Source organism: Lygodium microphyllum, chromosome 8 (genome assembly GCF_053477565.2).
Source record: "Lygodium microphyllum isolate KBCC chromosome 8, Lygodium_microphyllum_v1.1.10, whole genome shotgun sequence".
Classification (NCBI taxonomy): domain Eukaryota; kingdom Viridiplantae; phylum Streptophyta; class Polypodiopsida; order Schizaeales; family Lygodiaceae; genus Lygodium; species Lygodium microphyllum.
Genome location: NC_141142.1, coordinates 68,271,445 through 68,343,533, shown reverse-complemented (window position 1 = coordinate 68,343,533; position 72,089 = coordinate 68,271,445). Strand labels below are relative to the sequence as shown.

At 43.2% G+C, this 72,089-nt stretch overlaps 1 protein-coding gene across 1 annotated transcript; it reads left to right on the top strand.

Moving 5' to 3' along the window:
* Positions 1-54,264: 54,264 nt before the first annotated feature.
* Positions 54,265-58,419, top strand: LOC148032418 (protein NBR1 homolog). Its single transcript, XM_087683069.1, has 6 exons — positions 54,265-54,440; positions 55,399-56,117; positions 56,412-56,541; positions 56,622-56,930; positions 57,040-57,753; positions 57,850-58,419. Exons 1-6 carry the CDS (start codon positions 54,423-54,425, stop codon positions 57,952-57,954), a joined length of 1,995 nt encoding a protein of 664 aa, XP_087539195.1. The 5' UTR covers positions 54,265-54,422; the 3' UTR covers positions 57,955-58,419.
* The last annotated feature ends 13,670 nt before the right edge of the window (positions 58,420-72,089 follow it).

Here is a 72,089-nt window from a genome sequence, read left to right as displayed (position 1 = left end):
GGGTCTTTCTTTTTTTTTCTTTTTTAGATACATTGGGGGGAGTACACTAAACCTCATCTTGATGCTCTTCAGTAGTTACATTTCGATAGGGCCTAACAAATTTTGTTAAGGGATGCATGGCTTTGCATGTAATCTTTTTTGTTAATTCTTACATTGAGAGGGGTAGTAGAGAGGAAAGGATGATTGCATTTTGAGAACCTCTTGTCGCTCATATCTTCTAAAAGGCTTATGTAAGAAGCTAGCAAGAGAGCAACCCTCAACATTAGGCGGGTCATTGCACAATTGTCTGTTGGTACATTGATATCAAAATAGAGAGGTGGCAAGCCCTCTTCTTAGGCTACTAGTTTTTGTTTTAGTAGAAGTATGGTGCTCTTGCTCTCCAATTCTAAGTTTCTCTAACTCCTCCTTTGAAATCCTTTCTTGCATCAAAATTTTCCTCCATTGTGCCATTCTTGGGCTAGTGTTGGTTCTTGGGGTGTGCTTTTGGAGCCCATATTTTATGGCTCTCCTTGAGACCTCCAACTTCCTCTTCAACCCTTCCACAAAGTCATCATCCCCGAGGCCTGAGTCACATGGAGTATTGTGTTTAGGAAGGCATGTTGCTGGACTTCTAGCCCTGCCTTCACTACTTCGGCCCTTGCTTTCACCATGATTCTCCTGCGTTCTGCTAGGGCAAGGCATTCGGCCAAGTCCCTAACTCTTGCCAAGTTCCTCTCTTCCCAGACCTCGGCCTTCTCTTCCATCTTGCCTTGACTTAGCCTTAGCTCATGTGATAGTGTTGTCACCATCTCTTCTTATTCTTTCCAAATCAACAACATCTTCTCCTTGTCTTGTTTATGGTGGCGATTCAGCTCTTCTTGTAGTCATTCTTGCTCTTGGAGGGTCTCAAGGAGTCATTCTCCACCTCTAGCAGCTTTTTAGTTGACTCCTTTCCTTTTGGGCCCTAACCTCTTGCAATTCCTTCAGTAGTCATTCCTTTTGCCTCCTCTCCTTCTAGGACTCTACATGGGCTTGTGTCTTTATCCTCTTTAGCTGCTTGATGAGCTCCTCTCCTAGGCTCTTTAGTTGTTCAAATTGCTCCTCCATATCCTTTTGCCCTTGTATGAGGCTTGAGAAGTCCATTTCTAGCCCCATTTCTCCCTCTACCTTTTCCACTTGTAGCTCTTCTACACTTTCTTCTTCCTTCTCCACCTCCATTTTCTTCCTTGCCTCTAATTCCTTTTTTAGATCATTTGCATGCCTTTGATAGATAGTTATCTACTTTGTCTTCTCCAGTTGGTAGGCAGCAAATGTATCCTTTTTAGCCTCCAACACCACCATGGTGACCTTCCTATCTTCCTTCATCTTTTCAAGTTGGCCTAGAAGCTCATACACATACTAATCATAGTTTGTTATCGTGTCGGTATGGCCAATGGCATGGACTTTGTGGATGCTTTGACCTTGGGCTTCTTTGGGTCCTTTCTAGATTCTGTATTCATGGCAGCATGTCTTTTTGTCCCTATTATTGGGACTCTGCCCCACTAGGCTGCACTGGGACAAGCTACTTCAACGACTTTAGCATAAGTACTGCACCCACACCACCACATTGCTTTAGTCCTCTCCCCGTTCTGAGGTCTCTTGGGTAGTGGCTACCATGGCAATCAAGGCGGGTGGTGGTGGATTCATGGGGGCCTTTCCCTTGCCTTGCACAATGGGCCCTTGAGCTCTTTCTTCTACTGCAGCACTGAAGCCTGGTTCATGCCTAGGCTTTTTCTTATGAGCTCTTCAGGGTGGGAGGCTTGCTCTACCAACAACCGCAGGGCTACAGCCATGTGCTCGTCGTCTTCTCTTTTTAGCCTTTCCTCATTTTCTATTTGCTTCCCTCTTCATTTCTCTTTCGCCCTTCTTGACTCTTCTTCCACCTTTCTTAACCGCTCATCTTCCTCTTCCTGCTCCCTTCTCCATTCCTATTCTAATTCTTTTGATTCCTTCTGTGGTGTAGCTTCTACTTACTTATTTCATTTTGTCGTGGTTTTTCTCTTCTTCCCTGGGATGTTCCACTTGATTTTTCTTTTCTCACCTTGGCTCGATGGGATTGAGCCCTCCTTCCCTTCCCCATTGATGGTTCTCTCACTTGAAGCCTCTTGTCACTATTGGACTTGGGGTGGAGCTTCCCTCTTTTCGGGTGACTGCACTAGTGAGTTGTGGGTTGGTGAGTGCCTGGAGGTTTCTTCTACTAGCTCCTATCTTTCTAAGTCCCCAACGGCCTCCTAGATGATGGCAGTGAGCACATCTCCAAAACCTATGTTGGAGGCCTTAGCTATTGGCTTTTTCCTTGATGTCTCTGATGTGGAATCCAAAGACTCCCCACCTACTGCTCTGGCTCCTGTGGCTAGCACTTTTACTGAGGATTCTATGGTCTTACACATGTAGCCATCCCAATTGATCTCATCTAGATACTTAGCTATCAATCTCTCAAGTAGTGGCACTCCAATCCTACTCATCAAGGCATTGTACCTTTAACTGGAGAATAGAGCATGGACCGTCTTTGCCTATAGCCTAATGTCAGGGTGGGGGATGTTGGCTAGGCTAACTCCATTATTCATGCACACTTGGGACTTGTCCGTCCCTAGCATATTGTTAACATCTTTTTTGGGCCACCTTCCGAGATTGTTGACCAGCCCTAGAGCTCTTTCCACTATTTCAGGGCTCAAGTCCACTTCTACTCTGCAAGTCTCTCCTCCTTGTCTCACTGTCAACGTGCCAAAATTCCTGTTTGCATCAAAATTTTGCAAAAATTCCATGCACTTGTTTTAATCAATGGCTTGGCCAATCTTCTCCATATATTTACCGAGATTACCCTGGTCGACCACTTGTTTTATCACTTGCTCTTTCATCATCACACTTTCTAAGTTCTAGATGCTTCTAAACTTAAGCTGATTAAAGGCCCTTATTTTCGTTGTTAGGCCATATTTGGCCTGGTCTTCTTTTGTGAATGGGAGCTTGCTGCCTTTGTTGTGCCCGACCATCTTGGGTTCCTGTCATGATGCAACAACTCACTTATTAATTTACTTGAAATGACTTTTTGCAAAAATATGAGGGGGTTATGAATATATGCCATGGAAAGATGAAGTGCTCAAGTACACAATGAAAAATTTTGCTTCAAGCAGTCTACATAGTTAAACCCATAATTCTGTGAAAATTCTACTTAAGTATAAATTGACTTTTATCAATCTTTTTTTCTTTTAAAGTTTAGTTTAAGGTTCAAGTTGTGTCTTCTTTTTCGCCTTAACCCTCCCCCTAGGAGTGTTATAAATCCTTCCTAGGATTGGAGGATGAAGTATTAAGGGCATGAAGCGCATGCGTGCTATGCTTTACTTCGTTATCATGAGCCACTCATAGAAGTTTGGGTTATATTCCAAGTGGGCATGATGATCCATGTCATGAGGTCTAATGTCTACATGTGTAATGTAGGTTAGGACATCAATGAGGAACTCACCAGAGTTTATCCTGCTAATGATATGTAATTCTTCCTCGATCAAGATTCAATCAAAATAGGGGTGTGGGCCATGACATGGTCCTCTATTGGTCGATTGCAACTAATGGTCAATACTCTAAATGAGGTAGGAGCCATATAGGTTGGGTCATACTCGGAGGTTTTGTTTGCCTGCCTCTGCCTAGCATTGGTCATAATTTGGCAGTCCTCTTGTTCCATTAGAGACAAAGAGTGTACCACTTGCACAGAAAAGAAGACTTAGAGCCAGCTAGCTTTTTTAGCTCTTCCAACTCTTGGCTTGTTGTTGCAAAAACTTTGTGTAGTGGGAGCTCACGCTCAACCATCAAGACCCATAGACCGCTTATTCTTTCAAGTGTTTCAAGAGAGCACACATAGCTATCTCTCACCTAGCCAATGCACCTTCAATCCTACGGGGGGTAGTGAGCTTACTTTGATGCCCAAATGAGTAGCCTCCTCCCTCAAGTAACTCGGTAGCTTCACAATTTGTGATGCGAGCTCAAGCATCCTCAAGCCTCCACCTTCAAGCTCCATCCTCCATAGCCACGCACAAGACAAGAGAAAAGAAGAGAAGAGAATAAGAGAGGAGATGATGGAGAGCTTCTTCTCCTCAATCCCTCACCCTCACACACTCACTCCCTCTCTCAAGTACATGCAAGCAAGTAAGAAGTAGAGAAGAAGAGAAGAAGAAGAGATCACTTTTGCCACACACCAAAGAATGAGCTTCTCATTCACTTTATATATAAAATCCTAATCCCTTTTGGGCAATCATTATTGAGATGACAAGCTCATCACATGCGGACATTGATGATGGACCACCTGGTTAGATGGGTCCACACGTCTACACTTAGCACGTCGGTGGTCATTATGACTCACACATGGCCACTGACTCGTTACTTATTATATTCAGGTTGTTACACCTATTTACAGCTGGCATAGTTATAGCGCCAGTCGACTAGTGTAGTCGGTTATGCATTGTTTGACTTAGTAGGCCACTTTCCTTTATGTTGTATCATATCTATACTTTGTGTACATTGTAAAGTGTGTGGAAGAAGAAGAAGAAATCAGCAAGAAAACGTTTTGGCCTCCATCTCTCTTCTTGTCTCTTGAGTGAGCTTCTCCTTGTGCATTTTGTATGTATTCGGCGCAGCATCTTGAGCAAGTCCCCCCACCATGCGATTCTTGACATGGTATCAGAGCTGCGCCACTGAGAGAGGCTGATTTCGAAGGTTGAAGCAAAGGAGAAGAAGCAAGGTTCGAGCAAGCAAGCCACGGGTAAGAAGCTCTCCCATCCTTCCACTCTTTCTCTTGGATAGTGCCTGTGGAGCAAGGCAGAGCAAAAATCTCAAATTGCAGTGAGATTTGGTGTGCGCGAAGAGCACTGTATTTTCTGTAGATTAAGGCCTCTAGGGCTTGTCCGCAGTTATTTTGGGCATCTGAGGCCATTTCAGGACCCGTTTTAGAGCCGCAAGGTTGCGGACAACGGTTTCAGTGTACGCTGTGACTTCGACTGTATTGACCGAAAGTGGGTGCGCAGGTTACAGATTTCAGATCTGTAAGTTCAAAGGTGTTTACCAATGAGTAAACACAAGGTTTATCTGCAAATTGGTTGCAGATTGCATGTATTGTTGAGCAGATAGTGAAAAAGGCTGTCTGGTGTATTGCTGTGCACTATAGGTCGAGGGTTGCAGAAGATTTGCTTGCTGTTTGGTATTAGTTTTGTGATAATGGCAGAGAACAGTGGAAGCCCCATCATTGAGAAGCTCGACAAGAACAACTACCCTTCATGGAAGTTCTGTGTCGCGAATTTCCTTATTGGAAAAGGCCTCTACGAGTTTGTTTCAGGTGAAGAAAAGGCAGAAGAGACAAAGGCATGGAAGGAATGGAATGCAAAAGACAAGAAGGTAATGTATTAGTTGTCTGCAGTAATTGACAATAATATGCTGGGACACATTAGAAATGCAGAGAATTCATATGCAGCTTGGACCATACTTGAAAGTATGTTTTCTGTAAATACAAAGGCACGAAAGATTCAACTCAAGCAAGAGTTGAATACATTGAAGAAAGGGAAGATGTCTATCAATGAGTATGCACTGAAGGTAAGAAGCATTGCAGATGCATTGGCAGCGATTGATGCAATGCCCGATGATGATGATTTGGTGTCGTCTACCTTGGGTGGACTTAACAATGAAAAGGCTTGGAAGTCTTTTGTAACTTCCGTATATGTCAGAAAGCCATTTCCAAATTTCGATGAGTTGGTATCCCTTATGATCACTGAAGAGATCAACATGCAGAGTGAGACATCTGAAAGAAGTGGTGAACAGGTCCAGGCTTTCTACTCCAGTTCAGGAAGGGGACGTGGCAGGTTCTCTTCAAGAGGCCGTGGTACAGGACATGGTAGTGACAACTAGCAAAACAGATTGAATCAGCAATTTGGCGATATGCAGGTTTCAGGAGGTCGTGGTAACTTTAGAGGCAGGGGGAGCTTTAGAGGAAGAGGTGGATGGCAAAATAGAGGCTCTAACAATTCTGAAATTGTGTGTCACTACTGTGGCAAAACAGGTCATATTGCAGCCCAATGTTATGCTAAGAAAGATGATATTCGGAGTGGTAAGTTGCAGCAAGGAAACTATGCATCGTCTTCACGATAGAATGAAGACAAAAATGAACATTTGTTTGTTATGCAGCATATGCTGAATGCTGTTACAGGAAAGGGAACACATGAAGATGTTTGGTATGTTGATTCAGGTGCATCCAATCATATGACCAGCCATGCAGAATGGTTTGGAGAGATGCAGGATTTGCAAAATGCAGGTTATGTGCAGACGGGTGATGATTCATGCCACCCAATTTTTCACATTGGAAAAGTTCCCTTGTCCTTGCATGACGGTAAGACAAAGAGTCTTTCAGATGTATTACATGTGCCATCTATTACAAAGAACTTGGTGTCAGTGGGTCAGATATGGTGGAGCAAGGGCTGCAAGTCAGATTTAATGCAAAGGGCTGCTTTGTAGAAGACTTCAATGATAAGTACAGGTTGGTAGCAAAGGGAAGTAGAGTTGGACGTATGTTTACTCTGGATGCTGGAATTCCTACTATGAATGCTGCTATGTATGCCAAAGGAAAAGGTGTTGTTGCAGACATTGAAATTTGGCACAAACGCATTGGACATGCAAATGTACAGAGGCTGAAATTAATGCAGTCCAAAGGATTGGTTACAGGTTTGCCTACATTTAGAGTTGCAGAATTTCAGAAGGTATGTGAAGTATGTCAGTTTGGTAAGCAGGCAAGACAACCCTTTTCACATGACAGAGATGTAAGCATAAATATCCTTGATGTTGTGCATATAGACATTTGGGGGCCTACACAAAATGTATCTCTTGGAGGTAGTTCATACTTTGTCACATTCATTGATGATTGTTCTAGAAAGCTGTGGGTATATTTTATGAAGGAAAAGAGTGAAGCTTTTGAGCACTTTAGAACTTTCAAGGCTGCAGTTGAAAGAGAAACAGGCTTGAAAGTAAAGTGCTTGAGGTCAGATAGAGGGGGAGAGTACCTCTCAAATGAGTTCAGTGATTTTCTGAGGTCTCATGGGATAAAGAGACAGTTCACATGCAGGTATACCCCACAGCAAAATGGGGTTGCAGAAAGGAAAAACAGGCATATTGCAGAAGTTGCACGCGCCTTGATGGCTGAAAAGAATATGCCTAAGAATTTTTTATCTGAGGCTGTTCATACTGCTGTTTATATTATGAACAGAACCCCCACAGCTGCAGTTCATGGTATGACTCCTGAAGAATGTTTTACTGGCAAGAAGCCTGATATATCACACTTGAAAGTGTTTGGCTGCATTGCGTATGTTCATGTGCCAGATGAGTTGCGGAAGAAACTGGATCCAAAGGCTGAAAAGTGTGTCTTTATTGAATACTCTTTAGAACAGAAAGGGTATCGCTATTATAACCTATCACATGTAAGTTCAGAGTGAGCAGGGATGTCATCTTTGATGAAATGAGCAGTTGGTATACATCTAGTGGTGATGCATTGGATGTTGATGATGATCATGACACTCATGTGCAGGCTGAAAAGCAAGAATCACGAACTCTTAGTGGACCAAAGACATCATCTAGTAGTCCTTGGTCTAGGAGACTAAGGAGTACCTCTTCATCTTCGGGTGCATCTAGCAGCACTACAAGTAAAGACAAAGGAAAGAATAAAGTGTCAGAAGGCATTGATGCAATTTTTGATGGAGACTCTAGTGGCTCAGAGAGCTTGGATGATGAGCTTGGCATTCCTTCAGTGAGGACTCCAGGTGTGCAGAGAGCACGCATTAATACAAAGACTCCATTGAGTGATCCAGTGGTACACAGGTCTAGCAAGGTGAGATACCCTGTTAAAAGATTTGGTTTTGAAGGTTATGCAGCTCACCATTATGCTTATATGGTGAAACTAGTTGAGGATGTTGAGCCCACATGTTTTGAGGAGGCTATGGTCATGCTTATTGGGATGCAGCAATGGATGAGGAGATAGAGGCCAATAAGACTTGGGATCTAGTATTATTGCCGAAGGGAAAGAAAGCTATTGGATGTAAGTGGGTTTACAAGATTAAGCACAATGCAGATGGTTTTATTAGCAGGTACAAAGCTAGGCTGGTTGCAAAAGGCTATGCCCAGACGTATGGCATAGATTATGATGAAACCTTTAGTCCAATTGCTAGGATGGCAACTGTCAGATGTGTGATTTCTTTGGCAGCAGCCAAAGGTTGGAGGTCGCAGCAAATGGATGTGAAGAATGCCTTCTTGCATGGTGATTTGCAAGAAGAAGTGTATATGGAGCAGCCAGCAGGTTATGAAGATTTAGAGCATCCCACATATGTGTGCAGGTTGAAGAAGGCACTCTATGGACTCAAGCAAGCACCTAGAGCATGGTCTGACAAGATTAGAGAGTATCTTGTCAATATTGGCTTTTATCTTTCTGATGCTGATCACTCACTTTATATGAGAAAGGGAGATGCAGGTTTGGTCATAATAGTCATCTATGTGGATGACTTGATTATTACAAGTGATAGTGATAGTGGGATTGTTGAAGTCAAGGATTTTTTGAAGAAGAAGTTTGAGATGAAGGATTTAGGTGAGGTAAGGTACTTCCTTGGCATTGAGGTGATCAGATGTGATGATGGTATATGGCTGTCCCAAGGACAGTATGGCTTGGATATGTTGTCCAAGTATGGTATGACAGCATGCAAACCACTTTCAGTCCCGTTGGAGCAGAATGTAAAGTTGAGTGCTGATGTTGGGGATGAGATAGAAGACCCTACTATGTTCAGGAGGATAGTGGGGAGTTTGATCTACATGACCATTACAAGGCTAGACTTGAGCTACGCTGTTGGTCTTGTGAGTCAGTTTATGCAAGTACCTAGAAAGCCACATTTGGATGCTGTCAGACGCATATTGAGATATGTGAAGTCCACATTACATTATGGACTTTTCTATGAGACAGGTACAGATGTACAAGTGTTTGGATACACAGATGCAGATTGGGCTAGTAGTATGTCTGATAGAAGATCTACCAGCGGCTACATGTTCTCTCTTGGTAGTGCAGCAGTTGCTTGGAGCAGCAAAAAGCAATCTACAGTTGCTTTTCGAGTACAGAGGCTGAGTATAGAGGTGCTGCTGTTGCAACATGTGAGATAGTATGGCTGCAAAAGTTATTGGCTGATTTGGATGTGCAAGTGGAAGGTCCAGTTGTCATTTATTGTGACAACATGAGCAGTATACAGTTGGCTAGGAACCCTATGTTCCATGCCAGGACAAAACATATTGAGGTACACTACCACTTTGTGAGAGAGAAGGTACTAGCAGGTGAGATTGACTTGGTGTATGTCAACACACAGGATCAGATATCTGACATCTTCACGAAGGCATTGGGTACAGAGAAGCTTCAAAAGTTTCGAAGCTTACTTGGAGTTGCAAAGATGCAGTTGAGCTTGAGGGGGAGTGTTGAGATGACAAGCTCAATACATGCGGACATTGATGATGGACCGCCTGGTTAGATGGGTCCACACGTCTACACTTAGCACGTCGGTGGTCATTATGACTCACACATGGCCGCTGACTCGTTACTTATTATATTCAGGTTATTATACCTATTTACAACTGGCATAGTTATAGCGCCAGTCGACTAGTGTAGTCGGTTATGCATTGTTTGACTTAGTAGGCCACTTTCCTTTATGTTGTATCATATCTATACTTTGTATACATTGTAAAGTGTGTGGAAGAAGAAGAAGAAATCAGCAAGAAAACGTTTTGGCCTCCATCTCTCTTCTTGTCTCTTGAGTGAGCTTCTCCTTGTGCATTTTGTGTGTGTTCGGCGCAGCATCTTGAGCAAGTCCCCCCACCACACGATTCTTGACAAGCATCCCCCTTTTTTACATGGCCTATGTCATTTTTCCTATTGTCCTCCTATCTTCCTAGCTTCCTTCCTACTGCCCCTGTCTACCCTTACAATTTGCACAAGAGGGCATTCTCTTTTTTAACACTTTTTGGGCTCCGCTCGCTGCGTCTTGGACTTCTTGTGGCCATGTTTGTGCTTTTGGGCACTTCCAAGTACGATTTCCTTCTGGGCCACCTCTTTTAGCTCCTGACTTGCACTTTTTCACTTTTTTCGCTTTTTCTTGTGCTAAGGATAACATTACCTCCCTCGTAGTAGTTGGAAAGTGGGGTGCGTGTAGCCAAATGGCCTTTTGAGTTTGTATAAAAGCCCCCCTTGCTGAGGATGGTGTTGGATGGATCTGCCCCCTAAAATTGAAGATGATATTGGGGCAAGTCCCTCCCTAATGCTGATGGTGGGTGGATCTATCCTTTGAAATTGACAATGGTGTTGGACGGATCCTTCTTAGAGAATGGCGGATGGATGGATCGATCCTTTAAATTGAATATGATGTTGGATGGATCCTTCTTAGAGAATGGCGGATGGATGAATCAATCCTTGAAATTGAATATAGTGTTGGAGAGATCCTTCCTCATGCCCTCCAAGGTCAATGCGATGCAGTCTCAACCCGTAAGATAAAGTTGTGCACTTCCTAAGGGGTGTATCTACCTCTTCGTGTAGTGCATGGTGCAAGTGCCAGTGGAACTGGGAGTTGGGTCGAAAGCCTACAGCGTTGTCCCACACTTGAGGACCCGATTCGTGCATCGTTGTAGGTGTGGTGCATGGCTTAGGAAGACTGGTCTGGAAGTCCTGCCCTTGAGGCGCCCTAAGTGTGAAGTGGGGGATGGGGCTAGGTAAAAAAATCCTAGGTGCAGTGATTGTAGCACTTTGAATGATTTCAAGAACTTAGTCTTTTCCTTTTCTTTCTTTCTTTTTATTTTCTTCTTTTCTTTTCTTTTTCTTTTTCTTTTATTTCCTTTTTCTTTTTCTTTTGCTCTTTTTTTAAATAGATAAACACAATCGCCATTATAGATATAGAGGTGCCCTTAGGTTGTACTACCCTGTTCCTTTTTTGACAATGCATTACGGGGTGGCCAAAGGGATTTTCTTAAAAAGGCACAACTTTTCATGTAGCTCTTGGTATTAGCCCTAATGTTTAGAGACATGGTTGACAAAAAGGGGTATCTACACCTCGTAAACTGGCTATCATTCATGCCTTCGAGTACCTTCATATAAAAGAGGGTAAGAACATAGCCCTCATCATTAGCCGGCCATGGTGCAACTATCTATGCCTAGGTGGAGATAAAAAAGAGTGGAGGGAGATGGAGCTCCTCGGCAACTGGCTTTTGCTTCAGTAGAAACCTAATAGTCCTAAGATAATTACAAGTTGTGATGAGAGCAGGGTCTGGACATGATGAGAAATCCTTGAGGAAGTGCGTGATTGACGAACGGATGTCTCCTGCCTTAAAGGTTAGGCACTCCTCAGGATTCTCTGCATTGGCATTGTAGATCTTGGGAAAGTCATACCTACCATGATCCTCCCTATTGTAATCCACTCCGTGCTTACGAGGGTAGGGCATGTAGATAGGATCATTCCTTTCTTCAGGGAGTGTGCCGCAGAATGCCATCCATGCATCAAGGTTTGTATCCCAGATCCTTCTCCGCCACTTGGGTTGTGCTTCATAGCTTTGGACTGTCTTAGGAATCTGGTACACCTTGTCCTGCTAGTAGTCTAAGACCTCCCACCTCCATCGAGTGATACCTATGCTCCGCTCCTCAACCCATCGATTCACCAAATTGTTGGCCATTTGAATTATGTTGTCCACTACTTCCATTGGTAGGACTCGGTCAAAGGCCTGTGGGTAGAGGAATGATAACTCGAAGGGCCGGGCTTGGAGTTCTCCTTGCTCCCAAACCGCACAGAATTCACAGCAGCAATCACAAAATATTAGTGGACCTAGAGTGTCCTCTAGCAGTGGTTCACATTCTTCGCCATGGACAGGCAGATTGAGATCAGGAGAATCTCCTCAAAACAATGCAGATAGTGGTATGCAGGTTTCACGAAAAGGAAAAGAGAAGGTAGATCGGCCCATGTTTGATGTGAATGTAGGTCACTCTTATGTGGATGGTGAATCCAGTGGCTCAGAACAAAGCATTGATGATGAGTTGGGTATTCCTTCTATTGTTACACCTGGAGTAAGGAAGACCAGGGATGTTTTGAGAGTACCTGAGAGTGAACCTACTTTGCACAGGTCTACCAGAGCTAGATATCCTGTGGATAGGCTAAAATATGATGGATTTATAGCCATTCACTATGCCTATATGGTCAAAATGATATAGAAACAAGAACCCACTTCTTTTGAGCAAGCCATGGGAAAAGAAAAATGGGAGAAAGCCATGGATGAAGAAATGGATACCTTGGAAGCAAATGCTACATGCGAATTGGCACCTTTTCCTAAAGATAAGAATGCAATTGGTTGTAAGTGGGTTTATAAGGTGAAACACAATGCAGATGGTTCTATGAATAGATACAAGGCAAGATTAGTAGTCAAGGGATATGCACAAACATATGGCATTGATTATGAAGAAACATTCAGTCCGGTTGCAAGGATGGCAACCGTAAGAGCAGTCATTGCTATGGCTACATCAAAGGGATGGTCTTTACATTAGATGGATATAAAGAATGCCTTCTTGCATGGTGATTTGCAAGAAGAGGTCTATATGGAGCAGCCACCAGGTTATGTGCATGCTGTTCATCCTGGGTTTGTTTGCAGGTTGAAGAAAGCCTTGTATGGCTTGAAGCAAGCACCTAGAGCATGGTCTGACAAGATAGGACAGTATCTTGTCACTATTGGCTTTCAGATTTTCAACGTAGATTTCTCATTTTATGTGAGAAAAACAGAGAAAGGTATTATGCTACTTGTCATTTATGTTGATGATTTGATTATGACAGGTGATAGTGATGAAGATATCCTTCATGTGAAAATGCTATTGAAGTAGAAGTTTGAGATGAAGGATTTGGGAGAGCTGCGTTATTTCTTGGGCATTGAGGTGATTAGATCACCAAGTGGGATACAGCTCTTGCAAAGGCAGTATGGATTGGACATGTTGTCCAAATATGGGATGACAGGCTGTAAGCCTATTTCAGTTCCTTTGGAGCAGAATGTGAAGCTGAGCGTAGATGCAGGTGAGCTTCTGGAAGACCCTACTATGTATAGACGCATCATAGGAAGTTTGATTTATATGACTATTACCAAGCCTGATTTGAGCTATGCTGTTGGATTGGTAAGTCAGTTTATGCAGGCTCCAAGGAAACTGCATTTGGATGCGGCTAGACGTATACTCAGGTATGTGAAGTCCACTTTGCAGTATGGACTATTTTATGAGACTGGGGTTTAGATACACTTGCATGGATACACTGATGCTGATTGGGCTGGTAGTATTTCTGATAGACGATCTACCAGTGGATATGTGTTCTCTTTTGGGAGTGCTGCAGTCACTTGGAGTAGCAAGAAACAGCCTACAGTTGCCTTGTCGAGTATAGAGGCTAAGTACAGGGGTGCAGCAATGGCTGCATGTGAGGTAGCTTGGTTGCATAAGCTACTTTATGATATGCATCAGCCTACAAATGGGCCAGTTGTCATTTATTGTGACAACATGAGCAGTATACACTTGGCAAATAACTCAATCTATCATGCTAGAACAAAGCACATTGAGGTGCATTATCACTATGTGCGGGAGAGGTTTTTACTAGGTCTTATTGATCTAGTTTATGTCAGCATAGAGGATCAAGTAGCTGACATATTCACAAAGGCATTGGGCGCAGAGAAGCTGCGTAAGTTCAGAGACCTGCTTGGTGTGCAGGAATTGGAATTGAGCTCGAGGGGGAGTATTGAGATATCGAGCTCCACTCGTGATATGCTAGGGTGACTGTTATGCATTTATGTCACCGACTTGTTAGCTGCAGATGCGGTTGGTACACCGCCCATGAATAATAGCTAGATGACAGCTATCCTTATCTACTCTAGTTCATGGCTCAGTTAGTATGCCACCTTAGTTAATTGAGTTTGGTTTGAGACCCATATATAGGGTTCTTCTATTTCTTTGTACTAGAGTTCTTTTGGCTTACACAACTAAGAAGAGGAAAATTGTTTTCAGCCTCCACCTTTGTGTGTATTCCCCCATTGTGTAAGCGAGAAAGCTACAAGTGAGAGTCCTCTACGATTGGTCCTTCCTCTTTCCACATCGGAGCTGCATGCCTTAGAAGCTTCATAGACACTTCTTTAGGAAGCTTCTAAAGGGGCTTTCCTAAGCCCCCTTCCCACCAATCACCCACAAGCCCATCCCTACCCCCGGGTCTTTGTAGAGAAGAAGAGGGACTTCCTTAAAACCCCCTTCCCACTAGATCCCCCAATAAAACCATTCCTAGCCCCGGAATTTTATGAGAGGAAGAAAAAGAACTCTCAAGCCTCCATTTCCGTAAGGCCCGTTCCCAAGAACCCTTTCGTAAACCCCCTCTTTTTTCGAAATAAAGAAGGCCCAAGCCCCAAACCCTAAGGCCTTCCATAAGCCAAATCCTGCAAGTCGGTACTTCTATCAAGGATCCGTACTTCAAAGGCAATCTTCGCGTACGAGGGAGACGGGCAAAGATTTTAAGGCTGCATACCAAGGTGAGTAATTCGTAGACCGCGAAGGCATACCAGAAGCCGAAATCACGTCTGCGATGGCCCCTAAAAAGTCACAAGGCGCGCCTACAGGAGGATCATCTCCTAGTATTCATGTGGATATCTCACCGAGCCCACAAGTCCAGGTTTTCTTCCTATTTTTGATTTACGTAGAAGTATTGCAATTATGCATGGTTATTTCATGGAACTAGGATGCACTTATGCTTATCAAATACACCTAGCTAAATGCGTTTGGAATAAATTGGCTATTTGAAATTTACTAGAAGTAACTCACGATATGAAGATTGGTCATTGGTACTTTCAATGGAATGAACGAAAAAAACATAAGGTGTTTATGCATTTTAGGACCTTATTATTAGCAAGTTGCTTTATTGGTGCATTTTAAAGTGACGGTCTAGAACGCCTATTGCCTAGCTTTACAAGGTCAAAATTATTAAAGTACACCTTTGATTAGGCATGGAAAGATTAAATCGCATGTCGCATTTTTAGACAAATCTTCTTTGTAATGATTCATTAAGGAAGTCGTTATCAGCCATAGGAAATAGCAAAGCATGGAAAAGATTCTAAGGGTTGCATAAAGTAGGTTAACTCTAGCTTCAATTGGCATGAATCTCATCTAACTATGTAGTAGTTAGGAAAGGTTGCATAATGCACATTCATCGTACGAATAATTTCATTCATCAAGAGATGTAGTTAGGGAAAGGCTGCATGGTTCATTTAAGCATAAAATCTTAAAAGCTTAGTGGCATGAATCATGAATGCATGTCATAGTAGGATCAATGGAAGTTATGCCGAAATATAACATGCGCTTTGGTCTTAACAAGAAAAGTTAGGGTTTGTGAATCTAATCGTACGTAGAGGCAATGAACCGTGTGCTTACGAGAATTGTGTCGTAATGCAACTAGTTTTTCCCCTTTTAGATCAAGATAACATCTTTAGGAATGGTTCGTCCTTGTCGTAAGACAAGTAAACTGGATTACCTAAAACACCTAAACCGCAAAGGATTCGCATACGATGGTTAAATGGATACAATAAAATACTCCAAGTGCTAACTAGGGTTTAGCACGTTAAGGACTTGACCTAGTTTCGCACTTGTTGCCAAGTCGAAACCCTCATACCCAAAGGTCCTACCCACATTCACGGAATGTAGGGACAATTGGGTGCGCTTGCAAGAAACGATCTAGGGTTTCTACCCTCTCGATCAAATGTTGAAACTCGAATTGAGTTAGAACCCCTAGGACCGTGCAATTGGGAATGGGTTGGATAAGAAGACACCCTAAACCTTGCTTCTTGTCTAATCATGATTCTGTGACCAAAAGACGTCGTTTGATGGGTGAAATGATCCCATGGAATAGATGCGACACTTGTGCAACAAGTTGCAATGTCGTATGATCTTGTGGTTTGATCACAAGAGAGTTGCCAATTCCTTGGAATGAGATTGGCATATTCTTGCGCAAGTTTAACTTGCAAGAGGATGAGTAGCCTGTCAAGATTGTGGGAGAGAAGGAAGGAGTCTCACTTGTAGCTTTCTTGCTTGCACAATGGGGGAATACACACAAGGGTGGAGGCTGAAAACAATTTTTCTCTTCTTAGTTGTGTAAGCTAAAAGAACTCAAGTACAAAGAAATAGAAGAACCCTATATATGGGTCTCAAACCAAACTCAACTAACTAAGGTGGCATACTAACTGAGCCACGAACTAGAGTAGATAAGGATAGCTATCATGTAGCTATTATTCATGGGCGGTGTACCAACCGCATCTACAACTGACAAGTCGGTGACATAAATGCACAACGGTCACCCTGGCGTATCACGAGTGGAGCTCGATATCTCAACACTCCCCCTCGAGCTCAATCCCAATTCCTGCATACCAAGCAGGTCTCTGAACTTGCGCAGCTTCTCTGCGCCCAATGCCTTTGTAAATATGTCAGCTACATGATCCTCTGTGCTGACATAAACTAGATCAATAAGACCTAGTAGAACCCTCTCTCGCACACAGTGATAATGCACCTCAATGTGCTTTGTTCTAGCATGATAGACTGGGTTATTTGCCAAGTGTATACTACTCATGTTGTCACAATAAATGACAACTGGCCCATCTGTAGACTGATGCATATCATAAAGTAGCTTATGCAACCAAGCTACCTCACATGCAGCCATTGCTGCACCCCTGTACTCAGCCTCTGTGCTCGACAAGGCAACTGTAGGCTGTTTCTTGCTACTCCAAGTGACTGCAGCACTCCCAAAAGAGAACACATATCCACTGGTAGATCGTCTATCAGAAATACTACCAGCCCAATCAGCATCAATGTATCCATGCAACTGTATCTGAACCCCAGTCTCATAAAATAGTCCATACTGCAATGTGGACTTCACATACCTGAGTATGCGTCTAGCCGCATCCAAATGTGGTTTCCTTGGAGCCTGCATAAACTGACTTACCAATCCAACAGCATAGCTCAAATCTGGCCTGGTAATAGTCATATAAATCAAGCTTCCTACTATGCGTCTGTACATAGTAGGGTCTTCCAGAAGCTCACCTGCATCTGCGCTCAGCTTCACATTCTGCTCCAAAGGAACTGAAATAGGCTTATAGCCTGTCATCCCATATTTGGACAGCATGTCCAATCCATACTGCCTCTGCAAGAGCTGTATCCCACTTGGTGATCTAATCACTTCAATGCCCAAGAAATAACGCAGCTCTCCCAAATCCTTCATCTCAAACTTCTGCTTCAATAGCATTTTCACATGAAGGATATCTTCATCACTGTCACCTGTCATAATCAAATCATCAACATAAATGACAAGTAGCATAATACCTTTCTCTGTTTTTCTCACATAAAGTGAGAAATCTGCCTTGGAAATCTGAAAGCCAATAGTGACAAGATACTGTCCTATCTTGTCAGACCATGCTCTAGGTGCTTGCTTCAAGCCATACAAAGCTTTCTTCAACCTGCAAACAAACTCAGGATGAACAGCATGCACATAACCTGGTGGCTGCTCCATATAGACCTCTTCTTGCAAATCACCATGCAAGAAGGCATTCTTTACATCCATCTGATGTAAAGACCATCCCTTTGATGCAGCCATAGCAATGACTGCTCTTACGGTTGCCATCCTTGCAACCGGACTGAATGTTTCTTCATAGTCAATGCCATATGTTTGTGCATACCCCTTGACTACTAATCTTTCCTTGTATCTGTTCACAGAACCATCAGCATTGCGCTTCACCTTATAAACCCACTTACAGCCAATTGCATTCTTACCTTTAGGCAAAGGTACCAATTCCCATGTAGCATTTGCTTCCAAGGCATCCATTTCTTCATCCATGGCTTTCTCCCATTTTTCTTTTCCCATGGCTTGCTCAAAAGAAGTGGGTTCTGGTTCTTGTATCACTTTGACCATATATGCATAGTGAATGGCTGTAAATCCATCATATTTCAGCCTATCCACAGGATACCTAACTCTGGTTGACCTGCGCAAAGTAGGTTCACTCCCAGGTGCTCTCAAAACATCCCTGGTCTTCCTTACTCCAGGTGTAACAATAGAAGGAATACCCAACTCATCATCAATGCTCTGTTCTGAGCCACTGGATTCACCATCCACATAAGAGTGACCTGCATTCACATCAAACATGGGCTGATCAACCTTCTTTTTTCCTTTTCGTGATACCTGCATACCACTATCTGCATTACTTTGAGAAGATTCTCCTGATCTCAATCTGCCTGTCCATGGCGAAGAATGTGAACCACTGCTAGAGGACGCTCCAGGTCCACTAATATTTTGTGACTGCTGCTGTGAATTCTGTGCAGCATTACCATTTTGTGCATCTACATCATCAATCACATTTACTGGTTTATACCAGCTACTCATCTCATCAAAAACAACATCTCTGCTCACTATAAACTTACGAGTAGAAGGGTTATAGCATCTATACCCTTTTTGCTGTAGAGAGTAACCAATAAAGATGCACTTCTCAGCTTTTGAATCCAACTTGGATCTCAACTCATCTGGCACATGTACATAGGCAATGCAACCAAAAATTTTCAAATGAGAAATATCTGGTTTCCTACCAGTATAACTCTCCTCTGGAGTCATTCCATGTATTGCTGCAGTGGGAGTCCTGTCCATTATGTAGACTGCTGTAGCAACTGCTTCAGCCCAATAAAAATCTGGCAGGTCTTTTTCATTGAGCATGGCACGAGACACCTCTCCAATATGTCTATTTTTTCTTTCTGCAATTCCATTTTGCTGTGGGGTATGACTGCATGAATATTGCTGCTTTATGCCATGCTCCTGCAAGAACCTTGCAAACTCATTTGAGAGGTACTCTCCCCCTCCATCTGACCTTAGGCATTTTATTTGCAGACCTGTTTCTTTTTCAACCATAGCTTTAAGAGTTTTGAAATGCCCAAATACTTCACTTTTCTTCTTCATAAAATACACCCAAACTTTTCTGCTATAGTCATCAATAAAAGTGACAAAATAATAGCAGCCTCCAAGAGACGCAGCTTTAGTAGTCCACACATCAGAGTGGATTAATTCCAATGGCTTCTTAATCTCTTGAACATGTCTAGGAAATGGTTTCCTTGCCTGTTTTCCAAACTGACAGGCTTCACATACCTTATGCATTTCTGCAACCTTGAATTTAGACAATCCTGCAACAATATTTTGGGCCTGCATTGATTTAAGTCGCTGTACATTAACATGACCAATGCGTTTATGCCAGATATCAATATCTGCAACTACACCGGTCCCATGTGCAAACATTGTTGAGACATGTCTGCATCCAACGTAAACATTCTGCCCTTCTTCTTTCCTTTTGCTATCAAGCGACCTTTATTTTTCATATCCTCAACAAAGCATCCATGAGGATTAAATCTGACCTGCAAGCCCTGTTCAACCATTTGACCAATAGAAACCAGATTCTTGGTGATATTCGGGACATGAAATACATCGGACAGGTATTTCTTTTTCCCATCCTGCATAGACAAAGGAATTTTTCCAATCTGCACAATCGGATGTGCAGTATCATCACCAATCTCCACAAATCCTGGTTTTTCCATTTTCCTTGCATCCTCCATCCATTCTGCATGACCTGTCATGTGGTTTGATGCACCTGAGTCAACATACCACACATCGTTGCTTTCTTCTGCACTTGTCACAGAATTGTTCATGTGCTGCACCATAAACAAATGCTCATTTCTGTCATCACCCTGTCTACTAGAAGATGCATAATTTCCTTGTTGCAGTTTTCCATTCATGATGTCATTCTGCTTTTTATAGCAGTCTTTAGCCATATGACCCATTTTACCACAATAGTAGCATTCAACATTGCTATTTGCATTTTGGCCTCTTTGCCATCCACCACGACCTCTTTGGCTCCCCCTGCCTCTAGAGTTACCACGTCCTCCTCCATAGGACTGGTTTTCTTGAGTTTGCTGCATATTCTGATTTCTACCACGGCCTCCAAATCGGCCTCCTCTACCTCTACCTCTACCTCTTCCAGTATTTGAGTAGAAGACAGTTTCTTTTGAAGTTCCTCCTGAAGAAGATGCACCACCATTTCTCTGCTCCTCAGAAATTAGAAGAGCAATCAACTCCTCAAAATCAGGAAATCTTTCACGAACTGAAATGGATGTCCGAAACTGTGCATAATCCTTTCCTAGACCATTCAAGGTCACAGAAACTAAATCATCATCTTCCACTGGCGACCCAATGGGAGCAAGTGCATCTGCAATCTTCTTCACCTTCATGTGGTAGTCATTGATGCTCATATTTTCTCTTTGCACATTGTGCAACTCTTGCTTGAGCTGCATTTTCCTGGCTTGTGTATTTGTGCTATACATCTTTGACAGAGTATCCCATGCCTCCTTTGGTGTACTTGCATCCTGAATATGCACAATCATAGAGTCTGAAATGCTGATAGACAGCCAATACATAACTTTCCTGGCTCTCTCATGCCATGCTTTGAATGCCTGCATTTGCTGTTGATTGGGAACATCAGGAAGAACTGGTTCTTCTTCATTTCCTGCAACAAATTCCCAATATCCTTTTCCCATAAGGAAATTCGTCATTCTAAACTTCCATGCTTGGAAGTTGTTCTTGTCAAGCTTTTCAGTGACAATCTGTGAAAGAGAATCAGATGCCATTACAGAAGACTGCAAAAAATTTTGTCACTGCAAAAACCACAGCTTCACCCTCACAAGGGAAAATCTGCAAAACTGGCGAAAGTGGTATTTGACCACACAGTCACTTCCTAGTGACGATTTTGCATCAATAGGCAACAGGGATGATTCTGTAACTCCCAATGTCTCTGCGCACAAGCATACAATGCAATTTTTACAGTAACTATTCACCGACCTGTAGAACAGTGGCTGCACAGCATAAAACTGGGCCTTTTTCTGAGTGCGTGCAGAAAACTTCTGCCTCCAAAACAGGCCCCGAAATGGCCTCAAATCAAAAAAACAAGGTCGCCAAGGGCTAAAGCTCTTTCCCACAGCATATACTGCCCTCTTGCTTCACCGCGAAGGGCGTCTCAACCTGAGACAATGCACTCCTACACTTTCCGGCTGTGCTATCTGCAGAGATCTGCTCCCAAAACAGAAAATGAAAGCAACACTACTCCTCTTACCAGAACACCGCGAGCTTGGCTTGCTTTCTTGAGCTCCTTACCACGAACAAGGCTCTGATACCATGTCAAGATTGTGGGAGAGAAGGAAGGAGTCTCACTTGTAGCTTTCTTGCTTGCACAATGGGGGAATACACACAAGGGTGGAGGCTGAAAACAGTTTTTCTCTTCTTAGTTGTGTAAGCCAAAAGAACTCAAGTACAAAGAAATAGAAGAACCCTATATATGGGTCTCAAACCAAACTCAACTAACTAAGGTGGCATACAAACTGAGCCACGAACTAGAGTAGATAAGGATAGCTATCATGTAGCTATTATTCATGGGCGGTGTACCAACCGCATCTACAACTGACAAGTCGGTGACATAAATGCACAACGGTCACCCTGGCGTATCACGAGTGGAGCTCGATATCTCAACATAGCCGTCCTGCTACAGCACCTTTTTTTGGGGAAAATTTTCCAAGATAAGAGAATTAGGTATTTGCTTGGAAGAAAAGGATCAGTCAACAATTTGGAGCGACATGGTTGCCAAGATTTATTGTTAATGTATGAAACCTAAGGTATTGGTTAAGTTGGGTTAACAGGGTATGGCCCTAACCCAAGGACAAAAGGGTTAATAAACAAACCCTTGGGGATCTTGCCAAGTCGCAATTGATCCTAGATCGAATGCTACATGCATTCAGGAAAAAGGATTCACTCATTAGCAGTTGGCCAAATAAACGACCACTGGAAATGATTGTGCTTGTAATAGTTTAGAAGCACTGTTTGCATTGTTTGCTCAAGGTACTAAAATCAAGGTACTAAAAGATGTAAATATATTTAATGCTTCAGGTTGAAGGCCTGAAGGGAGAGGCAGCTTCAGTTACCCCCGACTGTCTGCCTGACCCTAACCAAGGGGGTTGTTAGCCGCGCCGCAAACGTGATCCGAACCCGCCACGTGAGGTCTCTCTGTTGGGCACTACTTGGAGCAAGAGGACACTTGGGTGCCAGGGGGGCTCTGGCCGTAAATCCCTTGCCTTTCGGGCCCTGCACAAGAGGCCAACGTGATTCGGGATTGGATCTCGATGCCCGCATACTAGTCTACGGGTGGAATCTTGGATTAGTAATCCCTGTGGATTGCTAGATAGCCTTCGAGCGGATTATGGATAGCCTTCGGGCAGATTATGGATTAGCCTGCTATAGCTGGACTTTATGGATGTATTCCAAAGATAAATAAGATAACCTGTTGAAAAGGAACTTGTTTGACACTGATTTTTTATGTCAAGTGCTAAGATTACGTGAAGGAACCAGTGTCTAACTAGCTAATTAATGAAGCTGCTTGATGCATGTCCAACTAAATGTGGTAGGTAATTAGACAACTAAAGCAACCTTGAGGAAAGTGCGGTGGATGTGGCCATGGGTCCGTCCTACGGATGGGTGGTCTCGGTTGGCTGGGAACTTTTCTCAATCGTAATGGACAACAATTAGCTCTTCTCAAAGGAAATGAACAACAAGGGCACTGACCTAGAGTTTAAAATCCCGATTTATGTTGTTTTAGGGGAACGGAATGGAACTATGCCTTATGGGCAGAGAGGTCGAACCTTGCATCCCTCTCGTTTTCCATTCTCCTTGAACCAAGTTTAGCATGAATCCGCTTCATCCTTGGCGTTTCGGCGTAAAGTAGTTCGCTTGGGGTTCGACGCTAGTTGTCGTTTAAGAAAATGACCATTAGGGGAAACCCTGATTCAGGTTGGTCCTAAGTGGGAACGGCCGGAATACTTCCGCTACGTGGTAGACGTGGAAAGTCCTAGATTGCAAACCCCTTAACAGTCCATGGGAGTGCCGGGTAGAGCTTTCTAGACTCTCTTTCCGATGGACTGCTAAGATGTGTCCTGAAAGGGAACAGGTGGACACATTACAGTTGGTATCAGAGCGAACCAACGAAGGATTTGTCTTTATAAGGAATCTTAATAAGAAGAAGTAAAGCAAATGTTGTTGTTAAGAACATTTTCTTACTTTTGATGCTGTCTTGCAGAATTATGAAGCATGGAACAAGTTCTTAGTGTTCCGAGTCATGTTTATGACTGCGATGCACTCCTCAGATTATCGACAAAGGATCGATATGATGAACATCCTTGACCGTATTTATAATCCATCGCCTTTGTATGTGGAACGGAGATGGACGGGTGACTCAGGAATCTACTACATAGTTGCCCACCAGTTTGCATACCTTCGAACCAACCTAAAGAGGATCAAGTGGTTGGAGGACCTAAAGATCGTGAAGCTGTTTATTTTTGTGGAGGCTCACGTAAACTCAACTTTACATATCGAAGGTCAGAGGGTTGAGCTGAACTCATATGTATACGAGGAAGTGACCCACATAATCCCCGCCGACAGGATCAAGGTGTTGGGACGCTACGAGAAGAATGGGTACCAAAGGAAAGGATACCCTAATCTTCTGATGACTTATCAATTCCTGAAGATCCATGACCCGAAACCATACTATTATCCAGTTCCTGTAGCGAAATGTAACACAACATTATTCTCCCCGAACTAATGTAATAGTTGCTCTATCATCCCATGAATTATTGTACTCCGAAAGGGTTATGCCCATATAAATAAAATAAGACTTCTTTTTATCAACGTTATGGATAAAAAGTTAAGTGGCTTGGTTTCTTGGCTAAAAGTTGAATTGGGTATAAGATATAATTATCGATTAGCAAGTTGTAACATTAAGAATCCTCTATCCAGGCACAACCCCAGGTACAGATTCCCAGTCCGCCCCCTACATCAAGTACGGCTGTGATCCAGGAGAACAAGTTTCTTCTCAAGCAGATCAAGCCACCAGAATTTGACGGGAAAGGTAGGACTGTCCAAGCGGATGCTGAGATTTGGATAGAGTCCATGGAAGATTACTTTGAAGTGGCCGGTACTACACCCGCCAACTAGGCTATGCTCACCAAGCTGAAGCTCACCGGAGAAGCCAGGCTTTGGTGGAAGCAATGGTGCAGAGATCAAGGGATCTCGGAAGGATCCGTTACCTGGGAAAAGCTAAAGAAAGTTGTGTCAGGAAGATACTTACCACCTGTGTATCGCATGCAGAAAATGAATGAATTCTACGAGCTAAAACAGCTGGGTCTCACTCTTGACGCATACTACTCAAAATTCATCTCACTTCTGAAGTATGCGCCACAGATGGACATGACACAGCAGGTGTTGAAATTTTGTGCTGGTTTAAATCCACTAGTGAATACTCGCCTCGAACATATGCGCCCAACAGATCTACAAGACGCACTCATTCGAGCTACACCCATAATTCAAGAGGTGCATGGTAGGCCAAGAAGTAATAAAACTTGGTCTTATAATGACCAGAACAGAGGAGCATATAGGCCCCAAGTGAAGAGAGTTCAAGGTCAAAATCGAGGACAAAGAAAGAAAGCAAGGACCAATAATGTCAACAACTTTGTCCCTACCCAAAGAAATGGCCGAAATCTCCGTTATTTCCACTACAACGAGCTCGGTCATTTCAAAAGGCAATGTCCCAAGCTTGGCGGAGGACATCGTCAAGCACCTTTCGGTCAAATTCAAGGTCATGAACCTAGGTATCCATGAGTCTTTACTCGGAATGGATTGGCTTAAATCTAATGACACCAACATCCATTGTGGAAAGGGCCAAGTGTCCTTTCAAAACTCTGAAGGGGAATTGGTTACCACTCAAGGAGAGGCTGGAAAGCCGAAAATTCAACTGGCTAAAGCATCTCGAATTATAAAGGGAGTTAGAAAGGGACTACCTGTCTACTTGATTAAGCTTAATAAGCTAGATCAGAAGCAGGAGTCTAGTGAAGAACCTTCATGGCTAAAGGAGTACGTGGATGTATTTTCTGAAGAGCTGACAGAACTCCCGCCTCAAAGAGAAGTGGACCATGAGATTAAGCTAGTGCTAGGAGCTGCGCCAATTGCAAAGAGGCCTTATAGAATGTCCATCCCGGAAGCAATTGAGCTGAAGGAGCAACTCAAGCAACTATTAGATCAGGGCTACATCCATCCTAGCAGTTCACCATGGGGAGCTCCAGTGTTGTTCGAGAAGAAGAAAGATGGAACGCTTCAACTGTGTATTGATTACGGAGGGTTGAATCAATCAACTGTTAAGAACAAGTACCCTATTCCTAGAATAGATGAGCTTCTTGACCATCTTCAGGGTGCGAAGATTTTCTCCAAGATTGATCTCAGGTCTGGTTACTATCAGATAAGGATCAAGGAAGAAGATATCCCAAAGATGGCCTTCAACACAAGATATGGACACTTTGAGTTCCTAGTTATGTCATTCGGGCTCACGAATGTGCCTGCCACCTTCAACAGGTTGATGCAGGATATCTTTAGGCCATATCTTGATGACTTCGTACTCGTCTTCTTCAATGATACCCTAGTCTATTCCAAACAAGAAGAAGATCATGAACCCCAGCTTCGCACTGTCCTTGAGACAATGAGGGCACACAAGCTCTATGCTAAGATGAAGAAGTGTGCATTCTTCAAATGTCAGATTGAATATCTGGGATTCATCGTATCAGTGGAAGGAATCTTAGTGGATCCAGCCAAAGTCAGAGATGTTCTAGAATGGCCAATACCAACAACTGTCAAAGAAATATGCAGTTTTCTTGGATTGACGGGATGGTATAGGGTCTTTATCAAAAACTATGCTTTGATTGCAGCACCTCTGACGGATTTACTAAAGAAGCAAACATCCATTGCATGGTCAACCGCACTGAACAATCTAGCTTTGATAGATTAAAGCAAAGTTTGGTGTCAGCACCTATCCTGAAACTTTCAGACCTCAGTAAGGAGTTCGAAGTAGTAACTGATGCTGGCACACTTGCCTTAGGATGTGTGCTCATGCAAGAAGGTCATCTTGTAGCATACTCTTCAAGGAGACTGAAGAGCCATGAGAAGAATTATGCTACCCATGATCTAGAACTACTAGCTGTCATCCATGCTCTAAAGCTTTGGAGACACTACATGTTGGGTAACAAGTTTACTCTAGTAATGGATCATAAAAGTCTCAAGTGGATCTTTAGCCAAAACGAGCTCAACATGAGGCAACGTCAGTGGATTGAAGTGCTGGAGGAGTATGATTTTGAAATCAAATACCAATCTGGAAAGGAGAATGTAGTTGCCGATTTACTCAGTCGCAAGGCATTCCTTAATTCTCTAATCTTGCAAAATCCATCAACAGCTAAATCTCTAGCCACAAAGGTATCCATGCCAAACAACCCAATACTCGAGCTAGCTAGAGAAGAAGCATGCCATGATCCAGCCTATCAAAAGATGCTAAGGGAGATCCCTATCAAGGAACAAGACTCGAAGCTACAGGCTAAGTATCATGAGTTCTCTATCAGTAGTGGACTTTTCTACTATAGAATGAGACTATGTATACTAGCAAGCCAGTCACTTAAGCAGAAGATATTGTCGAAGCTCATGATTCCCCTTTCTCAGGACATCCTGGCTATGCCAAGACTCTCAATGCAGTTAGGAAGAGCTACTATTGGGAGAGGCTTAAAGGTGACGTCCTCAAATATGTCACTGAGTGTTTGTCTTGTCAACGTATCAAAGACGAACATGTCAAAATGCCAAGAAAGTTGCAACCACTTGACATTCCCCAAATGAAATGGGAATTCATTAGTATGGACTTTGTTGTTGGCCTACCCCAAGTTCAGGGAGGATACAACTCCATCATGGTTGTGGTTGACATGCTTACTAAGGTTGCACACCTTATTCCTGTTAAGACAAACTATAAAGCCTCAGACATTGCAAGGCTGTTTATCAAGGAGATATTCAAGCTACATGGGTTGCCCAGAAGAATCATTAGTGATCGTGATTCTCTCTTCACATCTCACTTTTGGAGAGCTATCTTTGAAGCCATTGGGACTCAACTCTGTTTTCGTATAGCTTACCATCCCCAAACTGATGGCCAAACAGAGCGAGTCAATCAAGTCATCGAGGATATGCTAAGGGCACACTGCTGCCGTGAACCAAAAAGGTGGATTCAATACTTGCCCTTGGTTGAATTTGCCTACAATGCTTCTTACCAACAAAGCATTCAGATGACCCCTTTTCAAGCATTGTATGGGCATGACTGTCGAAGTCCCCTAAACTTCTCAGATCCAACCTTGAGGGTTGAAGCTTCAAGGCAGATGCTAGAAGAGATGGATGACCAAATGAAGTCAGTTAGATAGGACATCCAAGCCGCCAAGGATAGACAGAAAGCATACATAGATTTGAAACATCAAGATAGAACCTTCGAGGAAGGAGACATGGTCTTCATTCGCATACGCCCAAAGAAGAGTTCCCTATCCTTAGGAGATTGCAAGAAGCTAAATCCAAGATATTGTGGACCATACAAGATCCTCAAGTGCCTAGGACCCAATGCTTATAGACTACAACTCCCTGAGAATCTAAAGGTTCATAATATATTCCATATTAGCCTATTGAAGAAGTATGTACCTAATCCTAGCCATGTACTTGATGATGACCAACAAGTTGTAATGCCTAGCCAAGGAGTCCTTGAGCTACGGCCTGATAGGATTTTAGATGTTATGGAGAGACAACTGAGATCCACAAACTTGAGAGAATGCCTCGTCTAGTGGAAAGATTATCCAGAGGAGGATGCCACTTGGATAGATGAAAGCGCTCTCAAAAAACAATACCCCTAGTTCCTCTCGAGATGAGGACATCTCGATTCTTCCAAGGCGGAGAGAATGTAATATTCCCATTTGAAAAATATTACTAAACCGACCTCCCGCACACTGTAAACTCGTGCAAAGGTTATCTTCAGTGCTGACAGTTAACCTATAACCGCACGCAAGAAATTGAGAACTCCGTCTTGGCAAAGCAAGGCCAGGGATTCAAATCTGCATAGCTGTGGGGAAACATCCTCTTGGGAGGAGGTTAAGAGGATAATTGTGCAATTAATTTCAATTTTTCTTATTATCCCTTCTCCCCCAAGCGATACATGCGGCTGGAGGAGAGGGAGTGTGGGGGGATGGGCTAGTAGGGGCTACATGGGGGGGGGGGGGGGGGGGGGGGGGGGGGGGGAGAGAGCCATGCAAAGGGCCACGTGGGGGGAGGCTGAGAAGCTACAAGAAGCTGTGAGGCCACCGCCACATTGCAGAAGAGCCGCCCCACACTACAAAAGAGCCGCCTGCCAGTCGTGAAGGGCCACCTGTGGCTTGACAGCCGCCATCATTCCTCCTCCACGATTGGTCCTTCCTCTTTCCATGTCGGAGCTACGCGCCTTAGAAGCTTCTTTAGGAAGCTTCTAAGGGGGCTTTCCTAAGCCCCCTTCCCACCAATCACCCACAAGCCCATCCCTACCCCCGAGTCTTTGTAGAGAAGAAGAGGTGCTTCCTTAAAACCCCCTTCCCACTAGATCCCCCAATAAAACCATTCCTAGCCCCGGAATTTTATGAGAGGAAGAAGAAGAACTCTCAAGCCTCCATTTCCGTAAGGCCCGTTCACAAGAACCCTTTTGCGAATCCCCACTTTTTTCGAAATAAAGAAGGCCCAAGCCCCAAACCCTAAGGCCTTCCATAAGCCAAATCCCACAAGTCGGTACTTCTGTCAAGGATCCGTACTTCAAAGGGAATCTCCGCGTACGAGGGAGATGAGCAAAGATTTTAAGGCTGCATACCAAGGCTAGTATTTCGTAGACCGCGAAGGCATACCAGAAGCCAAAATCACGTCTGCGATGGCCCCTAAAAGTCACAAGGCGCGCCTACAGGAGGATCATCTCCTAGTATTCATGTGGATATCTCACCGAGCCCACAAGTCCAGGTTTTCTTCCTATTTTTTGATTTGCATAGAAGTATTGCAATTATGCATGGTTATTTCATGGAACTAGGATGCACTTATGCTTGTCAAATCCACCTAGCTAAATGCGATTGAAATAAATTGGCTATTTGAAATTTACTAGAAGTAACTCACGATATGAAGATTGTTCATTGGTACTTTCAATGGAATGAACGAAAAAAACATAAGGTGTCTATGCATTTTAGGACCTTATTAGCAAGTTTCTTTATTGGTGCATTTCAAAGTGATGGTCTAGAATGCCTATTGCCTAGCTTTACAAGGTCGAAATTATTAAAGTACACCTTTGATTAGGCATGGAAAGGTTAAATCGCATGTCGGATTTTTAGACAAATCTTCTTTGTAATGATTCATTAAGGAAGTCGTTATCAGGCATAGGAAATATCAAAGCATGGAAAAGATTCTAAGGGTTGCATGAAGTAGGTTAACTCTAGCTTCAATTGGCATGAATCTCATTTAACTACGTAGTAGATAGGAAAGGTTGCATAATGCACATTCATCGTACGAATAATTTCATTCATCAAGAGATGTAGTTAGGGAAAGGCTGCATGGTTCATTTAAGCATAAAATCTTAAAAGCTTAGTGGCATGAATCGTGAATGCATGTCCTAGTAGGATCAATGGAAGTTATGCCGAAATTTAACTTCGTAATGCAACTAGTTTTTCCCCTTTTAGATCAAGACAACATCTTTAGGAATGGTTCGTCCTTGTCGTAAGACAAGTAAACTGGATTACCTAAAACACCTAAATCGCAAAGGATTCGCATAGGATGGTTAAATGGATACAATAAAATACTCCAAGTGCTAACTAGAGTTTAGCACGTTAAGGACTTGACCTAGTTTTGCACTTGTTGCCAAGTCGAAACCCTCATACCCAAAGGTCCTACCCACATTCACGAAATGTAGGGACAATTGGACGCACTTGCAAGAAACGATCTAGGGTTTCTACCCTAAGGATCACTTGATCAAATGTTGAAACTCGGATTGAGTTGGAACCCCTAGGACCAAACGTTGTTGGCCTACTGCAATTGGGAATGGGTTGGATAAGAAGACACCCTAGACCCTGCTTCTTGTCTAATCATGATTCCGTGACCAGAAGACACCATTCGATGGGTGAAATGATCCCATGGAATAGATGCGACACTTGTGCAACAAGCTGCAACGTCGTATGATCTTGTGGTTTGATCACAAGAGAGTTGCCAATTCCTTGGAATGAGATTGGCAGATTCTTGCGCAAGTTTAACTTGCAAGAGGATGAGTAGCCGTCCTGCTATATACCTTTTTTGGGGGGGAAATTGCCAAGATAAGGGAATTAGGTATTTGCTTGGAAGCAAAGGATCAGTCAACAATTTGGAGCGACATGGTCGCCAGGATTTATTGTTAATGTATGAAACCTAAGGTATTGGTTAAGTTGGGTTAACAGGGTATGGCCCTAATCCAAGGACAAAAGGGTTAACAAACAAACCCTTGAGGAGCTTGCCAAGTCGCAATTGATCCCGGATCGAATGCTGGATGCATTCGGGAAAAAGGATTCACTCCTTAGCAGTTGGCCAAATAAACAACCACTGGAAATGATTGTGCTTATAATAGTTTAGGAGCACTGTAATAGTTTAGGAGCACTGGAAATGATTGTGCTTGTAATAGTTTAGGAGCGCTGTTTGCATTGTTTGCTCAAGGTACTAAAAGATGGAAAGATATTTAATGCTTCAGGTTGAAGGCCTGAAGGGAGAGGCAGCTTCAATTACCCCCGACTGTCTGCCTGACCCTAACCAAGGGGGTTGTTAGCCATGCCAGAAATGTGGAATGAACCCACCTCGTGAGGTCTCTCCATTGGGCATTACTTGGAGCCGGAGGACGCTTGGGTGCCAGGGGGGCTCTGGCCGTAAATCCCTTGCCTTCTGAGCCCTGCACAAGAGGCCAACGTGACTCGGGATTGGATCTTGAGGCCTGCATACTAGTCTACGGGTGGAATCTTGGATTAGTAATCCCTGTGGATTGCTGGATAGCCTTCGGGCAGATTATGGATTAGCCTGGTGGCTGAACTTTATGGATGTATTCCAAAGATAAATAAGATAACATGTTGAAAAGGAACTTGTTTGACACTGCTTTTCTATGTCAAGTGCTAAGATTACGTGAAGGAACCAATGTCTAACTAGCTAATTAATGAAGCTGCTTGATGCATGTCCAACTAAATGTGGTAAGTAATTAGACAACTAAAGCAACCTTGAGGAAAGTGCGATGGATGTGGCCATGGGTCCGTCCTACAGATAGGTGGTCCCGATTGGCTGGGAACTTTTCTCAATCGTAATGGACAGCAAGGAGCTCTTCTCAAAGGAAATGAATAGCAAGGACACTGACCTAGAGTTTAGAAATCCTGATTTATGCTGTTTTAGGGGAACGGAATGGAACTATGCCTTATGGGCAGAGAGGTCGAACCTTGCATCCCTCTCGTTTCCCATTCTCCTTAAACCAAGTGCAGTATGAATCCGCTTCGTCCCTAGCATTTCTGCGTAAAGTAGTTCGCTTGGGGTTCGACGCTAGTTGCCGTTTAGGGAAATGACCATTAGGGAAAACCCTGATTCAGGTCGGTCCTAAGTGGGAACGGCCGGAATACTTCCGCTACGTGGCAGACGTGGAAAGTGCTAGATCGCAAACCCCGTAACATCCCATGGGAGTGCCGAGCGGAGCTTTCTAAACTCTCTTTCCGATGGACCACTAAGACGTGTCCTGAAAGGGAACACGTGGACACGTTACATTGATTGAGGCTTTTTTCGCTGCATTTCATTCACCTTACATGTTTACATGTTTGATGTAGCTTACCCCCTTCCCTTCGGAATTGAGAAGAATCCTTCCTAGGATTAAGGTTTGAGAGGTTAATGGCATTCAGTGCATGCTTACGTGTTTTACTTCCCCATGAGCCAAGCATAGAAGTTCGGATTGTATTCTAAATTAGCTTAGCGGTCCATGTCGAAAGGACGAATGCCTACTTGAGTGATGTAGGTGAGAACATCCGTGAGAAAGCCGTTGGAGTCGATCTTACTAGCAATATGTAACTCCTCCTTAGTTAGAATTTGATCTAAATATGGGTGGGTTAGGATGTGCTCTTCTAAGGGTTGGTTACGAAAGTGGTCAACACCCTATAGGAGGTTGGGGCTACATAAGTGGGGCCGTACTCCGAGGTTTTGATTGCACATCGTTGCTCAGCGTTGGTCATGATTTAGTAGCCCTCTTGCTCCCATTGAAGTCTGAGAGCATACCATTTCCTCAAGAAAGAAGAGTCATTGTTGACAACAAGCTGCTTCAACTCTTCAATTTCCTAGTCGATGGCAAGGACTGTACTCTTGTCATAAGACGTAATGAGGTGTTGTTTTCATGCATGTTCTCAGCATATCTCGGTGGCAATTAATTCCTCAGTTGCCTGGAGAGCTTGAAAAAATATGAATTCATATTCCTCCTATGTGCAAGGTAGCGTACATGTCTCCATTGCTAAAGGCTCATCCAAAAGACCTAGGTCTAGTCGATCATAGCTTTTTGCAAGTGTGGTAAATGTGGTGTTCAACCGTCGAAGGCATGCAACCAAGTCATCCCCCGTATTTTCAGCAAAGTCCATGGCCAAAGTGAGAATTGATCTTCATTTGTAAGAGGGCCTAAGGCGTGTAGGTGGTTGGGGTTTGACTGATGAACTAGATAACTTGGCGGTCGATGGTTGTGGCTTTAGTTGCTCGTGAGAGTGTGGTTGGGCTTCTTACGCGATGGGCTTGGTTGGGGTTATGGGTGTCGAGCTACTAGACGATGGTAAGGTTTGAGGGACACTAGCAAGACTAGGTTGAGGCAATGTGTGAGTAGCAAGCCATGGCTTTGTTCAATAGACTTGTTTAGGCTATGCCGGTAATTGTGGTTGAGGTTCTATGGGCTTCGTAGCCTGAGTCGTTGGTGGCATTGGGGCGTTTTCAGTCACATGGCTTGGTGTGGTCAAGTTTGAGGGTGGTGTTTGAGTGGTGCCCTTGGACATCTTGGCGACTTGGGCACTGATTGCAGCATTAGATTGGGTATCTAAGTTATCGTGTTATGATCACGTAGGTTGGATGTCCTTTGCTCCATTGTCCTTCAACCCACTACTTCAGTTCTTGCCATAGTGTTGAATGTTGCCTAAGTAGATCTCCTAAGCTTAGAGTCGCTGGGGTGGTCACTAGCATTGTAAGAAGATTGCTAGGTTAGCTGCTTGATCTTCTTCTAGTCCTGCGTTCCTTGGCCAATGGTCTTGACTAGTTTGATGGCCTGTAGCATTTAAACTCCATCTAAGCGGCACTGTTTGTGGTGCAGATGCATCTTTCGAATTTGGTCATGGAGGTGAAGCTAGTGTGCTTACACTTAAGAGGTCATTGACCTCATCCTCCAAGATGGGCTCAGCATTCTTAAGGTGCTCTTGGACCTCTTTCACCCACTCCTTGACCTTCTCTATGGCTTCAAGTTAGCGTTTTGGGTTGGGGTACTCCCCACCCTAGCACTCCCCTTCTCAGCAGTCCTTGGAGCGGATGTCTCTACCTCTATGTCGATGACTTTCTTTCCTATGGGTAGTGTTGTAGACTTTCTTTCCTATGGATAGTGTTGTAGCACCCTCCATTTTTAGCATGACCTTGGCCTCTATCCTCTTCTTCCTTTGCCTACAGCCCGAGTCATGACATGTAATGGGATAGGTGTGTCCTCTCTGTCAAATGTCTCAACTCCAAATAGCCCCAATGGTATTGATGGCTCATTCACCACACTAGAGGGTGGCTTTCATCTAGGGCATTTGGCAAACAAGTGAGTGATTCCACATTATGGACACCTAAGATCTTTCTCGATTAGCTTGCTCCCATTTAGGACAATGTGAGGAGATGTGTCATGGGTGACCCCAAATCAATTCTTGTGTTTGCCTCCCTAAGCCTCTACCTCTACCTCTTCCTAGTGCCATCATCGATACTGGTCAATAATCCATGAGGATTGGATTTTCCTCTTTGTCATATGAGATATAAGGGTTCACATAGGGCTCATCATCATTCGGCTCCTCCGCATAGTGGATTGGGGAGCATTGCTCAGTGGATGGGTTACGAAAGGTCTAGGTGACCGAGTTATGCCTGTGGGATTTATCTCCATCCTAAGAATAGCTGGTTTACCATCATTAGGTGCTAGGAGAGCCAATGGGGATCCCCTCCCAAAGAAATTTGGTGGCCTATTCCCTAGGTAAGGCTGGTTGTAAGGTTGTGAGCATGGGAGTCATCTCAGTAGTCTACAATGCATGGCATCGTGACCGAACCTACTGCAATTGGCACAAGGTCAGGACCTAGGGTCCTGACACTTGGCTGGTAGGTGGTTTCCGCCACAGTACACGCATTGGATGTGTGGACTTGTTGGTCTCCTCACCATTTCTTGTAGCCTTGCTATCTCCATCTTCATTCTGCTAGCTCCTAGTTCTGGTCAGCACTCTTTTCCTTATCTTGGCTATTTGGGATCAACTATTCGCTAGATGTGGTTGCACTTTTTGAGATTCTAGTGCTAGCCTCATCTCAGTTTGAGCTCCTAGAGTGTTTCACTGCCTACAAGCTTTAGTTGTTTGCCAATGCCTTGTAGAGTTCCTCACTTAGTATTCCATTGATGAAGACTGTGGACACCGCCCTTTTCATGGGTTGTTCATTTGTCGGGATTCTCTTAATGAGACTCCTTACATGGGTCACATAATCCCTGATATCTTCCTTATCTCTCTACTTCACGTTCATGAGCCACACAATCAGATTGTCCGAGCACCCAACCTTCAAGAATCTCTTAATGAAGAGGTTCTTGAGATGGTTGAAGTTATTACGTTCTGCAGCATCTAAGCTAGTGTACCAAGTTCTTCCCTTATCGCTTGCATAGGCCGAAGGGGCTTGCGAGTGTTGGGTGAGATTAGTGAGGCCGTTGGCCTCACAAACCTACTTGAACTGCTCTATGAAGCTGTAGGGATCGTCGTTCGGCTAGTACTTGTCTAGCTGCTCGCAACAATAGGGATTTTTTATTGGCTCTTCAAGCCTTGGTTGATGACTCCTAGTTCCTTGAGCAACGAGGTTACAAGTGCTATTGTGCTCTACTTTGTGGATGTGTTGTCTAATAGTCACTTCATAAGAAGCTTGCTCAGCGTAAGGTCCCCTCCTAGCGCTCTCTCTTTCTCAGCGTTAGGTCCTGATTGATTTCGATTTGCTAAGGCTAACACTAATTGGATCCCACATTTCTACATTCTGTCCCAAGCTTCTAGATTATTGTTCCTAATTGTAGGCCACTGTGCCTTGCAAAGCTTCCCCCACACTAGTCTCCTCTCCTCTTCGAGGTCCGCTACAATATTCTCGGATGGCCTACTGTGGTGATCCATCTTGGTTTGCAAGTCATACTTGCTCACCATCTATTGGATTTCCTCTAGGAAATCCCCTAGATTGAGCTAGGTTGATTAAATCGGGTAGATTCACTCCTAAAATGATGTCGAAACTTTGATTCGTCTAGCTCATGTTTCCCGTCTTCCTCTTGGTTCTACCACTTGGGGTTCTCAATTACCCATCTAAGTTTCAGGGTCTTCTCCTACTGGTGGGTTCGTTTAGTTTCTTAAGTTTGAGTGAGTTCCTTGTTATTTGCAAACAATCCTCAATTTACCATCACTCTGTGTGTGTATGCATGTGCTCTTTTCTGTGCACTATGCGGAATCAAGCTTTTAGCTTTTCTTTAGGTACACTTCAAGTCTCGAAAAACAATGCGGGGTGCAATGCAGAATGATAAATGCAACTTCAGCACTCTCGTCTACGCCAGCTTGATAAGGGTTTAAGCTCGCCACTCTCGTTGATCTCTAGGGTCTGTGCTACGTCTTTTCGCTAAATCAAGGTCTAATTGAGGGTCTACGACTCCATTTAGTGCTCCCAGGTGGGAGGACAGCTAGCAAGTTGGCTAGCGTCGTTGTTAGATCTACAATTGATTGGTTCTTTCTTAAGCCAGAAAGGTGTTTTTTTCATTTATATCGCTCTTGGGGGTTCGTCCATCAACTATGGTCCAGGTCAGCCAGTCTACAAATGTCAAATCTGACAAATTCTAGATTCAGCCCAATTGGTCTAAATTGCAGGGTCCGAATGTCAAACTCGGCTGTCTGAGTGGCCTAGGGCCGAATGGTATCAGGGCCCTGAGTATTCAAGGGCCAAGAATGTAAGGCCATCCAAATGGCATGTGGCAAGGTGGTCCAACTGGCTGATCATCTAATTCGGACGGGCCGAATATTCGAGTGGTGGGGTTAGGCTGAATACTCGGTTGGCTCGAATGGTTGAGGGGCGAGTGAGATGGCGGGTGGGACAAATTTCAAGTGGCCCAGTCTACTTGGGCCAAGTGGGCCGAATGTAAGGGACCAGTTCTAGGGCTTGGTACAAAGTGGTCGTCCGAATCTGGGACTCAAACAAACTGAGTGTGACGATGCGTGTCAACAACGAAGACGATTTTCGCTTCATTTGCACGATCTATAGCATATCAGGTAGCAAGCACTTCTGAAATAGATCAATGAACAAAGACCAAAGGTTTGTATATACGTAGTGTGCTCGAAAACCTCTAGAAAAAATCGATCAATCTGCTACAAGGGTTTGCTCTCTCTCTCTCTCTCTCTCTCTCTCTCTCTCTCTCTCTCTCTCTCTCTCTCTCTCTCTCTCTCTCTCTCTCTCTCTCTCTCTCTCTCTCTCTCTCTCTCTCTCTCTCTCTCTCTCTCTCTCTCTCTCTCTCTCTCTCTCTCTCTCTCTCTCTCTCTCTCTCTCTCTCTCTCTCTCATCCTCTTGGGTTTTAAACCCTTGCCCAATGACCTTCTCGATCACTCCCCTTGTGACATTAACACATCTAAGCACACTTTTCCCACTTTTCTTCCTTGTTTGTCCCTTGTTTGGGCCTGTTTTATAACAGAAACCCTAATGGTTTTTCCTTCAATTTCTTACTCTTGTCTCACTCTAAATGCAACAAAAATCAAAACCCAAATTTTGAAACGATTCCTCCTACTTGATTAATCATCAAAAAACTGAGGTACTTACTTGTTGCAAAGATCCCAAAATCTCCTACCTATCTCAAGCTCCAGTTTAGGGATGAAATCCTTACTTCGTCGCTCGATTTGAGGCATGCAAATACTCAAGCTTGAATCCATTGGTCCCGGCAATGGAACCAAAATGTAGTGGGAGCTCACGCTCAAGACCCACGGACCACTTATTCTTTCAAGTCTTTCAAGCGAGCACAAATTGCTATCTCTCACCTAGCTGATGCGCCTTCAATCCTATGGGGGTGTAGTGAGCTTACCTTGATGCTCGAACGAGTAGCCTCCTCCCTCAAGTAACCTAGTAGCTCCATGATTCGTGATGTGAGAGCTCAAGCATCCTCAAGCCTCCACCTTCAAGCTCCATCATCCATAGCCATGTGCAAGATAAGAGAAGAGAAGAGAAGAGAAGAAGAGAGGAGATGGTGGAGAGCTTCTTCTCCTCAATCCCTCACCCTCACACACTCACTCTGTCACACTCCCTCTCTCAAGCACATGCAAGCAAACAAGAAAGAGAGAAGAAGAAGAGATTACTTTTGCTACACACCAAAGAATGAGCTTCTCATTCACTTTTTGAGTTTATATACAAAACCATAATCCCTTTTGGGCGGTCATTCCCTTTTTTACATGGTCGACCGTGGCCTAGACTCTCTTTCCTATTGTCCTCCTACCTTCCTAGCTTCCTTCCTACCACCTGTCTACCCTTATAAATTTGCACAGGAGGGAGCTTGTCACTCTTTTACAAGGATTTTGGTTGTGCCTTTAGATTCAAAGGTCCACCTTCTATTTTTTATCACTTTTTGGGCTTCTGTGGCTGCGTCTTGGACTTCTTGTGGCCATGCCTGCACTTTTGGGCACTTCCAAGTCTAATTTCCTTTTGGGTTGCCTCTTTTAACTCTCGACATGCACTTTTTCACTTTTTCTGCTTTCTCTTGTGCTAAGGTTAATAGTTTGCTCCTATTATAGGATGTGATTAGCCATTGTTTGCGAGCTTGCCCTCTCGAAGATTTTGGTGGTGATCAATTCCTTGGCTACCATGAGAATCTTGACAAACATAAATTTAAATTCTTCCTAGGTGGTGAGGCTACTATGGGAATCTTGAGAAACATAAATTTAAATTCTTGCTCTCGAGGTTGCTCTTGAGAGATTTTGGTGATCAACCATTGTTTGCGAGCTTGCTCTCAAGAGATTTTGGTGGCAATCAATTCGTTGATCAATTCCTCGACTACCATGGGAATCTTGATAAACATAAATTTAAATTCTTCCTATGTGCATGGAAAGGAGCATACATCTACTGCTAATGGCTCGTCTAGGAGCCCTAAGTCCCCAGTCGTTCATAGCTCTTGGCTAGTGTGGTGAAGGTAGCATCTAATCATCTAATGCAGGTGATAAGTTATCCCCCGTATTAGTGGCTAGGTTTGTAACGTGTTGCTCGAGCTATTCCTTAGCGATACGTCCTTAGTAGCCCATCAAGAGATGTCCCAGAAAGCACCATTCGGGATTTTGATAAAACCCTCTAAGTTTGCTAACTAGGCTTGCTTGAGTCTACCCCATAGTGGAAATTCCGACCACTTGCATGAGGATCGATCAGTTTTTTTTATCTAATCTATTACTAGGACTAATTAATATTAGTGGATTCTAAAGTGATGTGAGTCAGTCTTTCTAGTTTCTAATGGTCCATCAAGTGCAATTTTTATTCCTTCTTAGGAAAGCTCTCGGCTTACCGAGACCACCCATCCATAGGTCTAGATTCGTCGAGCCGTTCTCCCTCTTCCCTTGAGAGAGTAGTTTTAGTTATTTAATTACTTACCACTTTAGGTTCAACATATAAAATCAACTTTCTTAAATTATCTCCTGATACAAATTCATTACACACCTTTAATTTATGACACAAAAACAGAGTAAAGCAATTCCTTCTTAATAGTTCCTTTCATAAAAATGACTTTTACAATGTTTTTTGTTCAAAGTATTATTCTCTCCAAGTTCTGTTTCCCAACTAGTATTGGAACTTCCAAAACACAATCTGGAAATCGAAGGATAGTTGGCAGTTTGTGTAAGAGCCTAAGGAGTTTATGACCAGAGCCCCCTAGTATCCTCACCTCCTTTTTCGACTAAAGTTCCCTATACAATTAGACCTTTCGCATCATGATTGGTCTACACTCTCTAATGCGAAAAGAAAACCCCTTGGAGTAGGCTTTATTTACGTTGGCCTTGGGGAGGTCTAGTGCCATCAAGAATACTGCCTCACTCGGCAAACTGTACTCAGTCATCCACCTTTTAGCCTAATGATTTTAGGAAAGATCAGTACCTAGCTTACAATCACAAACATCTTATTTCAAATGCATTATACATAAACTCTTAACAAGTTTATTTCCAAGACAAATCTTTTCTTTCCAAAAATAATAACATCAAGGCAATTTAGCATAAGTGACCAAATAACTATAAGTGACAAAATAACTTCGAGGTAAATCAGCCTAAGTGGCAATATAACTTCAAGACAAATTAGCATAAGTAGCAATACCTTCCAATAGTCTTCTTGGATTCCCTCTTCCTTGGGGATTATTTTGGATTGAATTTAAGGAAGAATCTCATACTTAAGGATAACTCCCTTGGAGTTTTGTGGGTCTTTGCCTAATTATTACGAACAATATCATTTGAAATTGCATTTCAAGGTCTCTTATATACCGAGGATTAGCAATTGTGATTCAGAGATTTCATTTGATCAACACAAAAATCAAAAATATTAAATATTTTAGGGACATTGTACCTTCCTTGTGCTTGCATAGGTTCATCTTGTACGGACCCAAGTTAACCCTTGGAATTTGTGGTTAAGAATTCCTCAAAGAAATTATATGCATGAATTGAATAAAAACTTATTTTTCGCATGCAGCTTCTGTTTCCTATTCATGGAATAAAGGCTTGCTAGCTGCTTTTATTTAAGAAAATTAGTACCTGAAGATCCGTGTACGGGTGCTTGGTTGATGGTATTTATAGCTTCATTTGTAATCCCCATACTCACCATTCTATTTGTAGTAATTGTGTCCGCAACGTTATTGGCAGCTCCTGCCTCTGCGACCTTCGTAGCTTTCTTCTTCAGGGCCATGGTCTTTATCGCGAAACCACAAAAAAGGGGAATTTGGTGAAGGGGCTTGGGGGTAATTAGATTGATGGAATTTTGATTGACTGGGGAGGGGGAAGCGATCACCAAAGATTTCTAGAAATCGAGAAGAGTCTTGATTTCATAGGAAGGAATAGGATAGAAGGAATGGAGGATTTGAATTTGAGAGCTCGTGGAGTATCTTCCTTGTCTTCTTAATAAGAAATTCATGTGCTCACGCTTCTCTTCCCTCACTCCCTCTTGTTCTACACTCCTGAGAAGGGCCTCTCCCCTCTTGCTCGAATTACTCTCAATGGCTTCCCATGCCTCTTATTTATAGCTAAATTAGAGAGGAAGGGTTGTGGCTAAGAAGAAGAGTTCTTTATAGAGGGGATCTTGGCAAAATCAGCAATCTAATGCTCAGTTCACAAATCTGATGGTTCTGTTGGCTTTGAAAGGGGGGTAAAACCCCAAGACACTTGTTTAGAAATCTTCTAGATCACTCCTTCTTCTTCTCCCTATTGGAAGTGATGTTTGCTGCCTTAAACTGCAATTGCGACATGCGCGATTTCGCCAATCCTTTTTTGCATGAAATCTCCAAAATTGACTGAAAAAAAAACCACTTGCTTTTTTTTACATGATATCTTGTTCTAGAAATTATCATATCTTTTTAGGATATTTATAATAAATAATATCTAAAATATGCTAGTCTTGTCCAAAAATCTAATATTTTTGGACCATCCATATTATACACATTGACATTAATGACTAATATGGCTCATAACTCTCATTCACGTGGTAACTTCCATGATGGGTAGCTACAGTCCTTGTCAACCCAGAAATGTCGAGTTACGATCCTCAGGTCTTTTTGCTTGAGATCTTCTCTATTTAATGATTTTAGAGTTCTTAAAGTCCATTTTGGGAGAAGTTTGAAATTTTTAAATTAAAGTCGGGATATCACAAGGTTGGAGGCCAATGTAGGGATAGATCTGCACTTGTATTAGAGTTTGAGGCCTACAGGAGGTTGGGTTTTGACTGGTGGACTCACTATCTTAGGAATGGATGCTAGCTCATGGGTTGGTTAGTGGGGCATTTGACAGCCACTTGTGCAATGGGTTGGTTTTGGAACTCAGGTGATGCGCTCCTTTTAGCTTGTGGAGCCATTGGGACACGGGGAGTGTTAGGGTGAGTTGGTCTAGGGACATCTGGTTACAGTTTTGGTCAATAAACTCATTGAGTTTCTATGGGTTTGGTGCTTTTTGAATCAATTGGTTTCTCAGTCCTGTTGGCTTGCCTTTTTGTGGAGATAGACTGGAGGGTCTGGATGGAGGGACACGTGTGCCGCTCATATTCTTGGGCAACCAAATCCATTTTTTGCCTTCATAGTAGCCTTGGACGTGCAACAGGTCATTTGGTACCCATCGCGGCTTGACCATTTTTCTGCTTCTATAGCGTCGGCTTTGTCTCCTAGGCCTAAGACATGAGATTCTATGGTTATGAGTTCGTGCGATTTGGCAGCTAGGCGGTTGTGGTTGGCATTTAGGCACCCATTTGAGCTATGGCTCAATGGTCTTGGGTGTGACTCCATTGGGTTGTAGCTGGTTTGTTTTGCCAGGGTGGGACAAGTCATGACCCCCCTCCTTAGACCTTGCACTTGGTTCATCTACCCATGGCATTACAGACTACGATGGATCCATGCTACCCTTGTTGAAAGCCGTCACTATCCGAACATTGCCAATGGCGAGGTGAATGCACTATGAGTCATAGTCGACATGGCAGTGTGCTTGTTTTTTTGAATGTGCATCCTAGCAACAATTCCTTATCGGTGGCTTTGGTGTTGGGCATCACATAGAAGATCATAGGTAGGCTTTCAATCTCAATAAAACCGTTATTTTACACTTTTCCAACAGTGAGTAGGACTATCCCCCAAACGGGTCAAGTTTAGCATTAGTAGGCTTCAATTGGGGCTGACCAATGAGGGTCCAATGATCATGTATAAGAATATTAAAGTCAGCTCATCATCAACAATAAATGTGTCATCAAAGATGTGTGTCTCCTGGGCAATCACTAATATGTGTAGGTAGGTAAGTTCTATTGCTTCCTCATCCTCATCCTTTATCTCAGTGTGATAGTGGTGGCAACTCTTACATTCACAGGGGCTTCTAGCATTGGAGACTTATGCAATGGATGCATTGGAGGATAGTACTTCTTGAGGCGATTGCCATTGAAGAATCCTACACCCTCTCCTTCTAGGGTCTTGAGCTCTACATTGCCAATTTGACTAATGTTGTGGACCTTGAAAGGCCACAATCCTCTGAACTTCATCTTCTGATGTGATGATGGCCCTTTATAAAGTACAATAGCACTAGGTTGCCTTGCTCAAAGTCACATTGTTTGACATATTTGTCAAACCAACTCTTACATCTTGCCTTTTTGCAAATTAGCGTATGCGTAGCTAGGAGTTGGGTCTCCAAAAGGCATTCTAGCTCTACTAGGCATTCCGTGGCCATGCCTCCTTCCCATGCCATCTCTCTTGTACTGCCACTCTCAGGCTTGGAATGAAAACTCCAATGGCAGGATCACTTCGGTCCCATAGTAAGCTTGAATGGTGTTTGCCCTACAACCGTCTTGTAAGCTATTCTATAGGCCCATAGTGATGCCATGAGTTTATTGTCCCAATCAATTGTGTGTGGCAGAGACTACCTTAGTCAGTACGTTCATTAGGATTTTGTTCATGGATTCTGCCTAACCGTTAGCTTGAGGGTAGTATAGTGATGATTTTCTATGGATGATCAAGAATTTAGACAATAAATGGGCAATCACTTCATTAATGAAGTGTGTGCTATCTTGATCACTAATAACTAGCTCGATTGGGTAGTCGAATCGTAAGATCTCCTGCTCCCAAAGGAACTTAGCCATGGTCCTAGCATCATTCTTCCTAGTGGCTCGAGAGTTGGCCCATTTCATGAGATAATCTATAATCTATCACTACAATGATGTATTTTTCTTGTGAGTACTATGTTGCATGGCTGATTGGCTTAATAAAGTCGATCCCCCACTTTTCAAAGGGTTGCCATGCTATTATCGGGGTCAAATCCATCTTGTCCTTATGGATGGGTACTTTTGTCCTTTAACATCCATCGCAATGCTTCATGAGCTTAGCGGTATTGTAGAATAGGAAGGGCTACCATAGCTGAGATTACAGCACCTTGCATGCTATAGTGTCTCCATTGAAGTGTCCTCCAGCAATTCCACCATGTGCTTCAACAAGCATAGCATCCATTTCATGCTCACACACACATCTTAATAACCCATCCTGTCCTAGCCTATAAAGCTGGCTGAATAGGGCTAAATCTTAAGGATAAGATGCTTTAGCCTAGCCTTCTCTATAGGTCTCTCAACAAGTAATCCATGCCCTAGGACTTGGACTATGTCATTTGCCCAATACAGTGTTAGATCGACCCTGAAAATGTCTCTCTCACTGGACATGCTAAACAAGTGCACATCATCAGGCAAGTCGTCTACGGTGCCCTGTCTAACAACTTCTCCTATTGGTATGCAGGAGATATGATCTCCCATGTAATGCTGCTTACCTTTGCGTACAACCACAGAGAAGTCAAATTCTAGAAGGAGAAATAACCACCTAGCTATGCACCTTGTAGCACAAGGTTTGTTCACTAGATAAAGCAAGGCTTAATGGTCAACGAAGAAGACAAAGGACATAGCCAAAAGGTAATAATGAAACTACTTTACAACAATAGCATGGCTAGGCCTTCCCTTTCCGTTGTGGAGTAATTCATCTCCATATCTGTGAGTTGTTTGCTAACAAAGCTCACAGGATAATCAAGATTATGTTCTCTAGGTTGGCACAAAAAAACTCCCACTGTGAACTTCAAGGCATCAATGTGCACATGGAATGTTATGTTCCAATCTAGGGCTCATAGAATCAGTGTGGTCATGAGAGCATAGTTCCTCATAGGCATGTTGGCATTCCTCGATCCACTTGAATATGATGAGCAATTTGTAGAGGGGCCTAGCAATCAATGCATAGTTCAAAATGAATTTTTGATAGTACCATGTGCGTCCTAGGGAGCATTGAACTCCCTTATAGTTCATGGGTGGTGGTAAATCGACAATAACTCTGCCTTTGGAGAAGTCAGTCTAGCAATATTATTCTTAGACACCACATGCCCTATGATACATCCATGTTTCACCCAAAACTTGCACTTCAAGGGGTTCAAGGAGAGGTCATACAACCTATACTGCTCAAAGACTGCACAAAGTTTATCTAGGTGTTCCCTCCAACTGGAGTGAATGCATAGATCATCAATAAACACCTCCAATTCTCACCTAGCATGTCCTTGAAGATGGTACACACATGAGGCACTGAAAGGTACCTGGTGCATTCGTCAGCCTAAATGGCATGACTATGTAGGCAAACACATCCCATTATGTTTTGCAAATGTTGTCTTATGCCTATTGTCAAGGTGCACCTGCACCTAGTTATAACCTGAGAAGCCGTCCAAGAAATTGTAGGCCTCTCTCTTCTTGCTACTCTCTTGAGCATGTGCTCAGTGTAGGGTAGTGGATAATTATCTCTCTTTGTCGCAGCATTGACTTTTTTGTCATTTGCACACACTCAAATTTATCTGTTTTTCTTCACGACAATCACTATGGGTGATACCCAATCCATGTGCTCGATTTCATAGATGAATCCGACCTTCAATAGCTTATCTATCTCCTCTTTAACAATGTGTGCGTGCTTCAAATTCATCGAATATGGCCACTGTTTAAACATGTATTGCATCAAGAGTCATCGAGATGTTATGGGACACGACCTTCCAATCGACTCATTTGAGTTCCAAGTGGATACATCTATGTACTCTCATAGGAGAGCGATGAGATCAGCCTCCTCTTGCTCAGTCAGCTTTTCCCCTTCCCCTACCAAGTTGGCTTCCTTGACCTTAACATGCCCTTCTATTGGTTCATTTGATTGTCCTTGCCTCTTAGCTCCTAATAAAATCACTACCATGTCGCCCTTTTTGAACTTCGTAAAGTGCTTAGGTAGGTGTTGGGGCTTCCATTGTTCTTCGGCTTCCGATCCCCTTGGTTACTTCCTCTTGTCCTCCTTCAATTGCTTGCACCTTAGGTGGACTGGGAGGTCCCCTTTGGTGCATTTCGTCTTGGTGGTCGGCATTTCTGGGTCATGTTTAGAGCTCACTTCTAACTTGGAGTTAAACTCACAACCTTTGCTAGAAGAGGGAGTTTCCATTGATGGTTGCACCTCTGAGGTCAATTCTATTCTAAGGAGTTGTGTGGTACTTGGTTGAACTAATCCAGATTTCTCGTAGTCTATCACCCTTAGGCAATCACAATTTGTTATGAAGTTTCCTCTTTTGATCCTAAAGACATTGGCTTTCCGTAGCTTGGAGTCTACTCATATTTATTCAATCACTTGGCCATCCATGTTGTACTCTACTATCTTGGCCTCTTCCTCACTTTCCTCATTTGTAGAGTAATTTTTTTCATACTCGTCATCCGAATTGTTATCTTTTGACTACTCTTCATCTTCTAGGCTTCTATTCTCAACCCTCTTCTCGTTCATGATCAGTGCCCAATTGTGCATCAGATTCAAATTGTGCACTTTGGTCCATTGCCACCTTGGCTCATCCATGAGATCCTTACGAGGTTTGAGATTGGCAGATGGGTCACCTACCAATCATCTTATCAAATATTCAAGGATCCCATGGAGTTTGAGTTTGTTAGACAAAATGTGGAAAGGAACAAGTCTTGGTTGTTTGCTAAAGCTCTTGGCCATCATGCAAAGTGGTACCAATGTGGTGGGGTCTTACCCTTTGGTAGCTGAGACATCATAGCTTCATGCCACTTATTGACTATCATTGCAACCTGCTTATAATCCCCTTCGTCATCAAAGAATGGCATGTCTATGGTGGCTAGAACATGCATCCAATCCCGCTCGTCCTTAGGACATGGGATATATTTTGTTAGTAGCCCGTAAGAATTCCTAACCTATGAGTCTCATTTCAAGATAGAAAAGATGGCGTCTAGGTCGACTGGCATGGTTTTCCAGGTATTTATCTCGACTCTAATAGCCTCTTATCTATTGCCCAAGAGCATGAGACCATTGCCTCAATCTTCTATCACTCATGCATTTTGCATCCAAGGTCAGCCTAACAGGATATCATAGTCCACTCACTTCATGAATATGAAGTTCACTGAGAATTGGACTCCCACTATCTTCAAGGGCTAGTCTTTCAACACCCCAAATGGCCTAGCTTTTATTCCGTTGGCTAGCATGATGTTAAACCTTGTGTTTTCCATAGGTGGGTTACCTCAAGCCTGTAGGACTACATTGTTGAGTATACTGACTCCTATTCCTGTGTCTACGTGGCTATGAGCATGTCGGTCACTCCAAGCTCATTTGGTCTTTCCACCCACTACTCCAGTACTTGCCATAAGGTTGGATTCTGCCTAAGTAGTTCTCCCAAAGGCAGACAAAGTCATATAGGGGCCGATATCAATGTCTGGGCAAGTTTCCCACCATCTACTTTTCATTGGGCTCTATGCTTTGTTGCCAATGTTCTTGGCTAGTCTACCTGCCTATGGTGTCTAGGCTCTATCTATGCGGTGCTACGTGGGGTGCAGATGAGTCTCTTGTTTTGAACTAAGTAGGCAAGACCGATGTGCTCACACTAGAGAGCTCATCGATCTTGTCTTTAGTAGTAGGTTTTGCATCCTTTAGGTGTACTTGGGCTTCTCTCACCCACTCATTGACCTTATCAACCACTTCTAATTAGTACCTTGGATCAGGATATTCTCAATCTTGGCACTTTCCTTTTTTGCTATCTTAGGAGAAGACATCTCTATTGCTGTGTCCGTGACTTGCTTCCCATTTGGTAATGTGGTAGCACTATCTGTCTTAAGCATGATCTTCGTCTCAGCCCTCTTTTTCCTTCTTCTACAACTTTTCTTTCCTATTGAAGCTGCGTCAAGGTTGTAGGCCCTGGCAATGAAATATCGACCTACTTTGTGCTCGGATCACCATTACTAATACTAATCTAAAATCCATCAAGTTGGGATTACCCTCTTTGTCATACAAGACATAAGGGTTTGTGTAGGCTTCATTCTCATTCAGTTCCTCTATGTAATGTATTGGAGTATCGCTTGGTGGATGGGTCACAATGGGTCCAGGTGGTCTAGGTACCCCTGTGTGGTCGATGTCCATCCTAAGGACAACTAGCTTTGAATCCTTGGATGTTGGGAGAGCTAGTGGAGCTCCCTTTCCAAAATATGGAAATTTACACCCTAGGTAGTAAGGTTGATTTGTTGAAACATCAGAGTAAGTGCATGAGAGTGTGTACAAGAGGAGAGAGAGAGCTCAAGTACAAGAGGAAGATCTTGCTTAATTAGTTGTTCACAAGTACAACTGGTACACTCTCCTCTACATTGAGAGTGACCTTTAGGCTATTTATATAGCCACTTGGATGACTAGGGTTAGGATTTCCCCTTGTCCTCCTATTCATTCACACCCAGCTACCCTTATCCACCCTTGCATACATAGGGTTCACATGCTTATCTCTCAACATGATTGTATGTTTGTTGCAAGTATGGCAATCGCCTCAATAATCGGCATAACATTGTATCATTACCAAACCTACCACAATTGGTACAAGGTTTGGATCTAGGATCCATGCACTCGACCAAAAGGTGGTTTCCTCCACAATGCATGCATTGCATGTGAGGTCGTGCAAGCCTTCTCATCATCTCTTGAAGCCTAGCCAACTCTAGCTTCACGTTCACTGATTCCTAGCTCTAGTCAACACTCTTTCCCTTGTCTTGGGTGCTGTGGCTAGATCTTTCACTAGCACTTGTAGCTCTCCCTAAGGTCCTAGAGGCAGTGCTGTCTCAATTGGTGGGTCTTGAGCTCCTTTCCTTAAGCAAGTCATCCACTCAAATGGTTTCTTCGAAGACCCTAGCTAGCATGCCCCTTTATAGGTTTGAGTTGCTCATCAAAGCCTTGTAAAGCTCTTTGCTTCAAATTCCGTTTATGAATACGCTGGAGACTACACGTTCTCTAGGTCGCTCTATAGAGCTAGGATTCTCTTAAAGAGACTCCACACATGGGTGACATAGGCTTGATATCCTCCTTGTCCTTTTGACTGATGTTCATCAACCTAACGATGAGATTGTCAGAGTATCTTCACTCAAAGAATCTCTTGATGAGGAGACTCTTGAGGTTATTGAAGTCATTTCATTCGGCATCATCTAGACTAGTGTACCACGTCCATCCTTTGCCTCCTAGGTAAAGTTTGAAAGCTTGTGCGTGTTGAGCAAGGTCAGTGAGGTCATTTGCCTCACATACATTCTCAAACTGCTCCACAAAGCTATATGGATTGTTATTGGGCCGATACTTGTTGAGTTGCTTAGCAACCACAGGTATCTTGGTCTGGCTCTTAGGATTCGGTGTGATTCCTAGTCCTGCCAGTAGCAGGTGAAGTTGCCAAGGTTGTTCCTCTCTACTTTGCAATCATATTGTCTAAGAGTCGCTTCATGAGAAGCTTGGTCAGCATAAGATTGGCTTCTAGTGCTCTCTCCCTCTCAATGTTTGGTCCTATCCTATTTTGATAGGCGAGCATTAAGACACGTTAGACCTCGCACATTTCTATGTCTTGCCTTAGCTTTTGAGCTCGATGCTCTTGATTGTAGGCAGCTATACCTTGCAGTGCTTTCCTTGCCAACTTCCACTCTTCCTCAAGATCGGCTATGATGTCTTTGGCTGGTCTACCATGGTGCTCCATTTTATTTTGTAAGTCATACTGGGATATCATTTGCTAGATATTGATTGGGAATTCTCCCAAGTCTTGAGCTCATCATTTTCTGAGTTGATGCTAAATCCTGCGACTTCTTGAGCAATTAGGGCACTGATCAAATTGATCAAGTCGGGTAGGGCTACATCGCTAATCTCGCATGTCTCATTGTTGCTCCCTAAGTAGCTCAACGATTCAAGAGTCTCAGTACTTAGTGATTGGGGTCCTTTCCCACTATTCAATGTTTGGGATCTCCTCCTACTTGTGGGTTTGTTTAGCTTATATTATCTTACATGAATTTCTTGTTATTTAAAACAATTGTCAATGCTACAAGCACTCAAATGCCAGTAGTGTTCTCCTCAAAGTGTGTTGTGCGAAATCAAGCTTTCAGCTTTTCTGGTGCATGTCAAATGTTTAATTGATGCAGTGTGCAAATCCAATGAAAACAATACAGTGTAGCATCATACACTTTTATTGATCCTTTCGTGCGGGTGACAACCACTCTAACTAGTTCATTCTGGTCTCTAAGGCATCCTAGATATGTGGTCTGAGGGGTAGCAAGTTCGATTAGCTAGTTCGGGTCTCCATTGGAATAAGTGACTAATGGTTAATAACAACAATCATGCATGGATCATCAGGTCGTGATTCGTGAGTCTAGTGATCCTGTGAGCCGTTCTACGTTCTTGGAGGCCTACAGGGGTGTCATCTAGCCTAGGCTTAGCATCTCTGCCCTAGGGTAGGTCCCATTTTCCTGAATCTATATTGTGTATAATCTGATTGAGTGATAGTGTCCAAATGACTGACTCGAACCGTCCAAGTCTGAGCAATCCAAATGAATGGGCACTTGGTTGTCCGAGGCCGAATATGTGAGCGTTTGAGTGGACTATTTAGGGGCGTTTGGATCTGGCCGTCCAAGGCCAAGTAACATTGTCTGAGTCTGAGTCTAGGACTTAGATTGGTATGGTTTGTCCAAGTGGACTAGGGGCTCGGACTGCTCGAGCCACGACTTAAACAACTGTGGATCTATCCGAGCATGGCGCCGTAAGTTTCAGAATGATAAAAATCTTGTCGAATCTCACATGTGTCTTGGTGCGCAAATCGGATGTTGGATGCATACATAGCGAGTGTTGGAAGGCCCCCAAGAACAAAGAACTCTACTTTAAGCTCAAAAATCAAGAGAATAGACTTGCACGACATGAGGCAAAAGACCAATTGGGTACAATCTCCTCCCATGCCTTATGTGAGCGCTCCACAAGGCATGTATTTATAAATTTATTCATCTCAAAGCTCAAAAATAGCCCAATTTTACAAATAAGCATGCTTTAGCTTTTGTGTTTACTTTTGTCCCAAATAAAGAATAAAGCAGTTGGGCGGCCCAAGAGTCAGGCTATGCCCAAATACAATGTTCAATAATGAAATATTAAAACCGTGCGCTCAATAAATATTTTTCAAGCACTTCAATAAATAAGCACATCTAAATAAATATTAGCGCCATGCCTTTAATGATAAGACGCGCGCCCATCAAAAATGATAATTTCTTCTAGGTAATTTGAATACACGCTATCGCCTAGTGCTTCCCAATGTCACCGCCGCATGCTCTACACATTAACTGAAGCATTCACAATTGTTAGAAAATAATAAAATTAAACCAACAAAAGTGAATGCCTAGCAGTCTTCAACTACAAAATAAATAAATAGGTTGGAACTCTGTCCTAACCTTAATTTAATACGAGTGCACTCTAGACTCATAAACGTCCATTAATTTAAATATGTATTTTTTGGAATCACCCACTGTGGAGTCACGCATGTGCACATTAAATTAACATGACACCCAAAAGGACAGGTGTCCCCATCAACTTCTTGCACAAGGAATCCACCTTGTGTATGAGCCCCGTCAAATAAATATAGTTTTACGGAATCCACCGCAAAACCTCACGGAATCCATTGTGGAATAAAAACTCACAGAATCCACTGTGGAATATGCCTTTTGGCATCATGTCTTAATCAATCCTCCATCTATGATCCTGAGAGCAATCATCTAACACAAGGGCACACTCAGATTTTACCTACAGAGCTCGAAGGTGTAGTGGTGAAGATCGCCAAGAAGAGAAGAGGAGAGCTAGTTTTAGCCACACAAAAGAATGAGCTTCTTCATTCACTTTTTGCCTTTTATATAAGCCCTAATCCCTTTTGGGCACCCATCCCTTTTTTTACATGATTGGCTATTTTAGCCTAGGTCCTCTTTTCCTATCCCCTTCCTATATTTACATTGTGCCTTCACCCATGCTTGTCTGCATTTACAATTTGCATAGGAGGGAGCCTAGTGCTCTCTTACCCCTTTGCATTTAAAATGTGTCTTTCCTCTTTTGCACTTGCCCTGAACTTTTAAGGTTGTCCTTGAGCTATTGGCCTTTTTTTCCTCCTATTTCTTCACTTGACAAGCCACCTTTTTCCGCTTGCCCTGCGTCTTTTTAATTTTTCTTTTTGCTTTCTTTGCACTAGTGTTAACACTCATTATTATTGGGCTAAAGTTGTCTCTATAATTGTGGATATCATGAAGAGGACTCACATTGCTACAATGCATGATATGATAACATAAGAGAAGTTTACTGGTAAGAAACCCGGGTAAGAAACTTGATTTGTCACATGTTAAAGTGTTTGGATGCATTGCATATGTACATCTATCTAATGAGCTAAGAAAGAAGTTCAACTCAAAGGCAAAAAAGTGTATATTCATTGGATATTCCCTTAAGCAAAAGCAGTATAAGTGTTATAATCTCATAATCCAATTACATGCAAGATATAGACGAGCAAAGATGTAGTATTTGCTAAGATTAGTACTTTTGGTATATTGCTAAAAAATAGGTTGTTATAAATGATATAAAAGAATATGTGATTATATAAAATGTAGGTCCATAATCACATACAAAGTGGGCCGATAGAGTCTTATTCTAGTAGGTCTAATGAGAGACCATGAAGTGTCAAGTTACATGCAAATAGCACTCCTATGAGTGCAAAAAATATATCAAAAGAAGGAAAAAGGAAAAGTGATTCAATGACTTGGTATGCCTAATATTTTTGGAAGTCACTCACATGTAGATGGTAAGTCTAATGGCTCAAATCAAAGTATGGATGAGGAGTCCGGGATTTTTGTTCACACACCTAGTGTGAGGAAAAGCAAGTTTGATGTAAGGGTATCATAAAGTTCTCCGGAGGTGTGCAGGTTAACTAGAGTGAGGTATCTTATGTAGAAGTTCACATATGATGGTTATGTTCCTCACCATTATACGTATATGGAAAATGTAGAGCCATGGCCATATGGGAATTATTTGATCTAGCTTGAGGGTTGCACATTATCCACAAATCAACTCTCTTAAGTTGCAGGGAAAAAGCCTTACTAGCATTGGGTTGGGAGGGAAGGTGGTAACACAAGGCAGATTACACTTGGGATACCTTGTGGGTGTATACACATTGCCCAAGTAACTACTAGAATGGATTTTAGCTCATATTGTAGACAATTTACTTGAATTGTAAGCATGTCCTTTTCATGTGTGCCCCAAAGTTCAAGTGATTATTTGCCCATGATCTCATATTATTTACCACAACTACACTAATCAAAGATTGCATTGCAAGAAGTCACACAATCCATTCACTTCATGTTGTGGAAGAAGGGCTCCACATGTTCTAGCATTACTTAGATTTCTTGGGATTATATATGTGTATCTAAACGAATGGAAGGAATGGGAGTGGTGCAATTTTAGGCATGGAGACATACATAACGACCCTCCTTGATTTTTTTTAAATGCCACTCAAGACCAAAGTGACCATATGTCTTGAGTGATTGGGCAAGACAAAACCTATGATGAGAGGTCTCCTTAGATGTAATAGGAACCATTTGAAATGGTGTGTCTTCAAAAAATTGCAACAACTCGGAGAACACCCACCAACATTCTCCAAATGAAGACTTTGCATTTAAAAATGTATCGAGCCATCCCACCATCATTGTAGATATTCACCTAGCTCTACCCTTGCAAAAGACCCCACAAAGAATTGCCCTATCCATTAACCATGCATAATCCTTAATTAGCAAATGATATGTTTTATTTGCATATGCTCTCTCTAAGGTTAGTTAATTATTAATTTTCTAATCCTGTTGAGGTGTTCCAAGTCTATGGGAGGGATGGATTTTCAAACAAGCAAAGAATCCAAAATTATTGCTAATTGATCACAGTACCCTCTAGACACATGAAAGTTCCTTCCCACTGAAGGGAATGACCACAAAGTAGTGCTCAAGGGCTCCAACGCATCAATAAGAGAGACTAGGCTAAATTTGTCCATCTTGTTCAATTGGAGCAAGCTTCTTATTTTTGCATCTCAAGAAAAATAAATTCTAGAAGTAGCCAAAATTTCAACCTACCAGTAATTGGCCGAAAGTTGATTTTCTAGGGGACAGCGAGAGGAGTTTTTAAGGGTTGCTTATCAAGACTAGACAAGAGTCAACAATGGGGAGGATTTTAGTCGTATGAGGTTATCAAAATTGAGCATAAGCTACCAAGAGGCTTGAATTCGGTTGTTGCCATACAAAGTAGCCATGTCTTCAAAAAAATTCTAGAGTTATGGCCCAACACACACGGCATTCAATTCTTAGAAGCTCTATGCATCTACAAAATGGGGGTTTTGGAAACCCCGAATTCATAGGATTTGCATTGTCCCATGCACTGGCGGTAGATATATATATATATATATATATATGAATCAATTGTCAGAAGGAAGCGAAGTTGTTAGTAACTTGTCCTTGTGTGATGCCAATAACAAAAAGCGACATAATGTTCCTTGCATGCAATTAGTAAGGGTATTGATTAATATTTCTACTGTTTTGTGGCTACATCCTTTGAGATGTGTTTCATTATTATTACGTAGGCAATTGATCAAGCACATCATTTCCTACAATGATTGTAATCTGGTGCAATAAAACATCTATATTTGATCACATATACAAACATGAAATTTGTGACGATTGGCGTGCAATCTCGCCAAGCTTTTATTAGAGACACATATAAGCAATTTGTGATGGTCTACTCCCGTGGTTGAGTGAGGTTTCCGAGCTCTCAATTTGGAACACATAAGATCCCCTCGGAAGGCCAAAAGGGAAGTCAATAGGCTTTAGGGTTGGATTGGATAGGTCATGAGTCATTACTTAAGCTGCTTGGAGTGCAAGGCTTATTCAGGGATACCGCCCTTCAACGCCCCGAATGCCCCCCTTTTCCTTTATATAGAGACTAGATGGCTATCCCGTAGGATAGCGCGGCTTACTGGAACGCGTGCACAGAGACACAGAGAGAGAGAGTCAGTCCTGTGATCGACACCTGCAGCCATGGCGCTTGTCTTTAAGGTCTGTCTCCGACTCATCACAATTCTTTCCGCACAACCAATTCTGATCAGAACGCCCCTTTCTGAAAATTTGGCTCCCATTCTTTTTAATCAATTTGTATCGCTCATCGTGGTTCAACTCAATTCCTCGTTCTGATGTATTCCTGGCTACGGTTCATGGATTTCTCAATGCACGGCTTGCAAGCGATTCATTATATAATACATGCACTGCGAATTGTGTCAGTGAGCGCGATTCGTTCTTAATTAGCTTCTGTGTCAGTGCTGAGACTTCACTCTTGAAATCCGTGGCTTGTTTAAAATTGGGATAATTAAGGTTTCTGCCCTTACAATGGCCCGAGTGCTGAGATGTTACCTTAGAAATGCAACTGTAATGGCTGTCTTTACTTTTAGATCATCAATGTGATTAAGAATGTCAAGACCCAGATGGCAGATGCCCGGCAGGTCATATTGTTCCAAAAATACAATGATTATTCACACAATAAGTTTGAGACACATTCACACTATAATTCTCATTCCCATTATGGGTAAATGTCAAAAACTTCTTGTGTGCTGTGCTGAGATTTTATTTTGAGAAATGTGATTGTCGTGGCTGATCTTTCCTTTAGATCATCATGTGACTAAGATGATGAAGACCCACATGGAAGATGCCTGGCTGGTCATATTGTTCCAAAAATACAATAATTATTCAGCTGATCTGTATTCCGTCATGGGCAAATGTCAAAAACTTCTTGTGTGCTATGCTGAGATCTTATTTTGAGAAATGTGATTGTTGTGGCCGAGTCTTTCCTTTTAGATCATCATGTGACTAAGATGATGAAGACCACATGGAAGATGCCTGGCAGTTCATATTGTTCCAAAAATACAATAACTATTCAGCTGATCTGCAATGTCCTCTAACATACTTCAAGTTGGCTTAGATGACTGTGCTTGCCTGATTAAGACTATAACATACCTTGCAGGTGAGGTATGGGAACACACTTCGCAGGTGGACGGTCTGTGACACCATTGATGCAGAGTCATTTTGTCTAACATTCCAACGAGTGGACCAGAGAATAAGAGAGCTGTTTGATCTGTCCCCTTCAGCAGTGCTTGTTATCACCTACATTGACAAAGAGAATGATGTCATTACCATAGCTGATGATAAGGATCTCATAGATGCCTGCATTGTGCAGCGTCTGAATCCACTCCGCTTGGAAGTGCAAGTGTGTGATGGTGTCCCAGATTTCACTTCGCAATCATCAGCTGGAGCTTTTCCAAAGCTAAAAGATGACATCAGCATTGAGGCATATTTACATGCAATCTTCTCTGAAGGGACTGAAAATGCAATCAAGCAAATAATAAATACACATGCACCGGTGGTAGATTTGAAGCTTCCCGTAACAACTCTGCTTCAATCAATGCATGGAACTCTTCAAGAATTGCTTCAAAAGTATTGCAGGTGGGCAGAAAAACAGAACTGTCCTGAAACTAAAGAGACAGGTCAGCAAAAGTGTCAAACCTCATCAGTGAATGGCAAGAAACTAGAGCATGATGGCAACAAGAGCTCCCAGCTACATGATTGGACTCCTTGTGGGGGAAGCAAGTGTGGCATGTCTCCTATTCAAGCGGTACATCATGGTGTTCAGTGTGATAACTGTGGTGTGTACCCAATTGAAGGACCTCGGTTCAAGTCTATGAAGTAAGGTTTCTTGTTTTTGGGTATCACTATTACCTACGAAATACTTGAAATTCAGGTTGCGTTGGATTCATATCTACTGATTTGATCCCAATTTCTGAAGCTGAGTCAATTTGTCATCTAATTTCTTGTTTGTTTCTTTTGTCCTTTGGAGTTAATATGTGGATAAGTTTTTCATGGTGGAAGACTGTTCCACACATGAATAGTCTTTGTGTTAATCTCCTGTTTTAAAGTTTATGGGGCATGCAGGTGAATGACACACTCTGTGAAATTTTACTTTGTCTTTCTGTAATGTAGGATCCACAACTATGACCTTTGCTTGAGCTGCTTGCAATCCAAGGGAAATGAAACCGATTATCACAAGATTGAGCATCCAATACACGCTCCACCATTGCATGGTTGCCACCCTTGGCAGTGTTCAAGAGGAGTAAGTTTTTGTCTCCTTTTACTTTTGCAGCATAACTCGCTAGTGTAATTTGATCTCACAGATTGTCCTAATTTTGACAGCCAAGGCCTTTTATGGGTTCTCATGCTTGGAGATCATCTTTTACTCGTGGCCCATATGGCTGGAAGAGTAAATGCCCATTCATTTCCCAACAAATAGATCATGAAGTACCTAGTGATGACAATAAGATATTGGATGCCAGGTTTGTGGAGGATGTTACTGTTTCTGATGGAACAGAGTTTGCCCAAGGTATTAAATTCACAAAGATCTGGCGCCTGAAGAACAGTGGCTTGATGGTGATTCCAGAAAGCACCAAGTTAGTGCATGTCAGTGGGGACATACTGAGTTCGGAATCAATGGCCAATCTTGAGGTGCCCTTTTCACTTGTTGACATTATGTACATGTGTGGATTAGGGTTGTTTGGCTTTCTTTTGTTTATATCTTTTGCTTTCATATCTGATGCACTAGTCTCTTTTTCAGTTACCTGAAGGTGGGGTTCCATGTGGGCAAAATTTTGATGCTTCTATTGACTTTGTTGCACCAAGCAAAGAGGGGCGATATATTTCATACTGGCAGTTACTGTCTCCATCTGGCCAGAAGTTTGGCCATAGATTGTGGGTGGAATTCCAAGTTGTACCTCAGTGTGAGGAGTCTCTGCAACACCAGGGATCTCTAAGTGAAGAGGCTGCCATGATTGATGCCCCTGCCCCTGGTGATGGTGAGAGGGTGCCTATGAGCAAGGATGTATCAAGCTTTGATCCAATGGGCATAAATGTGGAGGGTAGCATGAACTCCGACTCTAGTGAAAGAACTAGTTCATCTGATGGAGTCGTCATTGAGGAGTGGCAGTCCAAACAGAACCCACTTTTTGACAGAGATGTAGATGGCTTTTCTATGATTGAGATACCTATGGAAGCTCCATCAGAACAGTTAACAGACGCGTTCAAGGAAACTCCAGATGTTTTAGATGCTGGGGAAATGTCACAAGCAGATGGACAGGAGCATGATGTTCTAGCTGCTGGGGATACATCCCGAGTAAACGAGCATTTGCAAATCTTAGAAACCATGGGTTTTACTAACCGGGATTTGAATATTGTCTTGCTGGATAAGAATAACCAGAATATCCAACAGACTTTGGATGATTTGCTAGTTTCTGCTGGATGGGATGAGGTGCTGAAAGATCTTGAGGAAATGGTAAAAAGTACTTCCTACATTTGGGTGTTTGCTGGTTGTTGTTGTTGCTATTATTGTATTGCATGCTTACATGTGCAACCTTTTACTATGTTGCAGGGCTTCGATGATCGGTTAACCAACATACGCTTGGTGGTGAAAAATGTTGGAAGCTTAAAGCGAGTAGTGAAGGATCTTTTGGACATGGAAAAAAAAATCAAATGAAGTTTACTTAAGTTGATGAAGATAAGACCAGAAGTTAGATGGGAGTGTGAATACTGTATTCAAATATTACGAGATATAGATAGGGATAGGTATAGATAGATAGATAATTATATGCATCTGAATATCTATTTCAAAATACTTGGATGCATGCTTCATTCCAGAAGAGGTTTTTGATCTCTTATAGTTTTTGCTTAAGAAAATAAACCTACTTCAGCCAAAACCAGGAGGGAGCTCGCATTGTGAATACTATATCCAAGTGCTCCCAGATATAGATAGGGATCTCGGTGGAGATACATATATAATCATATGCATCTGAATATGTATTCACAATTACTTGGATGCATACTTGGTTCTGTTCTATTGCGGATATTTTGTTGTGGTGCTCATTCATGTGCTATGCTTAATGTGCAAAATCTGAGAGCTGGAATATACAGGAGTTTTTTTTAATCTCATTTTTTTCTTTTTCTTTCTTGTTAATACAGGTCTATCAAAAGTGTTTTCAATTCTCATTTGCTCCATAGGAATCACACTGCAGTGTTATTGAGCTTCTTACTTATTCACAGCCTTGGTCTGATATATCAAGCCATAGACTAATTAAGGCCAATAAAGTTTTGTTTGATTGCAACTGTATATCATCATCAAACTAACCTTTTGTGAAGGAAACTACTAGGTTTTGCATTGAGGACACACAGAGTGTACGACCACTATAGAAACACAAAGAGACAGACATAGACACAGAGGGCAAAACTCAAACTCTAAACTCAAACCCTAAACGCAAAACTCAAAACTCAAACACAGAAACTCAAAACTCAAACAGAAGAAGGGAGGGAGAGAACACAACTTTGAAGTGAATGAATGCTGTAAATGAATGTAAGAGTGTACAGTGTGCTCAAGGGCTGAGCAATGTCGGAGTGTGACATCCACCGAAGACGGATCCCAAGGCTATGACCACCAGTCGGAGCGTAGAAGTGCTGAATAGTGAACGGCAACAAGCTGGTCATGGCTGGTCACTAAAAAGCAACAGTTTGGAGGCTGGAAACTGGTGAACGTAGCAGTGTACCACCTATCAGAGGTTGGAAATTGGTGAACGTAGCAGTGTACCACCGATCAGAGGCTGGAAACTATGCACAGTCTGTTGTAAATAACAGGCTGAAACAATGTCTGAGAGTGTCATGGCTTGCAATGCTGAAAATGCAGGTTGGTTGACCTTGGAGATGATGGACAGCAGTCTGGGATAGTCTAGAGCAATTGCCAACAGTTGAGAGTTGTAGCCTACAGCAATGGACAGACTGAAGATAATGTGGTTGCAATCGATGATGGTTGGACAACAGATGGAGGCGGGTTGCAAGCTGGAAACTGGGTGCCAACAGCAACAAAGGGTGTGTGGGTTGGTGTAACCTGCAAACAAGGATAATGGTTGAATAGGGGCAGTCTGTCTATTTATAGATGTAAAAGGACGTCCCAAAAATTAGGGTTTCAACTAAACTCTCTTGAACCGCTCCCTGTTTTAGGGTTTCCACTGAACTCTCTCGAACCGCTTCTCGTTTTAGGGTTTTACTCTAAAAGAGCATTTTTAGTGTGTTTTGGGGTTGTTTAAGAGGCTAATCATCAAGTAATGCATATTTTGGCTCAACACCTTTAACGTGACTTTTAGATACAGTTGACTCTTACATACCTAAGCTTTCAGAACTTGCACTTTAAAGAGGCTAAATCTTAAAGGATATGCAAATGTAGATGATGCCTTTGACATAGTGAGTTGGAAGTTCACCCTTGGATTTTTGCTCTTTTGGAAGAGCTAAATACATAGTTGTTTGACTTTGCATCAACATAAACGTTAGGAGTGGGTTGGCAATGTTTGGTCGAGTGCATGAGACTTGCTTCCAACTTTGTGGTAGATTCCAGACTTCAAAATGATGGGCTGTCAACCAACTTGAGATAAACGCAATCCATTATGACAAAATGCTAGTATTTTTCCCATCCATCATGGCAACAGTGATGGGTAGTTCATTGTTACTCAATAATGTGTTTTAAATGTTGATAGACAATAATTATTGAGGGTAACACTCACATATCACTCAAAGATGTAGCATTGTGGGATTGTCCAATTCGTTGCAAGTGTGTGAGTTATGGAAGGTCAAAGATTCAAAGCCCACAATAATCCATATTTATTTGCTTAAGATGAATTAGCTTCATAAAGGTGGTGTTGAAGTAATGCCTTTACTCTTTTTGGAGGTAGTTGTAGCTAGTTCACTTGCCATTCTTTGCTCATCATCCCTCTCTATTCACTGTTCTTGTTTAAATAAACATAACAAATTTCTTGACATTTAAAAAATGAAATGCAAGTGTAGTCACAATAGAAGACATAGCACAAGAGTAAGGAAAAATGTTTTGAATATTACAAACATTGTATGATTGATATCCAGAAAACTAACTTCATCATATGGATGCATTAATGTAGTGATGTATCCACTCTATACCATGTGAACTGGCGAATCCTTACTAGATATGACACCCCTTACTCCCACTAGACTTTAACCACCAAGTAATGATGATCCTATTTTGAGGTCACTATCTAACAAGATGCCCACTCTTAGTACATATCATGATTGTTTTGTTAGTATCACATGTTAGTCTATATGCTCTTGTAATGATATGATGGCATAGTGAATCGTCTTTCAAAACTTAGTCCTAGCTTTATTAAGAGCTAATTTGGTTTAGTAGAAAAACAAACTTTTGCCTAAATTTTTTGCTTTCTTTAATCAAAGTCCAATGTAGAATTTGATGAAGTCATTGTATCTAACATATGATACCTAAACTAGAAGAAACATTTTCGGCCATGTGATGAACTATTTGTGAAGAGATCCACCATGCCTATGTTGATGAACCAAGAATCATCCACCTATGTTGAAGTATCCCAATTAAATATTCATGCAATAGCTAGGGCTTTAAAACACTTGTACTACCCTTTCACATCTAAAACTTCCTTTTTGACTCCATGAGATCTTGTCAAGAAAGAAAGACAATGCTACACTAAAGCATCTTTGTCAATAGGTGATCTATATGCTTCAATACTTGATAGATAGTTGTATATGCCTTCTCCTTCCATGAGAAATCCTATTCTAGATCACTACATCGTGTGCCCAATGGAAAGTAATTGAAAGGTTATGTTTCATGCCAATATATCATGGGTCTCTCTCTCAATTTTCAAGAGTTTCCCAAAACTTCCCTCCTTGCTCAGTCTTCTAGTGAGTTGGCAACTCTTGTCTAGCCAATCATTATCATTTTGTTATGGGGATTCCAAAGGTAATAAATAGGATGCCAATTACATTAAGATAATTCTCGCATTTCATGTTTTTGGTCCAACAACCCAAGCCCCATTCAAGAACATTGTGTCCATGTACTAATCATGCACAAATGCAATGCTCCAAAATGTCATGCATGTGTAGTATGATGCAACGTGTGGAGCATCAAGGCAACATCTTATAGGCTCCGAACCACCTCTTTAGACCCAAAATGCAATTTCCTAACTCATGCAACAGTCCTAGAGGAAAAAGTGTCTCATTTAATGCTTTAGGTGGTTATTTAGGCTATTGCTTGGGCTCTCAATGACATGGCCATTGGAGATTCCATAACAAAGTACAATGATGCGTAGAATTGCATAAGAGGGTGTGGTTGGAAGCCTTTTCCCATTGTACACATCATCTTCTTGTGATAATGTAATGAGTACGAGAATCACTCATCTTGGACTCTAAATCATCATCAAGCACAAGGTTGTTGGGATACATTGGTGCAATGGCATGAATGTACTTTAGCCCATGCACATGATATAGCTACTTTGTTTTAATTGTAGAGCTTTAATGCTCATCTTGGTGAAAGAAGATGCATTCTCTATGCACGTGGAGGCTAGTTTATTTTAGAAAAAATTCTAAATATAGAAGATTCATAGGTCTTAATAACCAACAAATTGATCATATCTTCACTTGCATATGGTAACAAATGCATTTTGAGGCTTTCTATATTGAGTTTTCTTCATTAGAGCTTTTGATCCTAGTAACAAAAAATATCATTCCACCTCACTGAACTTAACATTATCCTACCATGATTCCTATATGCATATATATATGGAGTTTTGAGGTTCCTTTCCAATGTAGTTTTCACATTGCTAATTGGGTATACTAATCGATGTGGCCTAGTTAATGTGCACTTTGAAGGCATTATGAAAGACATATAAAAGGCATTGCTTATTTGCCACAATTAAGTAATAATACTTATTTAGGACCCTTGATGTGTCTGCATGCATGTACGCACACACGTGTGTGCACGTATGCGCATATAAGCTTATGTTTATAGTGCAATAACTAGTTTTTGCATATTAAGTGGTTTGTTTTGCATGCAAACATTCTTGATGTTATGATCCCACAAAAAATATTTTTTTGTTATCTTAACAAAGGTGATGGCAATCACAAGGATGTGACAAGATTTGAGTAGACTAAGTTCAAAGACTCACATCAGGCGAGGGAATTGCAAAATTAGTAATATATTGGTCTAAAACTTTAACATAGCTAGAGTATTCTTAGAACCTATTACAAATGCCACATGATATATAAACACTGTGGGAGCCTTCGCTCAACCGCCAAGACCCTCGGACCGCTTATTCTTTCAAGCGTTTCAAGCGAGCTCTAATGGCTATCTCTCACCTAGCCGACGCGCCGTCGATCCTACGAGTGTAGTGAGCTTACCTTGATGCTCGATCGAGTACCCTCCTCTCTCTTGCACTCCGGTAGCTCCACGATCCCAGATGCTAGCGCAAGCATCCTCAAGCCTCCTCCATCTCCAAGCTCCATCCTCCATAGACGCGCGCGCAAGAGAAGAGAAGGGGAGAGAAGAGAAGAAGAGGAGAGGAGATGGTGAAGAGCTTCACCCTCTTGATCCCTCACCCTCACACACACTCACTCCCTCACACTCTCACACTCCCTCTCTCAAGAGCACACACAAGCAAGAAGGAGAGAAGAAGAGAGGAAGAAGAAGACTCCTTTTGCCACACACTAAAGAATGAGCTTCTCATTCATTTTTTCAACCTTATATACAAAACCCTAAATTCCTTCCGGGCGGTCATCCCCTTTTCCTCTTTTACATGGCCGGCCGTAGCCAAGGCCCTCTTTCCCATTTCCCACCATTCTAATTTACCCTATTCCCACTAATGCATACACTTTGCACAGGAGCGAGCCTGGCACTCTTTTACACAGATTTGGGAGCGCTCCCATATTTTAACGGTGCGCCTTTTCCTCTTTTATTGTCGCGGCCCCACACCGAAGCCTTTTGAGTGTCGTGTCCGAGTATTTGAATTTTTCAGGGATTGGTTGCCAGTCAAGGCGCCTTTTTTGCTCTTTTTCCTTCTTTCCCAATTCCCGTTCTTTTGTGTTGCCGTAACATGGTCGGAAACACGGTAACATTACCCCCCTCCTAGCCAAGTGCCAGTCCCATGGCACTGCGGTGGGACAAGGGGCACGTTAGGTCGGCTGGTCGGTGGAGCAGGTAGGTGGGTGGTTAGGATGACCCGGAGCGAGTCCGGCGGATGGTAAGCTGCATGGAGACACTCAACATCCGTCACAATGGTGTAGCCAGTCGTCTGGTGAGTAGGAGAAGCGCTTGAAGCAATGCAACGATGGTGTGGGGGAATCGAGTCTGGTAAAAACCCCTTGAACTCGGTTTGGCTTGATTCCCTTGGCTGTGATTGAAAATATGTGCCTTGGATCTGAAGGTCCTTGGGCCGGTGGAGTTAATAAGCTATCCGTGGATCTTGAGGCGTAGGGCATGGATGGTTGGATGATACATATCCAAGATCTATGCCGATGGCGGACTCCTTGAGCTGGTTCGATCATAGCGGCCATCAGCACACCAGGCGGGTGGCTGGAGGCCGGCGCACTTTGGGTCTTTAAGGGGTGCCAGGGTGACGGTCCTCCGCGGTTAGCCAGCTTTTGAGAGTCGATAGAACCTGCAAAAAATATTGTGCCCTCCCTAAGGGGTGTGCTGCTTGTCGTGCAGGGTGTTGTGCTCGTGGCAGTGAAACTGGGAGATGGGTCTAACCTTGGGCAAGCCCTTGGTAACGGCCCACACTTGAGGATCCAGCTTGTGCTTCGTTGGTGGTGCGGTGCGAGCCTTAGGGTGACAAGTCTGAAGGTCCTGCCCTTGATGTGCCCTAGGCGTGAAGTGGGGGGGGGGGGGGGACTAGGGAGATCCCTAGGTGCTTTTTTTTTTTTGAATGAGGCATAGGCCCAAGTATCTTAGTCGGAATGAGGAGGAGAAGGTGGGCGGAGAGACTTGCTCAAGAATTGGCGACTCTGCATGTAATTCTTTAGATTCATGCGGACATGTAGGGAGGTAGTGGAGAGGAAGGGGTGGTTGCATCTAGTAAACTGGCTGTCGTTCATGTCCTCTAGGAGGGCTAGGCAAAAAGAAGGGAGGAGAGTAGCCCTCATCATGAGGCGAGCCATGGCACAATTATCTATAGCATTAGGGTCGAAGAAAAGGGGAGGCAGGCCACGCTCTTGTGGAGTCGAGTCCTGCTTAAGGAGTAGCCTAAGTAGCCTAAGATAATTACAGGTGGTTATGAAGGCGGGGTTAGGGCATGAGGAAAAATCCACAAGGAAGTGCATCATGGATTCGTCTAGGCTTTCTGCGGTAAAAAGAAGGGCGTTGTCGAAGGATGCTACGGTGGAGTTATAAATGACGGGGAAGTCATAGCACCCGTGGAGGTTGGCATCAAAATCTACGCCTATCCTTCGAGGGTACACCATATAAGTAGGGTCGTTCCGCTCGAAAGGCAGGGTGTTACAAAAAGCCATCCAGGCGAGCATGCTTATGTCACATACTCGCCTCCTCCACAGGGGTTGGTCTCTATAGTTTTGTACAATGTAAGGGATTTCAAAAACTTTGTCGTGCCAGTAGTCGTCCGATTCGGTGCCCCACGAGGTTGGGGTCTTTTCCTGAGGGTAGGACCCTCCGCAGACTGTTGGGTAGGAGGAAACTGAAGGAGAATGGCTCCTTTGCTAGTTCCTGCACCTCCCACACCACCAGTTCTGCATGGAATCCCGCCGGGAGATCATCTGGGCACGGGGGGAGAGGCGCGGACGGTAGCACGGCTGGTTTGGCTCTCAGCTTCTGTCAGGCCTCCTCCACCAGCTTTTTTCGCCTTTCTTTAGAGATGGCTTTTCTTTCTGCAGCTGGGTCTGCTTGTGGTGGATCTTCGGCCTGTGGCGAGGGGGATTGCGGGACCACATCTTCTCTGAAGCGATTCACGTCGACCTCCAGCTCGGCTTCTTCCCCTTACCGTTCTGTGAGTTCTGCTTCGTCCTGGAACCCGAGGGCATCTATTTCTTGGGGGGTCAGGCCGGCTCTCGTCAGGTATTTCCGCTGTTCCTCCAGACTCAGCCTCACCTCCGCCGGTAGTGGGGGCATCTGCAGTCCAGCATGTAGAGCCCTCCTCGCCACGCCAAGCTTCCTCTGTACCGCTTCCAGTGACTCTCCTTGTGCTGTGTGGATGGCATCCAAGATGGTGTCGAGGAAGATCTTCTGTTGAGCGTTGAAGGCCACTTGGGCTGCCTCTGCCTTGCTCTCCGCAATGATTTTCTCTTTTTCTGTTAAGGCCAGGTGGCGCGCCAGTGTCTTCACCTTCTTCTCGTTATGCGCGGCCCACTCCTCCGCCCTCTTGTTCATCACTTCCAGGCCTGCCCCTTGTCTCAAGGTCAACATCATGATTTTCTGTCCATAATCCTCTAGTTCTCTGACCAACCTCTCTTGTTCTTGTCGTTCATGGGTCAGCTGATCTGTTAGGCGATTGATCTCCTCCTCCTGCTCCTCCATGCCTCGCTGCCTTTCTTCGTCCTTAGCGTCCAACTCCTCCTTGAGTGCATCCACCTTAGCGGCTTTTGCAGCAAGCTCCTCATACTGCCCTATGAGAATCTTGTGCCCCCTTTGCATGTTCACTAACTCTTGCATCTCATTCTCAAGTAATTGCCTCCAATGTTCCTCTCGCTCATCCCTAGCCTTCAGTTCCTGCTTTAGCTCTGCAATTTCGCGCTGTTGCAAGGCCACCATTCTTGTCTTATCCAACTGGAAGGCGGCCATGGTTTCCTTCTCATCTGCCAACTCCACCACGGTTGTTTTGCGTTCCTCCTTTGCTCTCTCCAACTGGGAGAGAAGCTCCGCGACGTATTCGTTGTAATTGGCCGGTGGCATCATTATTGCGTGAATAGGCGAGGTGGAGGCTTCAACCTTTTGCTTTTTGGGTTCCTGCCTGGACTCTGCATCTGCGGCCGGTCTTTTCTGTCCTGTGGCTAAAGTTTTCGTGCTCCGCCCCTGGCCCATTTCTTTATTGATAAAATATTGCATCCACGACACGAAATTTGACACATCAGCGCTAGTGGGGATGCTGGGGGTCACGGTGGTGAGTTCTGTGGGAGGTATCAGGAGGGTAGGGATTGGATGAAGCGGGGCCTTGCCTTTGCCTTCGGAGACTGGGGGTGGCATGAATTCGGGCACCTGTGTGCTGGATCCAGGCCCCTCCTCTCTGCATGGGCTTAGGTTTCTTAGTTCGTCCGCCCGGCACTATTGCTCAATGGATCGTCGTGTGGCCTCTGCCAGGTCTTCCTCCTCTTTCGTTCGTAGTTCCTCCTCTTCTTCCTCCGCTTTCCTCTTCCTTTCCTCCTGCCTTTTCTTCTGCTCCTGCTGCTTTTTCCCTTTTTGTTCCTTTTCCCTGCTTTTCTCTGCTTCAGCTTCTTGTTTGGATGCCTCCTTGGCTTTCTGCAACTCCTCTCTTTCCCTCTACTCCTCCTGCTTTTTCATCCTCTCTCTTTCTTTTGCTTCTTTCAGGGACTCCTTCTTTGCCCTTTCCAAGTCCTCCCTCTCTTTCTTCCTGCCTTCATCACCCTTTTTCTTCTTCTGTGCCGCCTTTTTATTTGTTGTCCTGATCGCCCTCTTACTAGTTGGTCCTTCCTCTTCTTCTTCTGTTTCTGTTCTGTCGGTGGACCTGTCTTTGTCCTGTCGAGGGGGCGACTTCTCCGGCATTTCTCCTTCTCCCTCCTCCGGCTCTTGTGCTGCTTTTATTGCCTCCTGAATTAGTGTAGTTAAGACTCCTCCGTAACCAATGAAAGAGGCCTTGGAGGAGGCTTTCTTCCTTTCTGTTACCTTAGAAGCAGGAGAGTCTGCCCCTGTTGGTGCGCTTCCCAGGGCTAGTGCTTTGGCCACTTGATCGATAGTCTTTCGCATGTAGCCATTCCAGTCCACCTCATCTAGTGTGCGAGCCGCTACATTCTCCAGCATGGGCACACTAATCCGATGCATTAAAGAGTTGTATCGTTGGCTGGAAAAAAGCACGTGCACAAGCTTTGCCTGCAGCCTGGCATCAGTGTCGGGGATGTCTTGGATGCTTATGCCATCATTTGTAAGCACCTCTTCCTTCTTCATTTTTAGCAAGGCGTAAACATCCCTTTTTTGCCGCCTTTCGGTCCTTGGTGCCAATCCCAGAGCTTTTTCCACTAGGACTGGGTCCAATCGGACCGGTACCTTCCTTGCGCCCTCTCCTCGGCCTACTGTTACAGTGCTCGTTTCCTTGTCCGAATTGTATGTCCTGAGGAATTCCACATATTTGAAGTGATCAGGCTCCTGCAAGAATTTTTCAATGTATTTTGTCAGGTTGCACTGTTCCACCACTCTTCTGGCTGCCTCCTCCTTCGCCACCACGACTCTGATGTTGTGGATGGTTCGGAACTTCAGCTGGCCAAAGGCGCGGTTTTCCAATTGGATGCAATATAGCTCCCTTTAAACTGTCACTAAAAGAATAAAGAATAAGTGATTGTGACGGGCGCCCGCCACCTGCAGTGTGCAGTGGTAGGTACTGTCAGTGTAGTAAAGTGTAGTAATACACAGGCAACTAGGCGGAGGCGCCTTTACCCCCAACACTCTTCACCATAGCAAACAAAGGGGCAAGTGTGCTCCTCATCCTCTACCCACTCTTCAATGTATTAGACACAAGTATCACTTGGATGATGAGTAACAATTGGGCATTTCTTGTTCATATTCATCTTTGCTGCTAGGGAGCCAGTAAGGCTAAGAGTGGGAGCTTTGTAGTAAGTGACTTTATGTTTAAATAATCCACAATTTTGTTGCAAGTGTGTGTTGGTCTCAAGCATTCCAAAGGGAGGTGATCACCTCCATAATGAATGCACTACATATTTTAATGATATGGTGGCGAAAACTTAAGGGTTTCTACCATCTTCAAGATCTCTTGTTATTATTTCTTAACATCAACCATTAGGTCTCACTTATCTCTGCCTTAGGTCACCAAGAGACATCAAAGTCGACAGCATATTGGAAGCTATTGATGGTGACCTAGAAGTCATTGAGGCTCCACCAAAAGTTTTGGGTCTTTCCATTGTACCTGTTATGGTCCTCATGGTCTCTTGGTCGAATAGTTGGATCAATTGATTAATCATGTCATAGATAGGGGTGTCCTTTATGTCAAGGGATCAACTAGGATTGGGGTCTTGATTGGAAGTGGAAGTTGAAAACTTACATCCACTTTACAAGTGCATGTATCTACATCATGGGTTCAAGCCCTAGGTTTCCTACTATTGAGTTAAACTTTCATGATTTTGTCATTTTCATTATTTTTTTTATTTTTCTTATCCTATCTTATTTTTTGAAAGTTCATATTAATGGTGTCTTAATATCTTGAAAAGCAAAGGTTCCTTGATTGAGAGTTTTGAAAGGTGAGAAGGATCGAAGCTTGCTTGGAAGTGAGCTATGGTGGAAAGCAAGAGCAAGAAGAGAGAGAGACAAATGGGAACTCCAACAGTCACAATGTGTGACCGGGCCTTCCTTTATTCAAACTATCACTAAAAGAATAAAGAATAAAGTGACGGTGACGGGTGCTCGCCACCGGCAATGTGTAGTGGCGGTAACTGTCAGTGTAGTAATACATGGGCGGCTAGGTAGGGACGCCTTTACCCTCAACAACTTCCCACTTAAAGGTGAATCTACCCCAGTGAGGAGTGAAAAGAAAAAGAAAAGACAGTACAATGTACACATGTACAACAGGATGAGGAAAAATGTCATCTCATCCAATGCCCATCAATCTCTTGAGGAAGGCAAAGCTCTCAGTAGTGAGGCTTTTCATGAGCAGATCTCCAGGATTTTCATCAGTGGAGATCTTGACAAGGTCAACAGACTTGTCCTCCACGACCCCACGTATGAAATGATACCTCACCTCAATGCGTTTCATCTTCGCATAGAAGACCGGATTCTTAGCTAGCTGAATAGCACTCATAGAATTCGAATGCAGCGTAGGTATAGTATCAATCCCAAGGTCATGAACCAAATGGCCAAACCATATGGCCTCCTTGCAAGCCTCAGTGGCCGCAACATACTCGGCCTTAGTGGTAGAGAGAGTCGTATACTTCTGAACCCTGGGCATCCAAGAAACAGCATCTCCAGCATAGGTAAAGACATAGCCGAAAGTGGACTTCCTACTATCTACATGTCCTGTATAATCGGAGTTTGTGTAGCCCACAACTCTTTTATCCTAGCTGCCATAGCAAATACACATATCTACTATGCCCTTCAAGTATCTCATAATACCCTTTATGGCATCCCAATGCTTTTTGCCAGGTGTAGCCATATAGCGTGCCACAACACCAACTGCAAAGGCACTATCGGGATGAGTGGCTATCATGGCATACATCAAATTGCCCATGACTGATGCATAAGGGATCTTGACCATCTTGGCCCTCTGCTCATCCATCTACAGACAATCGGCCTGTGAAACCTTCACATAAGAAGGTAATGGACATCCAATAGGCTTTACGTCCTGCATGCGGAAACGCTCAAGGACTTTATGAATGTACTCCCTTTGTGAGAGGTAGAGTAGTCCCTGATGCTCGCGCTTAATGTGCATACTAAGAATGTGAGAGGTCTATCCCAAATCATTCATCTCAAAGCTCTTCTTCAGCTAAGATTTAAGAGCATCCAACTCATCATGAGCTTTCCTTGCTATCAGAATATCATCCGCATAAAGTACCAAAATAAGCAAGGAGCCATCACGAGCCTTCTTCTTGTAAAGACATGGATCCATAGCACTCCTATTGTAGCCCTGTGACTGCATAAAGGCATCAAAATTATGATACCACTCCCTAGGTGCCTGCTTCAAGCCATAAAGACTTTTCTTCAACTTGCACACTAGGTGCTCCCTGCCAGGTTTTGCAAAGCCCTTAGGGTGCTCCATGTATATCTCATCATGCAAATCCCCATACAAGAATGCAATCTTGACATCCATCTGGTACAAGTCCAAGTCAAGCTACGCAACTAAGGCCAAAACCAAGCATAGGGTGTGGTCATCTTGACCACGGGAGAAAAAACTTCATCAAAGTCAACTCCATGCTCCTGTTTAAAACCCTTAGCGACAAGTCTTGCCTTATAAGTCGGCTTGGGGTTTCCTAGGGTACTTTTCAGCTTGTACACACATTTGCATGGAAAAGCCTTCTTGCCCTGAGGCAGTGCAACCAAATCCCAAGTCATATTCTTGTGCAAGGAGTCTGTCTCAGACTACATAGCCCTCTCCTAGGAGTGAGTGTCACCCCTGCGCATAGCCTCATAATAGGTGAGAGGCTCTCCTACATCTGTAACCAAGACATAATGCATCAAGGGCTCAAATCTATCAGGTGGACGTCTATCTCTAGTAGACTATCTCATGGCAGGCTCTACGGCCAGTCCAACATTCTGGCCATGTGTACCAACTACTGTTGTAGGCTATCCAACTCGCTGTGTAGGAGCACGTGGCTCCTCTTGGAATATAACCCTGCGTATCTCTACCACCTTCTCAGGCTATCTATGCATCTTGTCTTCATGGAAGATTACATCATGGCTACGAATGACTTTCCGCGCTTGCAAATCCCAGAGATGGTAACCCATCTCACCTACATCCCCATAGCCAAGGAAAATGCATTTGACACTCTTAGGATCCAACTTAGTATGCTTGTCTTTGGACACATGGCAGAATGCCTCACATCCAGGACACGTAGATGCGCATAAGATGGAGGTTTCCCAGTCCATATCTCCTCTACAACGTGGAAATCCAAACCACTAGAAGGTGATCTATTTATGACATGCACAGTTGTACTGATTGCCTCAGCCCAAAAGCTCGATGGTAAGTCTGCATGGCTAAGCATACTGCGTGCACACTCCTGGATGGTTCTATTCATCCACTTAGCTAAACCATTCTGGAGTGGGGTATAGGGGGCGGTCAATTAACACTTAATACCCCTCTCGTCACATAGTTTCTCAAAAGCACGTGACACATATTCTCCCCCATTGTCAATCCTAAGGCATTTCAGCCTATGCCCAGTCTGGTTTTCAACAAATGCAAGCCATCTCTGAAATACAGCCAAGACATCAAACTTAAGCTTAATGGGGTAAGCCTAGACTTTACGTAAAAAATCGTCAATGAACGTCACAAAATACTTTGCACCACCCATAGACTGACAGGGATTGGGCCCACAGACATCCAAATGTACCAATGCCAAGGGCTCGCTCATGCGTGTCCTACCAGACTTCTTATGCATATTCCTAATCTGTCTGCCATAAAGACAAAGCTCACATGAATCAAAACATGTGTAGTCAAGGGGCGGTAAGTAGTGCAAACCAAAAAGCATTTTCATTCCCTTCAAGGACATATGGCCCAAGAGGATAGAGGCTGCTAGCTACATCATCAAGATGCCATGCAGACATAAGACTGCGTGTAAGCACAGGTACATGATGTAAAAAAAGTACTGCCAATAGAGAAATGCAACCGTACATCCCTAATGTCAACAATAGCAAGTGACATGTCATCACCCAAGCGAACTGAACCAGAGACAGTGCGGTAGAAGTGGAACCACTCACGGCATTGTGTAACATGAAATGAAGCACCAGAATCCAAAAGCCAGCACTGCGCATACATAGAGTGAACATCAATCAACGGCGTAGCATCACAAGAACTAGCTGCAAGTATGTACTCCTCATTGGAGTCATCAGTCTGCATGACATTTATCTCCTCGATTTTCACACTGGATTTTGCAGGCATAATGCTACGATCAGAGGAC

Coding starts and splice junctions, on each gene's coding strand:
- LOC148032418 (XM_087683069.1), top strand. Junction 56,542..56,621: donor CTTGGCAGTGTTCAAGAGGA/GTAAGTTTTTGT, acceptor TAATTTTGACAG/CCAAGGCCTTTTATGGGTTC. Junction 56,931..57,039: donor AATCAATGGCCAATCTTGAG/GTGCCCTTTTCA, acceptor TCTCTTTTTCAG/TTACCTGAAGGTGGGGTTCC.